Source organism: Papio anubis, chromosome 6 (assembly GCF_008728515.1).
Source record: "Papio anubis isolate 15944 chromosome 6, Panubis1.0, whole genome shotgun sequence".
Lineage (NCBI taxonomy): Eukaryota > Metazoa > Chordata > Mammalia > Primates > Cercopithecidae > Papio > Papio anubis.
Genome location: NC_044981.1, coordinates 23,655,035 through 23,727,123, shown reverse-complemented (window position 1 = coordinate 23,727,123; position 72,089 = coordinate 23,655,035). Strand labels below are relative to the sequence as shown.

Genomic DNA, 72,089 nt, shown 5'->3' with positions numbered 1-72,089 from the left:
ATTAGGCTTCCCTTGTACTTCGAGTAAAACCTAAGCACCTTTTCTTGGCCCAGGAGGTCCTGGCTGGTCTGGCCCCTGCCTAACTCATCTCATGCCACTCTCTCCTTTTGCTCACTCTTCTTGCCATACTGACTAATGGAATGTTTGAAGATGCTGAGCTCTTTTCTGTCACTATTGGAATGTTCCTTTTTGTATCCTTTGCTGGTTCATGTCAATACAGTTCTCTGTGTTAACATTATGTTCTCAAAGGGCCTTTCATGAGTGACTTAGCTGGACTAGCTTCCCTTTCCAGTGTTTCCTGGCACTTTGTTTCTTCACAGGATACGACAACTATTTGTAAATCATATTTGTTCGTTTGTGCATTGCCTATTCTGACACCGTCCTACAAACCCTGGAGTTGGGGGACTGTATCTTTCTTCCTCATTGCCAGTACCTAACACAATTCTTGGCACATAGTAGGTAAACTTCAAATAAATATTGATTTGAAAAAATGAAGAGATTGTTGAGTGAAGAAAGTTGTTTTTTGTACTAACAGAGCAGAGAAGTATTTTAAATGATTTGATGAAATGAGATCGATCCCCAAAACTGTGTATATGTATGTACACACAGACACACACAAATATTGTTATGTTTTATATTGATATGGAGACAATTTTAATAGATTTTAATTTAAAATATGTTACAGGTGCTTTTTTTTTTTTTTTAACAAAATGTGGATTTCTTACTGTTTAGAAGGTGAATGATATGTATCATGGTTTGTAGTTTGGAAGTAAGGTAGCGGGTTAGAGAAATTTCAGATTAAACTTTAATACACGTCATTGCAGTTCTCACAGGTCAGAGCGAAGATGCATTTCTTAACATTCTTGACTATTTCTTTCTGTCCATAGTGTTGCATTTCCTTAAAGAAAAGATCAAGAGTTGAGATTAAACTTGACTTAAAACGCCAGATATTTGCCAGAACCTCTAGGAAATTGATGAAATATTCCTGTCTGAAGGCTGCAACCAAACATGATCTCATCCATATCAGCAGCATTACTAATAAAACACCAAGGTGCTTCCTGACCTCCAGGAGAGGTGAATGGTGCTTGATCAGCTTACTCAGTAAATACTTAGCTGAAATAGGATTTGGGCTAAGAATATATACAGAAGAAATATAAAATATGACAACTCATGGATGTGCTTATCCTACAGATGACAGTAACATTTGAAATATATGTTTATGTAAAATTCTTCTCAACCTAGCAAAAAAATAATTTATTTTCTAATTAATATTTTATTCTGATTACTATATTAGTATATAATATATTTAATAATAAAACAAATATTAAAATATTTATATTTTATTATTATATAATAGTGCTATCACAACCCAAAATTACAATGAAACACTAAGCAAAGCATTCCTTTAGCTAAATAATTTAATTTGTGGTAGAATATATAAGTTGAAAGAACGAGGGTTTAGGAATGAAGCAAGGTGTCTTTGAACTGTGAGACTACCCTCCAGCTATATAAGTCCAGGGAAGTTATATAATACATATGAATTTTGTTCATCTATAAAATAGATAAAAATAATACCTGTTCATTGTTGTATTGTTTGGCAACTAAATTCAAAAACATATTTAAAATACCCTGTACAACCACCTGCATATAATAAGAATGGCAAGATATTGTAGGTACATGGTGAATTCCTTTAGAATTTATCTACTTAAACATAGTCTAGTATAATTGGAAGGTAATTAAGGATGTGAACTTAACTAGAGATTTTGTTTGTTTTTGTTTGTTTTGCATGCCAAAAAGAATCTGGTTTATTTAAACAAAAGGGATTTAATCAGAAGAATAAGAAGTAGCTTTGTGAATGGATAAGAATGCTGGAGAAACAGGCTTGGAAATAAGTCAAGCATGATGGGTGCCAATTTGGCTCAAGGTGTCTGGGTCTGGCCTCACTCAAGAACCACTCAAGAGACGTATTTGGATTCCATCATCGAGATGAATGCATTTGATGACTATTGTTTTTTCCCCCATCCCATGCAACTTTGCTCTAAATTTGGATACTTGAGAAAAAAATCTGATTGGCTTAGCTTGAGTTACCGGGCCATCTTTTTGTTTATGGGAGTCAGGCACCTTAACTTTTGTCCCTGTCAACTTTACTTGCAAGGGGAAAAGGCAATTTCTCAAACTGAAGCTCAAGTTGTTACAAAGGGCAAAATTAAAATGAATGAATGAATTAAAATGACAAATTAACTGTTAAAATTAATCAATTAAAATGTCACTACAGATTTCCAAGTAACCCACACTTGCTTTAGAATGGAATAGGAAAGTATTGAATAAAATTATTTAGGGGAATAAGATAAAACTTCAGTATCAAAACAGAGAATTGGGAGGTGGTATTAACATAGCAAATATGAGGCAAGGGAGTAATTCAACTCTGACCAGCTGTGCCCTAGAATTCCTCAGAGGAACCTCAGGGGTGGCTGGCCAGGGCTGTCAGCTCAAGCTACAAGGCTCCAATTCCATTTCAGCTGGTTCAGGCTGCTTTATTCTTTTTTTAATTTTTAGAAATGTGATGGCATTCCACGTAAGGTTTTACTTCAAAAAAAAAAAAAAAAAAAAAGAAAGAAAGAAAGAAAAAAGACTTCTGCTGCTAAAACAAATAAATAGGAAAAACAACAACCTAACAATCATTCCAAAACTACCAAGCAAAGGAATAACATCCCGGCCATGGAGTCTTCCTGGTCCACATCATCTCTGACATTGTGGAGGAAGCAAGGTAAAAGTTAGCCTTCAGCTCCACAATGAAATAGGTAAATAGGTGACTGTAGTCAGCTTAATGCCATAAATACTGCATTGAAATTGGTATTGTATTTTTCAACTTTGCAAATACCTTAAACTGGCTCACTTGATCTTTACTACAGTTCTATGTGGAAGGCACGTACATATGAATGAGAAACGGAGGTGCAGAAAGATGAAGTCTCAGATATAATACTAGAACCCAGCTGTCCTGACTCTAAATATAGAACTTGCTACCCTATAACAGTATGTTCACTGTTTTTAGTCTGGGGAATCCTTCCTGCACATAGAAATTTAATGGGATCACATATTTACTCAGAAAGAGTGGAGCTGTGATGGTTGGTTGAGGGTGAAGGGCCTGGGGCTCCACTCAGCCCTCCCTCCTACTTCTTCCCCTGGAACATGTGTATGACACAGAGGCACCTCTGAGAAAAGGTGTGCAGGGCTCTGGGTGTGTGGTATAAAACCTATTGCCAATACTGCACCGTCCTTCAGGGATCCAGTTGAGTCTCTCTGCCTGCATTTGCTCCATATCATGTTTGTTTTTCTGTGCAGCTTGGATCCCAGAGGTCAGCTCTAGTTAAGGAAGCAGTTCAGGTGTCTCTGTTAAGAAAATAGGCTGGGGATGAGAAGGCAAGATGCTTCTTTAGTTTTGTTTTCTTAAAGTTGACATTGATTTATGCTGGTACCTAACACAGGCATGCGACATGTATGCCACCATTTCAGTGTTAACACAATGCACCAGGAGGTCTTTTGTAGAGTTTTTCTGTGTTAACCTGAGAAAGTCCCCTGAGGATCTAAGGTATTCTCCTTCCAGCCATACTCCCAACAACATTTGAAAGAATATCTATGGTCCTGACCAAAGTTGTTCTCACTTTTGTACTAATTCTTCTGTGATGGTTCTTTTTGTTGGAATAGCCCCTCACTGAATTGTATAGATGTTTTCAGGTTTGTATCATCTGCACAAGGCATGCTATAATACTTCTTCCTTTCTGACTCATGATACAGAATTCAAGTCCACCATGCATATACCCCATATACATATATGGATAATGTACACATCCATGCTCATACACAAATTCATATCCATATATATACAGTAAGTCCTCAATGTCATCAATAGGTTGTTGGAGACTGAGACTTCAAGGGAAATAACAAAACCCATTTTACCATTAGCTGATTGATATAAACAAGGTTTAAGTTCCTATAGCATATTTTTGGTCACAAAAACATCAAACTTATAAACAGTGACCAAAACACTTCTATTAAATATTTAAATAAATGGGAGCAACACATACATTTAAGAAAGATTAATACCAACATGGAAGATAACTGTTTACCTGCTTATTCTATTTTATTTTATTTATTCATTTATTTATTTATTTTGAGACAGAGTCTTGCTCTGTCACCCAGGCTGGAGTGCAGCGGCATGATCTTGACTCACTGCAACCTGCATCTCCCAGATTCAAGAGATTTTCCTGCCTCACTCTCCCAAGTAGCTGGGACTACAGCCATGAGCCACCATTCCCCGCTAACTTTTATATTTTTGGTAGAGACAGAGTTTCGCCATATTAGCCAGGGTGGTCTCGAACTCCTGACCTCAAGTGATCCACCCACCTTGGCCCTCCAAAGTGTTGGGATTACAGGTATGAGGTGTGGGGCCTGATCTACCTGCTTATTCTAGTTCAGGGCCACCTTGGGTGACTGGAGCCTTACCCATTAGCTCAGGGCAGGAATCAATCTTGGACAGGATGTCATCCATCCCATTGCAGGGTGTACTCAAATGTGCACCCACACTCAGACTGGAATCGTTTAGACGCCCAGTTCAGCTGCTGGGCACATCTTTGGAACGCGGGAGGAAACTGACATAGCCATCGGGAGAACATGCAAACTATAAAGAAACAGGAGCCCTGTCTGGGAAAATCGATTTCTTTTCTTAACATTATTATGAAGCAACATTGAGTAAAGCCATGTTGAATGAAATAAGTTATTCAAGGACCTGCTGTATACATATTCATATACACACACTCCTCAGTTAAAGCAATTCTTGTTGCCCGGGCCTTAAAAGACCTTTTTTTCAAAAGGAATGTCATCTCTAGTGGCTGACTCAGAGCCTGAGATTAAAGGCTGCTGGATTTCCGGTACTATTCTTGGAAAGAAGGAATTGAAGAGTGGAAGAGAATCATGGGACTCGATGAGTTGTTGGCTATAAAGAGTGGGGAGGCAAGTAACTTGGAGTTATGGAATAGTCGGGCATGCTGGAGAGTCCTGCCTGTGGGAAGAACCAGTTGAAGTTTCACAGTTAGGGGCTGGCAGGAGCCTAAAGGTAGGCACACCTGCAGGGAACGGGGACAAGTGGAAGGAGAAAAATGGAAAAAAACTAAAACAAAATCTTCATTTTGAAGTTCCAACTAGAAATTACTTTGCCTCTCATATACAGTATTAGGAATGTCATTGCGAGTTAAGGTGATCAGATATGCAGATATTTTTTGTGTCTGTGGTAATTTTTTTTTTTTTTTTTGAGACGGAGTCTCACTCTGTTACCCATGCTGGAGTGCAGTGGCGCAATCTTGGCTCACTGCTACCTCTGCCTCCCGGGTTGAAGCAATTCTCCTACCTCAGCCTCCCTAGTAGCTGGGACTACAGGCACATGTCATCACGCCCAGCTAATTTTTTTTTATTATTATTTTTAGAAGAGACACGGTTTCACCATGTTGGCCAGGCTGGTCTCAAACTCCTAACCTCAGGTGATCCACTCACCTCGGCCTCCAAAAGTGCTGGGATTACAGGCGTGAGCCACTGCGCCCAACCATGATAACTTTTTTTTTTTTTTTGAGACGGAGTCTTGCTCTGTCGCCCAGGCTGGAGTGCAGTGGCCGGATCTCGGCTCACTGCAAGCTCCCCGTCCTGGGTTTATGCCATTCTCCTGCCTCAGTCTCCCGAGTAGCTGGGACTACAGGCGCCTGCCACCTCGCCCGGCTAGTTTTTTTGTATTTTTTAGTAGAGACGGGGTTTCACCGTGTTAGCCAGGGTGGTCTCGATCTCCTGACCTCATGATCTGCCCGTCTCGGCCTCCCAAAGTGCTGGGATTACAAGCTTGAGCCACCGCGCACGGCCCATGATAACTTTTATCAGGTGTTACTTACTCTTGTTGGGTAGGTGAATCTTGCTAATCATGTGTTAAAGACAAACAAATGGGGTCCTAGGAAAAATTACAAATTTGAGATGAGAAGAGTAAAGATACAAATGAAGATTATTTTAAGTTCTAGGAAGAATGATGACTATTTTGAGAATAGAAACAAAAGTAGCCTCTAGGTAGGCTATGAGTCAAGGCCTCTTTGTTTGATGAGGCACAGTCCTGCTGTTGGACAATTTTAACAAGTGTATCAGCTCCTGGGGAAATTCTTCATGTGGTACAAGCTCTGTTGTCCATCTAGTAAGCGCTATATTTTACTTTGTGTTCTAGTGTCCTATCTATCTATCTATCATCTATCTATCTATATGTATATACATACACACACCCCGTGTATGTGTATATATATGCATATATACATACACCCTGTGTGTGTATATATATGTATATATGCATTTTTTTTTTTTTTTTTTTTTTTTTTTGAGATGGAGTCTCACTCTGTCACCCAGGCTGGAGTGCAGTGGCACGATCTCAGTTCAATGCAACCTCTGCCTCCCACATTCAAGTGATTCTCCTGCCTCAGCCTCCCAAGTAGCTGGGATTACAGGCATCTGCCACCTCACCTGGGTCATTTTTGACTTCTATATTTTTAATACTCGTCCAACTGTCTCATTTATCCCTGTATCCACAGGGCCCAGAAGAGCACTGGCACATGACAAGTGCTCAGTTAACACTTGTTAGTTATATTCTGAGTAAATTATGATTTGCAGTATTTGAAAATTATTGATCATTTCTTTCTCAGAAGGGAGATTCACACACTTGATTCTAAACTCTATAAAGTATATGTAGGAAGAAAGCCATTTTGTACAAAGTGTTGGTCCTGACCCAGGTTTTCTGATTACAGCACCCTACTCACAAACACTTTCCATAACAGGGAACATCAGAAGCAACAAGAGAGAAAAGAAAATAAATTACTCTTACTTTGCTATACCTCACTTTTCTCCATTTACCTCAACTCAAATGGCCTCTGGAATTCTCTCATTATTTGGAATATACATCACAATACCATTGTATCAAATACGCGATGTCTTGTACTATTCAAATTAGTACTAGTGAATAGTTGAACCACAGCTCCTGAAAATGATTGAATGGATTTCCTCACAGTAAAGTGTTTCTTCTTAGGTTTGCCAAAATCAAAAACCTTTGTGCCTATACCCAAACAGTTCCAGTGTTCTGTCATGCTCTACCTTCCTCTCCATCTCCATTGTCATGGCCATCATCCACCTCTGTGGATCACTGCAGCAGTCTCCCCACCTCTACTTTCTCCCCTCCCATCCACAGCCTTGTCTGCTTCTGTTGTAAACTTTCCAACCTTGAATCTGACCTTGTTGTTTACCTGCTTCAAATTCTTCAATGACTTTCCATCATCTGCAGAAGAAAATCCGAGTCCTGGCCCTTGTCTCTGCTGTTACCTCATTTCTTAGCCTTTAGGTTTTACCTTGCTGTGACTACTCATCTACTCATTTCCATACTTTTCCCTTGGCCTACATTTTCCCATTGTTCTGTCTGACAAACTCTTATACCATTTTCAAATCTCAGCTTAAGTACTCAATCAAATTAACTTGATTTGTGTGTGTGTGTGTGTGTGTCTTTTTTCTGAGACGGAGTCTTGCTCTGTCACCCAGGCTGGATTGCAGTGGCACGATCTCGGCTCACCACACCTCTACCTCCCAGGTTCAAGCGATTCTCCTGCCTCAGCCTCTTGAGTCACTGGGATTACAGGAGTGTGCCAGCACGCCCGGCTAATTTTTTTGTATGTTTAGTAGAGACGGGGTTTCACCATGTTAGTCAGGCTGGTCTTGAACTCCTGACCTCATGATCCGCCTGCCTCAGCCTCCCAAAGTGCTAGATTACAGGTGTGAGCCACCGCACCCAGCCCAAATTAACCTTTATAATGTAAGTACCTACTGTCTGTAGCTAGACATTCCTTTCTACTTTACTGTGGTTCTGATGAAATTGGACATAGCACCACTGTAAAAATATGTGATGTTGAAATGATTTATATCCTTATCTGTGACCCCTTCCAAACTGTGAGCTCTTTGGGAGTCTGTATTCTATATTTTCATATTGCCAGCATTTAGCAGAATCCTTGAAACAGAGCAGGGGTTGAATGAATGTTTGTTAAATGAACGAATGAGTGACTATCTTCTACCTCTTCTTACAATAAAAATCCACAATTGAAAACCATCTTATAGTTATGGGCTGTAATTCATCTTAAGTTCGGGAAGTTATTGAGAACAAGTATGTCTCTTTCTGAAAATGAAAATTTACTGTAATTAACAATAGTAAGGAGAAATGATGTGTCCTCTTCCCATTCCTTCCTTTCTCTTGCCCAAAGCAGCCCCCTTTGGTTCAGGAAAAGACATTATCCCTTCAAGGTGACTATGCCTCTGACACTGCTTCACGGCTATCCAAGAGGCTATTAGGAGCAGGAAGAAATCAAAGAAAACTGTATCATTGTACCAGGAGGTTTAAAGAGGAAGGATAAAGAAAGCAGCAGGCCAAGCATGAGACTGCTAATCATTAGACCCTGGTTTGGGCTGTTAAACCAACAGAGTAAGATTCCCCAGTGGTTTGTCCTCATAGCAATTTTCTTCCAGCTCTGGAGTAAATGCAGATTTGTGAAGTGAGAAGGGCTTGAAAAAGACAGCCTGAGAGTGACACCAGATTTTGTGGTTTCTCTTAGACTCTATTTTACTCATATTTCTTAATTTTCTCATTTTCTGTTTTAGATGTGTTAAATTGGATGGCAGAAATAAGTCACTGGAACAAAATGCTTGAGAAAGAACCTGCTCTGCTCCCTACTTTCTTAAAAATACACTCACATGTTCTCCCATATACCAAAACAATTATTCTAGATTGGAGATATTTAAGGATTCACACTTACGTAAAGGTACTACAATTTTATGATTTTCCCTTCGGGACGATTTGGGGGTGGGCAGTCTGATGTATCACTGAACATATTATGTTACCTTTTACTGAGTCACAAATTTGCTCATGGTGGCTTGCACTGGAGCAAGATGGATATATACTCTTTCAGCTGCCCAAATTGCCTGGAATATGTAGAGCAGAAACCTACCAGTTATCTTATAATTAAAGTTGAAACTTGGCTGCTGGCTCACTGCCTTCTGGGTGAGCTAATCTGTGCCTGAATGCTGTACACCCTGCTATAAATGATAGTCCTCAAGGCTGCCTATATATTAGCTCAGCCTAGTCTCCATTTCCAAGTTATTACTTCTTGGTGTCTTCTGGGTTAAATTAAGCCTGTTTGTCTACTGCTCCTGAGGTAAGTTAACTTTATGGGTCATGCATTTCCTTCCAGGCACCCGGCCAGAGGTGTCATGTATAAAGGATGAAAGACTATAAATGAAGACGGGTGTGCGGGTGGGAAGGAGTGAATCTCAGAGTTTTTGGCAGATGCGAGTCCAGGATTTTTAAGGACATGAGTAATTCTGTGTCTTTTAAAGGGCAACCTATAAACACAGAAGTTTCTGGCGAATAGATATAAGTAGAATTCAAGGATAAAACTCACGAAGAGCAAGCCATGATTTGTTGCCTTCATAGAATAAGGTCAGCATGATTTCACTGTAGCCCTGAGTAAATGCATTTCTTAAGAATCATCTACTATGTCTTGGGATTTGAAAGAATATCGTTCCCAGAGGTCATGCACAGGATTTTAGGGAATTAATGCAGTGGGACAATGAAGTCAAATTATGATGAGTTTTTCTTAATTATCACAATGTAATAATATCTTTAATGTTAGTATTGCTGCTTTAATTTCATGCATGAGAAATTAAACGTCAGATAGACAAAGTGACTTGCACACAGCAAATAAGTGGCAGGCCCAGAATTCAAATTCTATTCTGCACATTCCCAAAGCCAAATTATTTATGCCACATTGTTAATCTTTGCTTGGCTAAAAGAAACTTGCCCCTCAAGTTGCTTACTCTGGTTTCAGTGGTAATCTCCATGCCTGGGTGAAATATGTCATTGGCTACAGTCTCCAAATTATTAATTCCATCAGTGTCCCCACTATTGGCTCTACCACTCTGTTCTCCTCTGATGACAGGCTCCAAATCATTCTTTGGGTGAAGTTAAAGAAGTTGGCGATTGTGTACATGAAGCAGAGATTGGCCCTGTTTGGCTACCCATTTTTTGTCCAATCTAACCACAAAGTCATGGAGTTAAGCCAATGGTTCAACTATGGCTTGACATGAAAATAACCCATGAAACAAACAAAAACCTCATGCCAGCTCCTCTCCCCAATAAAGACCAAGGTAGATTCTGATTGATTCTGGAGTATATGCTGAACATCAGTATTTTTTAAGTGTTCTAATAGTTCCAAAATGCATCCAGTGTTGAAAAATGAATTTTCGCATCTCAGTGTAAGTACATCTTATTCCAAAGCAACCATATTGATAGATAAAATGGGGTACAAAATGTAAAAAGATTGTTTTTAGCTCACAGAGAAATTTTTAAAAACCATGATATATAAGTCAATTGTTTCCTAAAAAATGAAGAAAGCAAGATTGTGAACGTTTTATTCAATTCGATAAACATCTGTAGGTGCCACAGAAGATACAATACCCAACAAGGCTCTCTTTCCTTTAAAAAATGTAGAAATCTAGTTGAGGTGATACAATGTGCACATAAACAGCTGCATTTCTGTATAAATATTGTCAAGCTTGTGAATAATTCTTCCATGGATTAAAAATGGACAAGTATATTGTTCAAAGGAGAAGAAATGGAATGTGAAAAGGATTGGGAGTACTAGGAAGTAAGGTGTATGGAGAAAAGGCAGGTAGAGCAGCATGAATGGACTATAGGGAGCAAAGAAGAGAATGATGGGAGATGAGAGCAGAAAAGGGGAAGAAGTAGTGTGCCAAGCATTGCCTTGTATCTTCACTTTCATATTTATCTCCAAAGATGCACAGATTTCTTTCTCTTCCCTTCATTTATTCTCATTTTCCCCCTTTCCATCTTGTCTCTTACTCTTTTTGATTTTCTATAATAATTAGATTACTAAGATTGATAATAATGATAATTTTTATTTTTGTTATTTCTAAATGCCACTAGCTATTTTAAGAACTTCATATAAATTATCACATTGAATCATTACAACAATTCTAAAAAGCATACTAAGTTAACATACTGTATATGTTAATATGTAGTATTTCTAATGTTATATATGAGAAAACAGAGACTCAGGGACATAAAACTAATGAGTAGAATTAAGTAAGTAGAAAGCGGATCTAAGCCTTGAGCAAATATAAGGTATAGAACTTCGGAAGTTAGAGGTGAATTAAGAACCGTGTGTGTGTGTGGTGATGGTGATGGGAGGGGACCTCAGAACACTGCTTTGCCATTGAGATGCAAACCATTCTTCTTTCTTTGCTTCACTTCCCATCTGCCTTAGTTGGCCACAGTGTACATTAAAACATGGAGCTGGGATGAACTCCAGCTTTTATAGATTGCAAGTCAGTTTCATATTTTACACTTGATATTACAGTACATCTCTTTTCATTGTATCTGAAAGGAAGAACAGCAAATTTTACTCTTTATGGGTGACAATTAATAGAGAAGAATATAGTTGGCCCTGGATCCACGAGTTCTGTGTCCACAGATTCAACCAGCTGTGGATCTAAAATATTCATTTAAAAAAAAAAACAGTAAAAAATAATACAATAATAATAATGCAAATAAAAATGCCATATAACAGCTATCTATATAGCATTTCCATTATATTAGGTATTATAAGTAACCTAGAGATGATTAAAAGTATATGGAAGAATGTGCAAAGGTTACATGCAAATATTATGCCATTTTATATTGGAAACTCAAGCATCCATGGATTTTGTTATCTGTAGGGGTCCTAAAACCAATAATGAGAGATGGCTGTAACTAAAAATACATTGAGATAAAGTAGATGCCAATAAATAGTTGAGACATTATTTTACAGGTTTTAAAGAGGAAAGAGTTTGAGGGAAAGCTAACAGTCACTTATCTAGACAGGGAGTTAAGGTGTGGCCTTCTAAGTCAGAAAGCCCTAGAGCTGCATCCCAGCTCCAACATTTACTAGCTGTTCGGCCTTTGAGAAACTAAATACTCAAGCTCACTAAACTGTATTTGTTTTCATCTGCAACATGAAGATTCAATGGACTAAATTGACTTTTCCGACCATTATGCCGTAAGACCTCCAATAACATCCAACCACAAAGGAGCTCGATGAAGCAGGGCACTCTTATTTCATAGCCAAAATATAAGGTAAGAAAAGAACAAATTCTACCTTTTATTTGTGGCAATGAATAGAGAAGAATAATTTGAAAATATGTTCAGATAAGTTACATACTAATAAATAGTTGAGAATTTTTTTTATTTGGTTTTGAAGAGGTCCTGACTGGTAGTGTAAATTCTCTGTGAATTACAGTCCTAAGGGGGTTCTAGGAATAAATAGTGTTTGCTTTTCTAAAAAGAGGGAATTTGACAAAATGCCCTGAAAATACCCATGAAACTGTTATAACCCTAGACTTCTGGTTGATTAACTCCAAAAGCCCTCAAGAATTAATGTGCCATTCAGGCTTCTAGATAACTCAAGTGTGGAACAATTTTACAAAGATAGATGGGTCATACAAAATGATCCTTTATTTTGACTGCCTTATATGTTTATAATTCTCTATAGTTTACAAAAGGCCTACATATACATTATTTAATCTCTCCAAAATTCCCATCAGAGAGGCAAGGAGTTATTGGTATATGTTTTTCAAATGAAAAGAGATTAAGGGAGGTTAAAAGGTCTTTGTAAAGTGGCTCAGTATCTATCTAAATGAATCAAACAAGAACCTTTCTCATGGTATGGAAATTATTTTTAAAAAATATAACTTTACAGATTACAAATAAAAAACCATACATACTTATTTTGCTAGGATTTTTGCTAAACACTGTAAATAAGAAGCAGGTTAAGTCACCTCAGATCAATTATTTGAGAATCAGTTTGCCAAATGACTGATTTGCTGATTTTTAAAAATCAAATAAATTAATAGAACTTTTCACCTAAACCAGGGATGTACAATCTTTTGGCTTCCCTGGGTCACAGTGGAAGAAGAAAAATTGTTTTGGGCCACATATAAAATACACTAACACTAATGATAGCTGATGAGCTAAAAAAAATCACAAAAATCTCATAATGTTTTAAGAAAATTAAAAAATTTGTGTTGGTCCCCATTCAAAACTGTCCTGTGTCGCGGGCCTCAAGTTTGACAAGCTTTACCTAAATCTTTAAGGGGAGGAATAAAGGAAAAATATAAAATACATCTTAAAATATTAACAATAATGATATTTATATACTGCTAGAGACATGGATCAAAGGATTGTAAAAAAAAAAAAAAGTAAACATTGTTCAACAGAATTCCATTAAAAAGTTTCCCACATCAAATCCTATATTTCCCACTTGGATTTCAACATTTTTAGGAGATAGACATATTTCAGTTATTTCTAGTAAATTAAAATTTAATAAAACTATGAAGTACATAATTGACATTTACACATATTTGAAAAAAATTAGAAGTTTTAGTCAAATGCAGTGTAAATTAAAATTTTCAACAGATTAACTTAGTACTCTGGGAATACAGTAAGTGTGCTTAGACTCCTCTTTCATGACCCTAACAGTCTAGTAGGAGAGGTAGGGTTTTATCACATAATTACACTCAGGAATGTATAAGGATAAGGGCCAAAAAGAAAGTAACAAAAGAACATGAAAAGAGAAGAGGATCAAAGAAGATTTCTCTGCACAAAGGACAGAAGTGGAAGTCTGAAGGTTGTGTGAAAGTTAATTGAGGAAATCTGAAAATACATCTATAGCATAATTTTAGCTACTTTTAACATTAAATTAGCAGTATCTGGAAATATCCATGCTACATTTACTCATATTACAACAAATGTGAGTCTTTCCTCTATACCAAAGCCATGTTCTTTTTAATTTACTTTTTATGTAGGAACTTTAAATGTTAAGTTTACTAATCATGTTAGAAATTATTTGCAGTTCAGCCTGTAGATTTTTTAGAGTATTGTGGTTGTCTGTTTAGCTGGACTTCAGTTAAGGTAAAAAGCAGACAGAACATGTCTGGCTGACTGAATTAGATTGTGACATTTGATAATAACCAGCTCAACCCCTGATTTCTTAACACCATACTCATGCTTCATAACTTCTCTATATTCTTGCCTCTCATTGAAAAAACAGAATTAAATGTTTTTCCTTCTAACTGTGTAAATATATCAAAATAATACAACACAAAATATAGAAAATCAAAGCTTTATAAGAATGGTAACAACCATGTAACCAATAAGAAATTCTGTCTTTAATATTCAAATTCTCAGATCTTTAAATGGTGAAAAGGATTCTAACTTTTAAAAAATAGATGTTCTTTTATTTTCCTGAGTTCCAAAAATCCAAAACAAAAAAGAACAATGGTGCCCCAAGTATATTATTAAATTGTTCTATTTGGCAGACATGCTGGTTTTCTTTTTAATCTTTTCTTGAAGCTAAATTGTCTTTAAAATAATCATCTTTTCACTGACAAGATTAGTGTTCACTGAAATTTGCATATTTTAGACTCTCGTAGTATAGGTACAATACATTTTTCTCTGGGAGATGTTAGCATAATAAAATATATTGTGTTAAAATAGTTATGCTATTATTTTATAAAATTGCTTTGGTTTTGCTTTTATTCTGTAGATATTTAATATTTATAAATGTTTCTTTGAAGGAAATGAAATGATAACTTTTTCATCATTATGAGGCTGAAATTTTAAATTCTCAACAAGACTATCAATTTGTGACATATCTCTTGAGTTTTGCCTCATATTGAAGTTTGAAATTTTATAAAGAATATTAATAGCACAACAACCAGAATGCCCAGAGCTTCTTGTTACCACTAGTCAGCAATTGTTAATTATTTAGGAGAGAGCGCATACATTAAAAGAGAAACCTGCTTTATAAATGCAGAAATGTTAGTTATAAGTAAAGGAGATCAATGTGAATTGCTGGAAGACTGATTTTAAAAAGACAGGACTATATATATTGAATAATATTGTAATATTTTTACTACTGTTGGAATCATTTAACAAAAGTGTACCATAAAAATCTCACCACAGAATCAAGATGCTAATGTTATACCTCATTTATTGCCAGCATATTCAGTGACATTTTATAATGTACATCTGTCAGCCAGAGATATAAATGAATGAGGTGAACCATACAATTTACCCTCAGGAAGTTCCATTAGAGCCCCCAAAGCATAATATTTATGAGGTCAGAATCAATTAATCAGATAGCTGTATTTGCTTTTCAGCTCAGCAGGCTCTCTGCTCTACCAAACTGTTGCATTCAAAAATCTTTCATATTTGGCAAAAGAGTGAGTTTGTATGTGCTGTATGAAAGCTATTTTGTAAATCAGTTACTCTAGTAACACAGGATGTATTCAGTAGTAATTCATGGTCTAAGTGGAGAGAATGTAAAATATGTTCTTATCAGAAAGGTTTTATCACAGTAGGAGTCCTAAATATTCTTTATGAGCTACAGTGGTCTTACCTATTCCACAGTTTACTGAATGAAAGGCAATTATGACAGAAATACAGGCTTGTGCTTGTTCCACATGGTAATTCAAACACTGGTTATAGTAGAGTCATAGGAGACGGTGCCAGAAGCAGAGAACATATTGCTGTCAAACACAATTCAAGGGCTCACTGGGAAGAAATGGACAAGGACCAGAAGAATTCTATAGTAGAAATGGCTACTATTCTGTTAAAGAAGGGGCAAGTGTAGTTAACCTCAGAGAATGTAATAAATGACAGTTGCTGTGTTATTCACAGTGAGCTTCGCACTTCTCTGCCCAGAAAGCGGTCTCAGAGCAATTTTAGAAATGGATGATGAGTCAGAGGAATTCCGATGGTAAAAATATAATCTTTCCTTTTTATTTTTTGCATTAAGGAAGAAAGAATGGAGACCATGAGGGTTGGTACTCCATTAATAAAAATTCAGGTGATCATTCTTTTCTATCATGCAGCACACTGGATAGACATAGGAAATTATGGCAAAGGATTGTAGCTAACCCAAAAATTTAGTTCAGGAGATAATATACAAATTTTATCAAGCCCATGAATTTACAGTAAACTCTTATTATTTGCCCAGGCAAGTTGTAGGTATTGTGTGTATGTATGCAGAGGTGTCTATATGTGTAGACTTGGTAGCTGAATACAGTAAATCAGTGGACACATAGATGTCTACAATATTCTATAAATGAACTCTGCTCAAATAACCCAGGTAAGCTGAGCTGCTTTATAATCCACTCAACATGCTATTGCATTAACAAAGCCAACACAAGTGACTTACTAAGACAGCAAAATAATAGTATTTTTACATAATTTTCTTCCGAATCCAGCTAAAAGCAGTAAAAAAAAAAAAAAAAAAAAAAAAAAAGATCCTCCTTTAACAAAACTGGGAAACCATTAATATAGTTACTATTATAGAATGTAAATTTCATGAAGAAAGAGATTTTTTCCATGTTTGGTTCACTTATCATACCGCTAGCATTTAGAGCAGTGATCAGTGAACATCTATCAAAAAAATGAACTATAATTTTGAGTGTATGCCCTTTTAACCTCATTGCCTTCAACCAAGTAGGAGAGAAATCTTTTTTTTTTTTGGTTCTTTGCTTTCCCTTAATTCAAACTAGATCTCTGGGTCTCCACTTCCCAGAGTAAAAGAAGGACAAGTCCAAAATACAGAAAGAAACAAAGGTAAAGCCAATTACAGTCTTTTAGGAGTCTGAGAACTCCTGTCCTGTTGACTTAAGTATACTAAGGGAGATTTCTGAAGGATAATTGAATTATACCAATTTTTTTTTTTTTTTTTAATTTTCTTTAACTTTTATTTTAGGTTTGGGGGTACATACACAGGTTTGTTATACAGGTAAACTTGTGTCATGGGGGTTTGTTGTACAGATTATTACGTCACCCATATATTAAGCTTAGTGTCCTTTGCAAGAACACGGATGCAGCTGGAGGCCATTATCCTTAGCAAACTAACATAGGAACAGAAAACCAAGTACTGTATTTTCTCACTTATAAGTGGGAGCCAAATGATGAGAACACATGGATACATAGAGGGATACAACATACACTTGGGCCTATCTCAGAGTGGAGGGTGGCAGGAGGGTGAGGATCAGGAAAAATAACAGGTACTAAGCTTTTTTTTTTTTTTTAAGATGGAGTCTTGCTCTGTCGCCCAGGCTGGAGTGCAGTGGTGAGATCTCGGCTCACTGCAAGCTTCGCCTCCCAGGTTCACGCCATTGTCCTGCCTCAGCCTCCTGAGTAGCTGGGACTACAGGCACCCGCCACCACGCCTGGCTAATTTTTTGTATTTTTCGTAGAGACAGGATTTCACTGTGTTAGCCAGGATGGTCTTGATCTCCTGACCTTGCGATCTGCCTGCTTCAGCCTCCCAAAGTGCTGGGATTACAGGCATGAGCCACCATGCCCAGCTGGATTATACATAATTTTTATCTGATATGATGACTTCAACACCCTGCCTCACTTAAATGGAGAACTACTCTGAAATACCCAATGTTAGACAAATGCCTATACATGCAACAATCAAGTTTCACCCAAACTAGATGGCATGAGTTCAAAGTTCCTAATAAATCACTTTTTGATAAAAATGGCAATGTTCAGGGATTTAAGGCTAGCTCCTGAAGCACCCTACACTTTCTTACATACAGACAACATTAGGAAAGGAGGCTCTGAATGAGGCAAGCCCAGTGTACAGGGCTGTCAGCATTGCAGAGTTGAAGAGAGATCCTGAGAACCAATCAACTTGGCACTGCTGACATGGAGAAGCTGAAAAGAAATAGTTAAGTGACAAATCAGTGTGCTAGCTCCCTCTCTCTCTCTCTTGCTCTCTCTCTAACTCTGGAAGACGTCCTGATCACCACATCTGTCATAATTTGGAATGCAAGGTGAACTGAGTTAATGTCCATTCCCAGGACCTGAGTCCATTTAACAATTTGCACATGTGAGAAAACATAACATGATCTGAATCACCCTTTTTCCAGCCCCAGCTCATAGCTACAGCTATTTCCACATGGAGGGGAAGCTTGGGTCCAAGTATCTCTGTTTTGAAATGTGCACACCAAATCATTTTTCTTAAAGTAATATATTCTGACCTCAAGGTGCTATGATTTTTTCTGAATATATTCAATTTACTTGGCACAAAAATAATTGTTTTCAGAGATGTCGATATTTTACTAAAAAAGGAACATCGAACTTTTTTTTTTTATTTGATGCTACAATCCAAACTGTGGGGATATCTTGCCTAATAGGTAGTATTGGGATGCTTTTTACTTTTATAAGATGATTGTATGTTTTCTTTCTTCAGAAAGTAGGCATTTATCCCAGATCTGGCATATTTTTACCAAAGAAAAAATTTGTATGTTTACACTACAATATTTCACTGCCACAACATTCTGATTTTTGTTGTTGTTGTTGTTGCTTGGATACAAGCAGAAAGAAAACTGGTGGCGGGTCACACATATCTGCGATTACCTGTAATGACAACAGTAGATGTTTAAATAAAATGTAAGTATAGAATTATAATTGAACTGACCTCAGTATCAAAATACCAATGACAAAGTAATAAAACAAGAAAATAAAACCAAACGGAAAGACAGTGAAGCTTAAAGGAGAAAACTTTTAAAGTCAGTATTTTACTATATTTTATATTTCATTGATGACTTTTATTAAGCAAAGGGAGGAAGTCCATACACAGTATTAGGCACATTTGCTTTCAGATTACCTGGTGTCTGCTGAGTTAGATGGCCATTTTCATTCCTTTGCAAATAGTAATGTTTTCAGATAATACAGATAAAATCATCTTTATCTGTTCCCTTTGGGGTCAATTCTAGGATGCACTGGCTGAAAGTCAATGAGGAAAATAGAAAAACATATACTTTTTGATAGAAAGGTTTGGTATGATGCAGTATATAGGAATGGTACTTGAAGGATACTAGACAAAGGAGATAGAAGTGGTAGTCAATAGAACAGAAAAACTGGATTGCCACATATTCATATTAGCCAAGTTCAATAGGAAAACAAATTGAGAAAAGATAGTGGCAATTTTAAAATGTCAATATAAGCTCATAACCTAAAGGAAATATTCTTCTTATTTTCTGGAGTTACTCTGTTTACTGCAAGTACTCAATGGGAATTATTTTTATGCCCCTCTTGACCTCAGTTTTCAGGATCACTATCATTTACTAAGGCAACTATAACTCCTGGGAGAATAGCTAATACCATGTCTCGAGGCATAACTGATAAAGATGGATCTGAAATATTTTTTGTAAGAAAGCAAACATTTTCAGAGATGTTTGAGGTTTGTTGGAAAGGGCAAAGAGGCCAGCATTTTTTAAAAGGCTGTTAGTGGCCAAGCTGTTAAAATTTGAACATCAGAAAGATAAAAATTATAGTCAATTGGAACAAGCTAAGGTTGTTAAAGGAGCTATATATTCATAATTGTGCTAAAATAGGAAAACACACACCATGTTAAAAAGTGTTTGTAACATACTTCAGTTTCAAATATCACACACAGGAGAGGATATGTATTATGTAACCCAAATGACATGTATCTTACTTTGCAGTTTTAGTAAATCAAAGGACTATAAAATATGGAGATAGATTTTTAAATAGAAAAATGGAAATGCAGAAAGACATGCAAAAGATGAGGGAATTTTGCATCAAGTATTTTGCTCTTCCCATGTTTTCTGTAACGAGATCATCAGAGTTCCATCTTTGTGGACTAGTCTAGTAAGTTAAACTTTTGTGACCCAGCTGGTGAAACTGTAGTAGTCCTTTATGAGACAAAATATAATAGTTCCATAAAATGTCATGTGGTTGTTTGAAAATAAGAGTTTATATAGCAAACTGGGTTCAAGACCATGGCGTAGCTGGAACATAGCCTTCAGGGAAGGTGGATGCCATTGTTGTCCCTTTTGTAGGAAAGAAGTAATTGCCTTTCATACATCTCTATGGGAGTGTTGGAGCAGTGTTCCTAAACAACAATCTCTGGCCACTGTAACCTCAAGAATTTTTCTAGAGGTTTGCTGGTTTGTGCATGTGTTGTAGCTGAGACTCTTTACAGGCAGACCATATAGAAAATTACAGGATATTCTGGGAGGCGGAGTGTGGTGGGACAGGGATGGAATGCTTATTATTCATTCCTATATTTTCTTCCATGTGAAAGGAACAAAACTCTTGCTAGAACATTCCTGACTTTATGCTTCAATTATTCCTTGTCTTGCACAGGTGGAACAGGGATGAGTTTGCTAAGATCATGCTATGGTTTGAATATGTTCTCCAGAGTTTGTGTTGAAACTCGATCCCCAGTGTGTACAATGTTGGGAAGCAGAGCCTAATAGGTGGTGTTTGGATCATGCGGGCACCACCCTAATGAATAGATTTATGCCATCATTGTGGAGGTGGGCTCATTATTGTGAGAGTGGGTTCCTTATATAAGGATGACTTTGACACCCTGTTGCTCTCTTTGCGCTTCCATTATGGGATGATGCAATAAGAAGGCCCTCACCATCAAGATGAAGAAGCTAGCCTCTCCATCTTGACATCTCAGCCCCGAGAACTGTGAGGGAATAAATTCCTGTTTTTTTTTTTTTTTTTTTTTAAATAAATCACCCTGTCTCAATTATTCTGCTGTTGCAGCACAAAACAATCCCAGAAGTAGAGCTGTTGCTATACCAAATACCTGAACATGAAGAAGTGGCTTTGGAGCTCGGTAATGGGTAGAGTCTAGAAGAGTTTGGAACAGTGTGCTAGGAAAAACCAGCATTGCCATAGATGGAGCATTAAGGGTAATTCTGGTGAGAGCTCAGAAGAAAAGAAAAGTTGGAGGGAAAGTATGGAACTTCTTAGAGATTACTTAAGTGATTGTCACCAGAATGTTGGTAGAAATATGGACCTCCATTCTGTGGAGGTATCAGATGGAAATGAGGAATAAATTATTGAAAACTGGAGTAAAGACCATCCATATTACAAAATGCAAGGAGTTTGGCTGAATACCCAAGGGCTTTTTGGAAAGAAGAATTTAAGGGGATAAACTAGGATATCTGGTGAGAGAAGTTCCTTAGCAAAACTGAAGGTACTGCATGACTTCTTTTCACCACATATAGTAAACTGTGAGAAGAGAGAAATGATTGAAAGACAGAATTCATAATTAAAAGGGAAGCAGAATGTAAAAATTTGGAAAATTTGTGTCCTAGCTATATATAGAACAAAAAAGCATGCAAGAGTACAGCTAAGCAACGTTTGATAAAGGGATTACTAGAGCTAGAAGGAAGCCAGGTGCTATTCATCAAGACAATTCAAAGCTCTCAGGCTGCCCCTCTATCACAGGCTCAGCATGTTAGGACCTTGAGGGAAGAAAAGGCTCATTTCCCAGAGCCTCTTCTGCATTCTGTTCCCCACATTCCAATGCAGTGCTCCTTGGCCACCCCAGTTATGGCTCAAGAAGTCTCAGGTTTTGCTTGAGCTACCACTCCAGAATGTGCAAGAGGTAAACCCACGTAGCATCTAATTCTGTGGGTGCAGACAATTGATAAACTTGGAGGCAGAACTACCTAGATTTCAAGGAATGTGTGGAATATCTTGGGGACACAGACAGAAACCTGCTTCAGGGATGGAGTCACTGCAAGAGCGGGAAGTGGGAAGTGGCCAGTGGAACTGTGGGGTAGGAGCCATGGAGAGAGAGAGTCTCCACTAGGACAGTGCCTAGTGAAGCTGTGGAGGTAGGGCTATCACTGAGACACCAAAACTGTAGAGCTACCGGTGTGCAACACCAGCAATGCTGCAAATAGGAGCCTCCAATTCATGAAAGCTGCTTTGGAGGCAAAGCCATGGGGGTGGGGCTAACTGAGGACTAGGGAGCCTAACCCCTGCCTCAGTCTGCTCAGGAGGTGGGGTATGGGGTCAAAATGATTATTCCAGAGTGTTAAGATTTAATGTTATTTGCCCTGTTGGGTTTTGGACTTACTAGGAACCAGTGACCCTTTTAGTCTTGCCTATTTCTCCCTTTTGGAATGGGAATGTCTTTCTATGCCTGTCCCACCATCATATTTTGGAAGTAGATGGTGCATTTAATTTCATAGGCTCAGGGCTGAGAGGAAATTTGCTTCAGGATGAATCATACCTTGAGTCCACCCATATCTGATCTCCATGAGACTTTGGACTTTAGATTTTTCAGTTGATGCTGGAACAAGTTAAGACTTTGGGGCCATTTGAAGGAAGTAAATGCATTTTACATGTGAAAAGGACATGCATTTTGAGGGCAAGAAGCAGAATTCTATGATTTTAATGTGTTCTCCAAAGTTTATACATTGGAATCTTGATCTTCAATGTGTCAGTGTTGGGAGGTGGGGTCTAACAGAAGGTGTTTGGATCATGAGGGCACCGCCCTTATGAATAAATTAATGTTATTATTGTAGGAATGGGTTTGTTATTTTGAGAATAGATTCTTTATAGAAGGATAAGTTTTGACCCCTTTTGCTCTCTCTCTCTCTCTCTCTCTCTCTCTCACTCTTTTTGGTCCTTTTGCCTTCTACCATGGGCTGACATAGCAAAAAGGCCCTGACCAGATGTCAGCCCCTTAATATTGGACTTTCAGGCCTCTAGAACTATGGGGAAATACGTTTCTGTTCTTTATAAATTACCTAGTTTGTGGCATTTTGTGGTAGCAGCACAAAACAGACTAAGACAGTTTAGAAGGAGACCACAGGTATGAGAGGCCCAGCTCCCTTCTCTTGCATGCTACTCTGAAAAGCAGATTGCTAGTAAGGTTCAGGTGTTTTCTTTTTTCTTTTTTCTTTCCTTTTTTTTAGATGGAGTTTTGCTCTGTCACCAGGCTAGGTGCAATGGTGCAATCTTGGCTTACTGCAATCTCCACCCCTGGGTTCAAGTGATTCTCTTGCCTCAGCCTCCCGGGTAGCTGGGATTACAGTCGCCTGTCACACACACCGCTAATTTTTTGTATTTTTGGTAGAGACGAGGTTTCACCATGTTGATCAGGTGAACTCCTGACCTCAGGTGATCTAACCGCCTTGGCCTCCCAAAGTGTTGATCTCCAGGCGTGAGCCACCGCACCCAGCCTGATTCGGCTGTTTTCTATTTCTTCAGGATGCAAGTCTTGTCTGGGCTGCACCAACTCTCCTTCCTCGTGGAGGAGGTCTGCTCCAGGCCAGCCTTGCCTGTCACTGCATGGAAGTCTAATTTTGTGATTCTGATTAGTAAAGATACTCTTTTAAATGCAGAAATTGTGTCCTACAGCCTATCCTTCATCAGTGGTACAGGGGATAGCACATTTCAACAACTATCATGTACTTTTCACATTTTTCATTTCTGAAATTGCAAAACGTCTTACAGCCCATGAAGTATTAGATTTTTTGAAATATAGTATTTTGGTCTGTCATCTGTCAATTCTGTGTCTTACTTATTTCACAATTTCTTCATATCCTGAGTAGGAAAGAAGGCTGCTACTTATTGAGCTCTGAATATTTCAACATGCATGTAAAATCTGAGTAAAATTCTAATGAGAGAATGCAAAGTGTTAACATGTGGAATATTTTCATTCCTACCTAGAGAACACTCCAAAGTAGGAACTACATTTCAGCTTTCACATAGCAAGAAAGCTTGAATTTATTCTGACTTAGCAATGAAAACTACATTGGGAAACACTGGAAGAAATCAGGCACAATTAGAAATAAGAAAAAGGAGTAGGTCTTATCTATGAGGTTTAAAAAGTATTGCTTCTCAATGAAATGCCTGGGGCCTATTAAAAGTATTATTTGACAGAATGAATTGGAGAGTTGATAGTTCATGTAGTTCCATGTATTTAATTATAAAGCAATGATAAAAATAAATCTTCTTTGAATATTAGCTTTAAAGTAATGTAGCAAAGTGATGTGGTTAAAAAGAAAGGCAAGAGGGACTTGCAGAGAAAAACTGCAATATACTCTTTTATGGAGAGAGAATAAGAGTAAGAAGATACTTTCAGAGATTGAGTCACGTTGAATTGGGAAAATTGACTAGAAGTAAAATTCAGGCAAGGATTTGTTTTATAGATGGAATGAATATTAGTGGAGATTACAAAAATTCAAAATCATGAAGAAATTCAGGGAAACTATACAGATCAGCTCCCTCTTGAGTAAAAATAGAAAAAAACCATAACAATACAACAAAAACCAAAAGCTAACATCAACGACAATCGCCATCACCACCACCAAACCACAACAAAATAAGCAAGGAGAGAAACCAGCCAGTAAGGACAATAGGTTTACACTCTTCTGATCAAAATATTTTATTCATCAAAAAAAACAGGGAAAGTTTTGGAAGATGAAGTTTTCGGCGGTGACTGCACTGGGAAGAATCCACAGGACTGTTGCCCTGGCAACAGGCTTCTTCCTCATGGTAATGCCATTACAGTGAAGAAAACCCATGCACACATTAATTAGAGGTGGTGTCAGACATGGTATCCGTAAACTCCTCTGAGCAGAAGTCCGGGTTAATATTCAGGAAGAATTTGTTCCACAGACAATGGGAGCAGTCATGAAGCAAAGAAACTGAATATGTATATAATGGCTAGCTTGAGTCCATACTGTCTTCCATAGGCTCAGTCAAAATCACCACATCCCTGTTCAACTACATTGTTGTACCTCTTCTACTCACTAGCATCTATACCTACAAAGAAACTTGAACTGTGAAAACAAGATTTTGGCTCATTCACTCCATTCAGGACCAGAGGGATGATCACAGTCTGCCTTTTTTTTTTTTTTTTTTTTTTTTTTTTTTTCCCAGCAGAGCTGATTCTGCCAAAGAATTTCCTAAGGATAAGAGATTACACAGAAATATGTCTTGCTTAACTTTGAATTTCCCAGAATGGATATGTCATGTAGGTAATAGATAGTTAATGCATAGATAATGATTTTAATTAGCTGAGAGTAATTAGGCCAGGACTCTGAAGAATGGGCAACAGGGTTTATATATTTGATAGAATAGGAAGGAGGGTGGGGCAATACTTTATATGTTTTCAGACACAAGGACATCAATAACCATGGAGGTAGAAAAAATATCACTGATGAGAGAGGAAGGAAAAATTTCACTTGAGTGGAAGGTATAAAGTACAGTCATATGCTGCAATCAACGATGAACCACATACGCAACAGTGACTCCATAAGATTATAATACCATATTTTGGCTGGACGCAGTAACTCACGCCTGTAATCCCAACACTTTGGGAGGCTGAGGAGGGCAGATCACCTGAGGTCAGGAGTTCGAGACCAGCATGGTCAACATGGTGAAACCCCGTCTCTACTAAAAATACAAGAATTAGCCAAGCATGGTGGTGGGCACCTGTAATCCAAGCTACTCGGGAGGCTGAGGCAGGAGAATTGCTTGAACCCAGGAGGCCAAGGTTGTAGTGAGCCAAGATCACACCACTGCACTCCAAAAAAAAAAAAAAAAGAAAATCAATTTAAAAAACCCCATACTTTACTGTACCTTTCCTACGTTTAGATAAACCGATGCCATTGTGTTAAAATTGCCTACAGTGTTCAGTAGAGTAACATGCTCTACAGGTTTGTTGTCTAGGAGTAATAGGCTCTACCGTATAGCCTAAATGTGTAGTAGGCTACACCATCTAGATTTGTGTAAGTACACTCTATTACATTGGCACAACAATGAAATTGCCTCATGATGCATTTCTCAGAACGTCTTCTTGTCCTAAATGATGTATGACTGTGTGTGCATGTAGCTCTGCCCAGCTTGCTCTTTAATGAGGACCGGCTTACTCTGGTTGGGTCAATTTACTATGTTTAAATTAGCATGTCATCATTTTGGAGAAACAGGTGATCAATAGTCAATGAGCTTTATTTAGGCAAGATTGTAGGCTTTCTAAGTTGAACAAACAGGCAAGGCTATATTGTAGACAATGGAATTTGTAGGCAGATAGTACTAGCATTATATAGCCTATTATATAATAGCATTTTTTGGAAACATGAATTTTCAGCTAAATGGCCAAGTTTGTTTTTGGGCAAAACAAGTTATTGGGAAAACAACTAGAAAGAAGGATGATTCTTATCCTTTGGACACATAATTATATGGGAAAGATGTGGTCTTTTAGATGTTCTTTTCATTCTATAGTGGTCTCTGATAGGTCTCTGGTAGGCCAATTCCTTTCCCCTCACTTTGATGCTTTGCTGGCCACCATGAAGTTTGGTCAGCAGGATTTAGAAAACACAATGTTTGTTGTAACAGGAGTTAATGCCTCCACAGGGTGTTGTGAAGATGTTCAACTTTGAAATTGTTGGCATCCTAGAGAAATTGAACACTAATGTTGGCAAGGGGGCAAAGGGCAAGTCAAATAAGATGAAAAACTGAAACCATGGAACTAGTACATGTGGGCACTTGGAAAGGTAACAATAGGGTGGGTATCAGCTAGTGGTGGCAGGATTAAGTTTATAGAGTCACCTGAGGTATAGAGTCAGTGATGCCTAAACTTTGCAATACAGTCCACATGTTAGCATCTGTGTCATTAAGAGTTTGTGTTCAAACAAAAAAATAAAACACAGAGAGATACTACTTTGACTAGTTTAAGAGGAAAAAGAATTTATTTTTTAAAAAATTTGATTCATAGAATCTCCAATGAAGCCAGAGAACGTAGTTTGGAGAAAACTATGCAATAGAATCTATCATGAAGATTCAAAATTATCTTCATAGAAGCAATTCTGATATTCCCAAAGTAGATATCATAATCGCTCTACAAAGATAGCCTTGCAACCACCACTTTTGTAAAGCAGCTTTTGCCTATTTTTCAATTATTTTATTTTTGTTTCTTTTCAAAATTTATTTGTAGAAATTCTTTAAATAATATTGATGTTAATGCTAAACTGATTTTATATTTGGTAAATATTTTCTCCTGATTATTGTTCTTTTCTTTATTTTGAAAACACTATCTATTTAGGTACCAATTACAATGAATCAAGTTTGGTAATCGTGTTTTCTATATCCTTATTGACTTTTTTTCCTGCCTTTTTTTTTTTAAACCAATTACTATATTTTACCAATTATTGTATTTTACCAATTACAGTAATTTATCAGTTACTGAAAAAAGTTCAATTCTATCATTCACTATGATTGTATATTTGTCTATTTCTCCTTGGACTTTGAGCAATTTTTTCTAAATATATATATTTTTTAGTCTATATTATTGAATGCATACATATAATTTTATTATGCAGAGAATATATGTACCCTAGTAATGCATATTGCTTTTTAAAATATATTTTATCTGATGAGATACCAGTAACTGCACTAGTATTATTTTAGTCGAATTTTCAGTAATTTCCTGGTAACCTCCAGATTCTAAAGTTCCCTGATTTTGTAAAAAAAATACAGAACATTCAGTCACGCAGTTTTGTTGGGAATATTTACTTGAGGGAACCACATAGATCTGAAGTTCTTGTGCGAAGCCTGCATCAAGCTAGTTTCTTGTTGTTTGCCATCTGTGCTGAGAAATCTGCTAAGAATTTGTTTAGTGTTGTCTTTTCTTGCTGTTGAAGGCCTTTGGCCTTTCAAAAAATTATGTTACCCAAGTAGCTTTCATTAGAGCGTCTCTTTCTTGTCTAGAAGAAACAATTCAGTTTGTCATTTACATTTTTCAAGCAAAGATTATATTCTTAAAACACAGAACATTGAGTGAATTTTAATTGTATAGAAAAGTGAACTGATGTGTTAACATTATAAAGCCAGTTAATGCTAGAGTCAAGGGTAGAACTGAGCTCCAGCTTTAAGCCTGCACTCTTCAATATGCTACTCCTAACTTCCCAAGATCCAATATACTATTCGTAACTTCCTAATATCAAATGATGAAAAAAATGGTGAAATTCACTTCCTGCATTTGATATCCTGCAATGAATACAGACTGTTAGCACATGTGAAGGAAGACATTTAGCATAGGGGGTAGCATATGGAACCTTTGAAAACATTATTTTGGGGTGGATTATGAATTAACCCTAGGTTTTCTTATTCTTAATTTACATATTTTAACATTGCCAGCATTTCATTTATATTTGGAACTTTTCATGAGTCTTCAAATATTGCTAGCATAATACATATGTGAGAAAAGGATCATCCTTTTTAAATACTTATCCTTCTTTCCTCTTATTACTTTCAGAAAGTCAGATCTGAAAGTAACCTTTGTAAAGCATGATGTACTGTCTCCTATCTTCTGTGTTTATAAATCTAGTGAATCCGCCAAGTCTGTTCTAAGGCCATTTGAAATTATCTTAGAAGTTATTTTTTTAAAAAAAAATAAAATAGTGCAATGATTGAAAAAGAATAAAGTTATATAATCGAGGGTGATAGGTTAGAAAAGTCATTGTTCTTAAGCATTTATAAGGACTCTCTGATTTCCCACATATTTCAATTCCAAGTCACCTAATAAATCAATAGATTTTAGTAAGCAAAAATGTGTTATAGGAATGGATAGATACACCTTGTTTCTCTCGCCAGAAAACTGTACACTAGAAAGGGTCATGAGTGTGAGAATATCAGATGGACTGGCTTTTTAAAGCACTACAAAATATTAGTCTCAGTTTAAAAAGAAAAAAAGATGTGTGCTTACTTAGAGTTATATTGGCTCATGGTAGACACAGGCTAAAAGCAAATAGAAATCTTTAGCTTAAGGTATAAAACTTGGAAATGTTTGCTTTCTTATTAAGTTAGGGAAGCTGACAGTGGGAATTGAATGAATAAATGCATTTTTATCCTGTTAACTTGATTTCATAGTGGTCTGCATAATTTATAATAATAACAAAAGAAAATGTCTAAAGAACTGAAGATCAAGTCAAATAAATATGTATTAACAAGATGGATATTCTGCATCTATGTGAACTATGTCAAAATATGAAAATATATAACACATTTGTATAGAGAGATTATGGCTATATTGTCACAAATATTAGAAACATACATCAGTGAATGTGAAAGAAGTTTTATTTTGCTATCATATTTTATAAAACATAGTTACTCTTTTCATAAAAAGACTATAACAATTTAAAATTCAGTTGTTAAAATATGAAACAATTTAAGTTTGTAAAAGTATTTGGCATTTTATGTAAGGAACTTATAAAAATAGTACCTCAGGTTTATGCAGCCTGTTTTCTTCTCTAACTACAAGCATTTACCCAGTATATTTTAAAATTTGTCCCTTAATCCAATGTCCCCTTCACTACACAAATGTTTTGTAAAAATAAAAGTTTTAGGTGGACCAAATGAAAGTTCGAATTTTCTCAAGGGACTTAAAGATTGTTTTCTTCACTAAAAGATAAAGACTTACAAGCTGAGGAGACTTAATTTATTATTATTATAGTTTTAGCTATCTATAAGCATGCTTAAGAGAGAAATATCAGATATTTTCTCAAGATATTTATATATATACATTGAATTGCTCTCTTCAAAAATTGACACAGTAAAAAAATTGTGTAAAGCCTAATGTCTATTCTGAAGTTGTCGATATTTAAGGATCAGAATAATTGCATATTATAATTTTGGTCTCAAAAATTATGGTCATGCACCACATAATAATATTTCACTCAATGATAGACCACATACATGATGGTGGTCCCATAAGATTATAATACCACATTTTTACTGTGCTTTTTCTATGTTTAGATATATAAGTACTTACCATTGCCTACAGGATTCAGTACAGTAACACACTGTCCAGGTTTGTAGCCTGGGAGCAATAGCTTACACCATATAGCTTAGGTGTGTAGCAGACTGTACCATTGAGGTTGTGTAAGTATCCTATATGATGTTGGCATAACAATGAAATTGCCCGAAGATGCATTTTTCAGAACATATTTCTGTTGATTAGTGATGCACGGCCATAATATTACTGAAGCCTATTAAGATATATGTTTAAGCATACCAGATAGTGAAAAAGCTGGGAGCAAATCTCAAGTTTTCTTATTTTTAATGCAATGCTTTCCCCAGTATGTATAATTTGTACCTAAATTGATGTATATTTGTGAACTTAGTGCATTGAGATAATTGAGATGATTTGATTGAAAACTGATCCTCATCTGTAGGAAAGATATACAAGAAAGTAGTCTTGCCAGAATAAGAATTGACTAGATTAAAATACTTGAGCAATACTTTTGGCTTAGAGATTATTGGCAGCTAAAGCAGTAAAAAATTACATTGAATTACATAGTTGTTGTTTCTCCTAATGAAGAAAATTCATACAGTCATCCACAGAGACAATTTATTTTCTTGCATGTAAACTCAGAGTAGAAGACAAGAAAAGTGAGAAGTAACATTTTCAGGATACCTACTTTTATCTTCCAGGAATTATATTGGCTACTCTGTCCATTCCATATTATTTAATATTCCCAAACATCCCATGATGTAATTACAATCACAGTCCTATCCATGAAGAAACTGAGCCTCACAGAGATTAAATTGACTGCCAGTTACTCCCCGTTAACCCATAGTTATTCCCACCACTAGTAAGCAACAAAGCTAAGATTTGAACTCTAGCTTGTCTAAGGTGGGAAGGAGGGAAGTTAGGTCCTGCAAAATTTTTGCAAGAAGTCCTTTATATATTCAATTTGTCCAAAAGTGTTATCTAATTAACAAATTTATATATTGTTAATATATATAATATTATTTTTAATGTTGTTTGGATTCCTGAAATGCATATTCTTTAAATGCATTACTAATTTCTAGTAGCTGTTTTATATCATTGTACATCTTCAAAGTCCGGGATATTCAAATTCCACTTACAATTAAATAAGGTCACAAGGTATGATTCGCCAAAGGAGTGCTCATAGATTAGAAACTATTCACAAGCATTAATCAATTATTGATCATTTAGTGGACACCTATTGAGCAGTACTGAGTGTTGTGGGGACAGTAGAATAAAGACTGTGTAAGACATTTTCTTAAGAAAACAAGTTTAATGTCAAGTTGATATAGATAAAAATGTAAAGATTAATATCATAAAACATGTAATCAGTATAAACTGTGTGGTACTTACAAACTTAATTAAAATATGGGAAGGAAAGAGAACAGGACTTTTGGTTTCCAATCTGGCATTGAAGGAGTTTAGATGTCTCTATCCTGTCCTACCAACAAGTAAAAAGCTAAACAAACTGAAAAATCAACAACTCTCCTTAGGTCTTTTCAGAGAAGTGAGCTCAAATGGCAAAATGATGCTCCAGAAAATGAAGAGACAGGATAAACAGATAAAGATAATCACAACTTACTAGAGCAGAAAACCATGAGCAGAAACTTAGGCAAGAATCATTGCAGGAATGGAAGTACCTGAAGTGTAAACGACGAATTGCTGCAGGATTTGTGTGGATAAATCTGAGAATTAAAAATTCCAGGGGGATCCAGCTGGGGGGAGGGGCTTTGGGGGAGGGGAACACTTTTGTGAGTTTTACTTCCTGAAGTCCTACAAAGTTCTCACAGTGAATATGGGAGAAAACCCCTCTGCAGCTTCCAACAGGGCAAGGGGTAAAGTAACTACCTTGAAATTCACAGGACCACTGTTCTCCTTAGCAAGACCTGCCCCCAAGAGAAACTGTTTTATCTGGGTTTTGTTTTTTGTTTGTTTGTTTGTTTGTTTCAGAGTTTAGGGCTTAACCTACCTGGTGTGAAGAAAAATACGCAACTCTCCAGTCCCCTTTAGTAGCATCCTATCCCACCTAAGCAGGAAGAAAAAAAAGCAACTCAGAAGCACTGGTGAAAGTCACAGTCCAGAGGAACAGGGCCACCAAGAGACTGAGACCTTATCATAAGACTATAGAACGCCTCCCCTGCCCCACACATTTCCACCCACATTATTAAAGGCCCATTTACTATAGTTCCTCTCACTCAGTAAATTATGTCCAACTTTCAATTTAAAAAATACAAGGCATAGTAAAAGGAAAAAAAAAACCATACTTTAAAGAGAAGGAAGAGACATCAGAACCAGAGAGATATATGGCAGCAATATTGGAAACATAAGATGAGAAATTTTTAAAAACTATGATTAATACACTATGCGTTTTAATGACAAAAGTAGACAACATGTAAGAACAGATGAATAATGGAATCAGAAAGATGGAAATTCTAAGAAAGAATGAAAAGGAAATGCTAGAGATTTAAAACATTGTAATAGAAAATAAGAATGCCTTTGGCAGGGTTGTCAGTGGACTGGACACAGCTGAGGAAAAAAAACTCCGAGCTTGAAGATGTGACAATGGAAACTAAACTTAAAACTGAAAAGCAATGAGAACAAAGAAAAATAGAACAAAATGTTCAAGAGCTGAAAACACTAAAAAATGATATAAATATGCATAATGGAGATGCCAGAGGAGAAGAAAAAGACAAAGGAAAAGAAGTATTTGAAGCAATAACAACTGAGAGTTCCCGCCAATTGATGTCCAATACCAAACCAGAGATCCAGGAAGCTAGGAGAGCACCAAGCAGGATAAATGACAGAAAAGCATATCATATTTAAACTTCAAAAATCAAAGATAAAAAATATGAAAAAAGAGGAAAATAACACATTACTTACAGAGATGCAAAGATAAGAATTATATCTGACTTGACCTCAGAAATCAAGCAAGCAAGAAGAAAGTGGAAGGAATTAGTTACAGTGTTAAGGGGGAGAATTACTAACGTAGAATTCTGTACTCTGAAATTGTTGTTCAAATATGAAGAGGAAATAGGCTTTCTCACATAAACAAAAATTGAGGCAATTGATTGCCAGTAGATCTGCTTTGTAATACACGTTAAAAAACAGTTCTTTGGAGAGAAGAAAAATTACACAGATCACAAACTCAGACTGACATAAAGAAAGAAAAAGCATTAGAAAAGGAATAAATGAAAGTAAAATGAAAACTTCTGTTTTTCTTAATTGATAAACCTGGTAACCATTCAATATAATAATGGCAATAATGTACCCTTTTATGTATGTGTGTGTGTGTGTGTATGTATACATGCTGATATAGTTTGCAGGACTGTCCCCTCAAAATCTCATGTTGAAATGTGATTCCCAATGTTGAAGGTGGGGCCTGGTGGGAGGTAACTGAATCACTGGGGCAGATCCCCCATGAAGGTGTTTAGCACCATCCCCTTGGTGATATGTGAGTTCTCACTCAGTTCACATGAGATCTGGTTGTTTAAAGTGTGTGGTACCTGCCTTTTCTCTCTCTTTCTCCCACTTTCACCATATGATGTGCCTGCTCCACTTCATCTTCCACCATGATTGTAAGCCTTCTGAGGCCCTCATCAGAAGTTGAGTGGGTGCTGGTGTCGGTGCCCTGCTTGTACAGCCTGCAGAACCACAATCCAATTAAACCTCTTTTCTTTATAATTTACCCAGTCTCAGGTATTTCTTCATAGAAATGCAAAAATAGCCTAACATAGAAAACTGGTACCAAGGAAAGGGGTGTTGCTGTAAAGATACCTGAAGATGTGGAAATGGTTTTGGAAATGAATAACAGGCAAAAGTTGAAAGAGTTTGGAGGTCCCAGAAGAAAACAGAAAGATGAGGCAAATTTTGGAACTTAATGCAACTTGTTAAGTGGTTATAACCAAACTGCTAATAGAAATACGGACAGTGAAGTTGAGGCTTACAATATCTCAGATAGAAATGAGGAAATTATTGGGAACTGGAAAAAAAGTCTCCCTTGTAATGCTTTAGCAAAGAACATGGCTGTGTTGTGTCCATGCCCTAGGTATCTGGAAGTTTAAACATAGCAGTGATGTGTTAGGGTGTCTGGCAGAGGAAATTTTTAAACAGGAAAGTATTCACGATGTGGCATGGCTGCTTCTAACTTCCTATGGTCAGATAGAGGAGCAAAGAAATGACTTAAAGTTTGAGTTTATATTTTAAAGGGAAGCAAAGAGTACAAGATGGGAAAATTTGCAGCCTGACATATGGCTGAGAAAGAAAAAGTGTTTTCAGGAGAGGAATACAAGTGGTCTGCAGAGCAACCACTTGCAAGAGAGACTTGCATGACTAAAAGAAAGCCAACCACTAATATCTAGAACAATGGGGGGAAAAAACCTAGAAGGCATTTCAGAGGTCTTCGAGGCAGCATCCCCCCGCCCCACCCCATCAGAGTCCCAGAGGTCTAGGAGGAAAGAATGGTCTTATGGGCCAGGCCCAAGGCCCTGTAGCCTCAGGACACAGATCCCCACATCCTGGCTGCTCTGGCTACACCAATAGCTTAAAGGTCTCCAGGTACAGCTTGGTCCACCACTCCAGAGGACACAAACTATAAGCCTTGGTGGTTTCCACAGAGTGTTAAGCCTGCAGGTGCTAAGAGTGTAAAAGTGAAGGAAGCATGACAGCTTCCACCTAGTTTTCAGAGGATGTATGGAAAAGCCTGGGTACCCGGGCAAGAAGGCTGCCACAGGGGTCTGGGGGTAGCCCACACAGAGATAATTTACTAGGGCAGTACTGAGAAGAAAAGTGGGATTGGAGCCCCCACACAGAGTCCCCACTGTGGCACTGCCTAGTGCAGCTGTGGGAAGAGGGCCACTGCCCTTCAGACCTGAGAATGGTAGAACCACTAGCAGCTAGCAATCTTAGCATGAAAAAGCCACAGTCACTCAACTTCAACCTATGAGAGCAGTCATGGGGGCTGCGCCCTGCAATGCCACAGGGGCAGTTGCCCAAAACCTTTGGAGTTCATTCGTGCACCAGTGTGACCTGGATGTGGAACATGGAGTCAAGGTGATTATTTTAGAGGTTTAAGACTTAATGAAGGCTCTGATGGGTTTAAGACTTGTATGGAGCCTGTTGCCCTTTATTTGACCTGTTTCTCCCTTTGGAATAGAAATGATTACCCATTGCCTGTACCATCATTGTATCTTGGAAGTAAATAACTTGTTTTTAATTTCACAGGCTCATAGGCAGAAGGACCTCATCTCCAGATGAGACTTTGAACTTTGAATTTAGGAATTTTGATTGAGTTGATGATGGAACAAGTTAAGACTTTGGGGAACTATTGAGAAGGAATGATTACGTTTTGCATTGTGAGAAGGATATGAGATTTGGGGGCAAGGGGAGGAATAATATAGTTTGTATGTTTGCCCCCTCCAAATCTCATGTTGAAGTGTGATTCTCAATGTTTAAGGTGGGGCCTGGTGGGAGGAGATTGGATCAGAAAAGGGGATCCCTCATGGAGGTATTAGCACCATCTTCTTGGTGATAAGTGAGTTCTTGCTCAGTTCATGTGAGATCTGGTTGTTTAAAAGTTTGTGACACCACCCCCTCTCTCTCTTGCATCTACTCTCACCATGTGATGTGCTGCTCCCACTTCACTTTCTCTCATGATTGTAAGCTTTCTAAGGCCCTCACCAGGAGCTGAATGGATATTGATGCTGTGCTTGTAGAGGCTGTATCACCATGGGTCAAATAAATCTCTTTTATTTATAAATTACCAAGTCTCAGGTATTAAAAACAGCCTAACATACATACTCATGCATTCTTACGTACAAGTGAAAAGAATGACAGCAATGACATAAAGCATTAGAGGAATTATGAGTATTTTGTTATTATAAATATGTGCATTGCCTGTGAAGTATTATAATACTATTTGAAAGTGGACTTGGAATAATTTGCAAATGTTGCAAAGTCTAGAGCAACCACCAATAAGAGTTTTAGTCTAAAAACTCTAAAAAATAAAAAGAGGAAGTATAATTGATATGGTAAGAAAGGATAGAAAATGAAATCACGTACAATCTCCAAATAAAACCACAAAAGACAGAAAAAGCATGGAAGGCAAAAATAGAAACAAAGACCAAGGCAAGGAATATAAAACAGTAACAAATAGAAAAGGTATCAATCTAACCATATGAATATCACTTTACATGTGAATAGTTTAAATTCACCAATTAAAAGAGATTACCAGAGTAGATCAAAAAACAACGTTCAACTATATGTTTTCTACAAGGAACCCACTTTTAACATAAAGACACATATAGATTAAAATGGAGGAATGAAGTAAGATATGCTAATACTACTTTTTCAAAATTGGGAGTATTCTATGAAATATATTAGTTTCAGACAGAAGATAACTCCAAGCAAGGAAAGTTCTCAGAAAAACAAGGGACGTTACATAATGATAAGGGGTTCATGTTCCAAGAAGACATAATACATAATAATCCTTAATATTTATGTGACTAACAACAGAGCATCAAAATAGGTGAGGAAAAACATAACTGCAAAGAGAAACAGATAAATCTACCATTTCAGTTGAAGATTTTAACAACCCTTTCTCTGAAATATACAGATCCAGCAGGGAGAAAATCAGTGACATAGTTGAACCCAACATCACCATCAATCAACTGAATATAATTGACATCAATAGACTACTTTAACCAACAAAAGTATATTATGCTTTCTTCTCAAGCTTACCAGACCACATTCTGGACATAAAACACACCTTAACAAATTGAAAATAATAGAAATCATACTACCTCTGCTGTCAGACCACAATGGTAGTAAACTAAACCAATAACAGAAACATAGCTGGAAAATCCCCAAATACTTGGAGATTAAACAATAACATACTTCTTAATGACTAATGGGTCAAAGATGAAATACCAAGAGAAATATAAAAATATTTTGAAGTATGTGAAAATGAAAATACAACTTATCAAAATTTGTGGGATACAGTGAAAGCAGGGCTTTGAGGGGAATATATAGCATTGAATGACATATATTAGAAAAGAAAGATATAAAGTCAATAGTCTAAGGAAACTAGAAAAAGAAGGGCAAATTAAATTCAGAAAACTGATAAAAATTAGCGCAGAAATCAATGAAATTGAAAACAAGAAATTAAGAGAGAAAATTAACAAAATCTATAACTGGTTCTTTGAAAAGATCAATAAAGTTTGTAAGCCTCTAGACATGCTAAGAAAAAAGAGAAGACACAAATTACTAATATCAGAAATGAAAGAGGTACACCACTACAGACTCTGTGGACATGAAAAGGATAATAAAAGAATATTATGAACAACTCAATGCCTACAAATTTGGTAACCTAGATTAAATGAATTATTTTTTAGAGGTACACAACCTGCCAAAATTCACACAAGAATAAATAAGCAATATGTTTAGGCCCATTTTTACTAAATAAATGGAATCAATATTTAAAAACCTTCCAAAACAGAAAGCTGCAGGCTGGATAGTTTAATTCAACATACAAAACGAATACAGCAAAACGACATACAGCAGGTCTTCAGATAACATCATTTTGTTCAATGTTGTTTAGTTATAATATTGATGAGAATAAAATGGTCTTATTATACATCATTTTTTTTAAAGTCACATTTTCCAAGAACCTGTTGATGATGTTTAGTGAGGACTTACTGTATACCAATTCTTTACAATCTCTTTTAGAAGACAGAAGAAATACTTCCTAACTCATTTTATGAGGCCAGCATTGGCCTAATACTGAACCCAGATAAAGACATTACAAGAAAATAAAATTACAGCCCCTCTCTCATGAACATAAATGGGAAAAAATCCTTATCAAAATATGTATAAAATGTATAAAAAGAATTATACATCATGACCAAGTGGGATTTATTCCAGGTGAGCAAAGCTGGCCCCGTTTATGAAAATTAAATCCATAATATCAAGATAAATAAGAAAAATCACATGATCATGAAATGTCTTGGATTTTCTCAAATACAGAAAAAGCATTCATCCAACACATTTTCATAATAAAAACTCTCAGCAAACTAGGAATAGAAGGCAACTTTATCAACTTAATATACATCATCTACAAAAAACCTACAGCCAACATCATACTTAATGGTGAGAAACCGGATTTCCTAATTAGATGAGGAAAATGTAAGGATGTCCTCTTTCAACACTGCTTTCACCATCATACTAGAAATCCTAGCTAATGCAATAAGACAGACAAAAGTAAACTCTGCATTGTTTGATAATAGAATTCCTAACTCATGCAATAAAACAGAAAAGAGTGTGTTATTTGGGAAAGAAAATATAAAACTTTCTTTGTCTACAGATAATTTGATTATGAAGAAATCTGAAAAAAAAAAATTTAAAACAACCTCCTGGAACTAATTAGTGATTTTAGCTGTGTTGCAGAATACAAAGTTAATGTGCAAAAGTCAAGCACCTTTCTATCTACCAGTAGTGAACAAGTGGAATATAAAATTAGTTCCCTGCAAAACAGAACACTTAATTTAAAGCTAACAAAATATATATCAAGTCCAAATAAGAAAAACTATAAAACTCTAATGAAGATACTAAATAAGAAGTAAATATATTACATGAGGAGATATTCCACAATCATGCCTAGGAAGAGATTCGATATTATTAAGATGTCAGTTTTTCACAATTTGATCTACAAATTCAACACAATCCTAATCAAACTCTACAAATTATTTTGTGGATATTGAAATTGATTCAAAAATTTATATGAAGATGTCAAAAATGCAGAAAATAGCTAACTGAATATTGGAGAGGAACAAAGTCAGGGGACTGGCACTACCTAACTTAAAGATTTTGAAGTTACAGTAATCAAGACAGTGTGGTATTGGGGGGGGGAGGGGAAAAAAGACAAATATGTCAATGAAACAGAATAGAGAGCTCAGAAATAGACCCACAATGAAATGTAGACAATTGATCACTGACAAAGGGGCAAAGGCAATTCAGTGGAGAATAGGTAGTCTTTTCAACAATAGATGTGGGAACAACTGGGCATCCACACACAAAATGAATCTAGACGCAGACCTTGCAACCTTCACAAAAGTTATCTAAAAATGGGTTATAGACCTAAATGTAACACACAAAACTGTACAACTCCTAGGAGATAATATAAAAGAAAACCTCAATGACCTTGGATATGGAATAGCTTTTTAGATACAGCACCAAAGACATGATCCATGAAAAAAAAAATTGATAAACTGGATTTTGTTAAAATAGAAAACTTTCACCCTGCTAAAGACAATATAAGTCTGTGGAGAATGCGCCACAGACAGGGAGAAAATATTTGCAAAAGTCATATCTGATAAAGGACTGTTCAAAATGTTCAAAGAACTCTTAAAACTCAACAATAAACTAATGAACAGCCTGATTAAAAAATGAGCAAAAACCCCTTAATACCTCACCAGAGAAGTTATACAGATGGTGTATTTGTCCATTTTCATGCTACTGATAAAGACATAGAAGATAAAGAAAAGACTGAGAAGAAAAAAGGTTTAGTTGGACTTACAGTTCCACATGGCTGCGGAGGCCTCAGAACCATGGCAGAAGGTGAAAGGCACTTCTTACATGGCAGCAGCAAGAGAAAATGAGGAGGAAGCAAAAGCAGAAACCCCTGATAAACCCATCAGATCTTGTGAGACGTAGTCACATCACGAGAATAGCATGGGAAAAACCGGCCCCCATGATTCAGTTACCTCCCCCTGGGTCCCTTCCACAACATGTGGGAATTCTGGGAGATACAATTCAAGTTGAGATTTGGGTGACAACACAGCCAAACTGTATCAGCTGGCAACTAAGCACATGAAAAGGTGTTCAACATCATATGTCATGAGGGAATTGCAAATTAAAATGAGAAACCAGTATATATCTATTACATTAGCCAAATTCCAAAACTCTGACAACACCCCACATTGGTGAGGATGTGGAGCAATAGGAATGCTCATTCATTGCTGGTGAGAATGCAAAATGGTACAGTCACTTTGGAAGACAATTTTATAGTTTACGAAACTAAACACACACTTGACCAGATATCCAGCAGTTGTGCTCCTTGGTATCTACCCAAATGAGCTGAAATCTTATGTCCCCACAAAAACCATCATATGGATGTTTATCACAGCTTTATTTATCACTGATGAAACTTGGAAGCTATCAAGATGCCTCTCGGTGGCTGAATAAACGATGATACATGCAGACAATAGAATATTATTCATCACTAACATGAAATGAGCTACAAAGCCATGAAAAGACATGGAACAAATTTAATTTTACTATGTGAAAGAAGGCAACCTAGAAAGACTGTATGATTCCTAGTACATGACTTTCTGGAACAGGTAGAGCACAGAGAACTTTTAGGGCAGTGAAACTAGTCTGTATGACACTGTACTGTGTGAACACGCATCAATGTACACTTCTTAAAACCCATAGAATACACAACAGCATGGGTGAAACTTAGTGTAAACTATGGACTTTAGATGATAACAATGTGTCAGTATAGGTTCTTTGATTGTAACAGATTATGTCATGGTGCTGTGGGATGTCAGTAGTGAGGGAGGTTGTATTACGTGTGGGAACAGAAAGTACATGAGAAACTCTGATCAATTTTGCCTTGAATCTAAAACTGCTCTAAAAATAAAGCTTAATAGTAACAATAATAATAAGTGAGGGCAAGGGGAAAAGAGCAATGTGGGCCAGAACATTTGGGTAAAAGAGCTCGTGGAGAAAAGAGGTGGTGGTGAGAAAGAAAACAAGATATTTTCAGTGTAGGGAGTTACTTTAACATAGGTATGGAGGTAAGAGTGGGCTTGATATACAAAGAAGTATACAGAAAAGAATATATTTGCAGTATTAGATGAACAGTATGGAAATAATAAAGATCAAGAGAATAAAGATATGAATCCTTATACTTCTCTTAGAGAAAACACAAGGCCGTTCCATTGTGGCCAGTCACAAAGCAGGGCCATGTTGCCATGACTGGACTTCTGCCAACTGGTGACTCTGAAGCATTTGGGTTTCTGAGGCATACCTAATGGTGGGCATGATTTGATTCTGGGTTATCTGATTGCCAGCTGCTGGGTGGATGTTTGTAAAATACGACGATAATGACCTCAGGCAGGTTTTTTTTTTTTTCTTTTTAGCAAAACTGCAGTTGCTGCTGATTATGAACAATAAAGTTGGTCCTTTACACGGGGTGTCATCCGCAGTACAGTAGCTACTACATGTCAAAAACAGTAGGTTTGTGTTTCGTCTTTTAAAGGTTTCTTTTTGATAGCATCAGAATAGCACAGAGAGGGGAAATTTCATGGAGGTTTTCCCTAAAGAATTATGGTTTTGCAGTAGCACTAATTTATCATCCAAGAGACCAGTTCATAAAATAAAAATGTAATAAAACATAATGGGGAATGGTTTTTCCTCATCCCTCCACATAGCTCTTATTAACATTAATGGGAATTGTACGTGATTTGGGGAAGGGGAGGCTGCCTGGTATTTCCAAAGGGTTTATATGTAGACAGATTGAATGAGAGGGTCCCATGTGATTTCTTCCAGCACAATATAGAATAAAGGGAGGGACACAGGGCCTCTCTTTGGAGAATACTATGCTTTTTGTTGGCATAATTTGATTTATTTTCCTGTTCAGAAGTGTGAGGACAGAGCAGGAAAACCATGAGGCACGGAGAAAGGAAGGTGCTGTTTTATTATTAAAGTCTAATGTGCTGTGAATAAGTTCACTTATAATAAGAAGTTCAAAATACCCCCTCTTAAAATGGATCTATTTTTTCTTGATTTAGTATTCCACATGGCATATTTTACCTCCAGTTCTGACGACATATAGAAAACATCTCAGAGGGAATAAAAGTAATGATTTTTCTCTCCCTAATTGAATCAGACCTTAAAGTCTCTCTGGAATTAAAGGCAATAGTCTTTAGCATTTGCTTTTTCTTACTTGGTGAGTATTGTCCATGAGGTTGTGAGTATTACTAAGCTAGTAATATTATTGGTTTTTAATTAAAAATATACAACACATTTTAATGGTGCAATATGTGGAAAACCATGAGAAGTTATAAAAAACAAAAATTGCCAATATTATTACCATCCAGAAATAGTTATATTGCTATATTGTTATATATAGATATAGATATGCTATTCATATAGACAAATGTTTATATTTTATAAAGCTGCTGAATATTATATATCGATTTTCATACTTTGCCTTAAAAAATTATGTGACAACCGTTTCTTCATTTTAATGCCTGAGGAATTGTCCATTTATTTAATCATCTTCCTATTGTGAGACATTTAGATTGTTTCTAGATTTTACTATTAACAACAAAAAGTAACTTGTATAAATTTTTGTGCATGTAACTGACACTAGGTATTGTAAGTTAAATAATATTTGCCATTTGGGTAGAAAAAAAATATTCTATTGCTGCTTTAACTTTCATCAGTTTGATTAATAGAGCAACTGAGCAGTTATTCAAATGTTTATTTGGCCATGCAGTCATTATATGGTGACTAGACAGCATAATATTTCATAATACCACATAAATCCTTACATCTGAGGCTGGAGTTCATTTTAAGCTGTATTTAAGTATCAGCTATGAGCAAATGTTTTAGGGCTAGCAGTTACAGATTTTTTATAGAACTCTTAGGAACAGCTTGTTTAAAAGACATAATTATTCATGGATTAAGAAAGAAATTACAGTGTCTATGTCCCAAAATGTCTGTAAAATCTGTAGACTAGGGGAAACGCTGTTTTCTTAGCAATTTTCAAGTAACTGTGTTGCCTTGATAGTTTGGGTCTGCTGATATCAGATATGGCTCTAGCTAAGTTAGACTATGGAACCAGCTATGAGCCCTACATGAAAGACAGCAGTTTTGAGCTCGAGCAAAACCCAAATGCTGAATAACTGCCTTCTGGCAAATTCCGACGACAGTCAATATCACTTCTCAACACACGGATAGAATGGAAGTTTTTCTTTTAGGGACTCTCAATTCTCTTTTTTATCCTATTTCCTATTCTCACTCCACCTTCAGAAGTGAATTCTAAACCTGTAGTGATTTCCAACCCTGACAGCAGCATTAAAATATTCTGATGAGCTTCACACAAGTGTAGATTTCACAGCTATAGCTCAGAACTGCTGAATCAGGATCTCTTGAGGGTGAGTGAATTTATTACATCATACTTTCATTATTTTCCAGTTACTCTGAGTTCTGACAAAAGTACATATGTATTGTGGCTGGGCGCGGTGGCTCACGCCTGTCATCCCAGCACTTTAGGAGGCCAAGGCAGGCGGATCACTCGAGGTCAGGAGTTTGAGACCAGCCTAGCCAATGTGGTGAAACCCCATCTCTACTAAAAATACAAAAAATTAGTGGGCGTGGTGGCGGGTGTCTGTAATTCCAGCTACTTGGGAGACTGAGGCAGGAGAATCGCTTGAACCTGAGAAATGGAGGCTGCATTGAGCTGAGATTGTGCCATTGCACTCCAGCCTGAGGGAAAGAGCAAGACGCTGTCTCAAAAATAAATAAATAAATAAATGTATATGTATTGCATCACCCAATGCACCTAGTCAACTCATTCATACTAACTGGTAAATGACAGCTGCTGGTTTACAAACTTAATCATTTCATACTACACCACCTACTGTTTCTCAAAGTGTCTTGTGTAATATAAATCTTTGTTGTATAGGAATACCCTGTATATCACAGGATGTCTAGAATAGTGGTCCTAATAACAGCTACCCTCTCAATATGATAACTCTCAAAATATGTGCTCACATGGCTGATAGCCCTTGGTGGGGGTGGGCCAGGCAAGGAATATAATACTAAAAGGCATGATACTTTCCCTCAAGGAGTTGACAGTCATTTTTTGAGGCAGAGTGCACACCTGTAATACAAAATACCATAGAACCTGGTAATAGAAGTACAAATAAAGGTCTAATAAAGTCTGATAGGATAGAAGGTAGTGATGAGTTTATTTTCTATTTGCCTTTAAAAAGTAACCTTTTTTTTTACTTAAAAATTGTAGGCAGTTAGTTTTAAAAAGTCTCCCTAAAGACATGTAACAAAAGCAACAACATCAATATTTGGCTGGGACTACAGACTCCTGCCACCACGCCTGGCTAATTTTTGTATTTGTAGTAGAGACGGGGTTTCACCAGGTTGGCCAGGCTGGTCTCGAACTCCTGAGCTCAAGTGATTCACCCGCCTTGGCCTCCCAAAGTGCTGGGATTACAGGCGTGAGCCACCACGCCCGGCCATATTAGGGTTTTTGTTCTGTTTTGTTTTGTTTTAATTCTAACATTCTATCACTACTTAATATATGATCCGATTACATTTTAATTATTCATATATATTTTCTTCTGTAGAGAATAACCCTTTTAAAAATGTACTTTTTACCACAATTTTTTTTTTTTCACTAAACTGACAGCTCTCTCTTCTTTTTATTGGAGATAAAATTTCTCCTATGATGCTATCATCTGTCCTGTTCTTTTTTTTCTTTTGTGTTTTGACTTTTTATTCTTTTAGTCTCATTTTTGTGTGGTTTGGGGATGGTGCTGGAAGGTGAATATTTATATTCAATCATCTGTATTAAATGGTTTAATTGAATATCTCCAAAGATGGATTTTGACAGGAGAGGTGAGAGGAAGTTTCATAGAGAAATGATTTTGGACGTGGGCCTTTGTAAATGACTTAGGTTTGTGTGGAGAAGTGGGCTGGAAAGGAAATCCACTTAGGGGGTGGTAGGAGTAAAGGCAGGATACAGGAAAGAGCTCAGCCTCCCCTCAAGCAAGGAGGAGAAGGGGAACCTCAGGGAGAGAAAGACGCCTCTATAGGCATCCTTCCACCTGGAGGACCTTTAAGAACCCCAAAAAATGTGCGGAGTCACTGGTGGCTTTATAAAAAACTGGAAGCACTTATTAGAAGAGTCATCAGATAGGCAAGTGTGACAGCTTTTTTGGAGGTGAGAAATCAGTTTTTCTAATGTCCCTAAATAGAGTCCCTTTTATGTTTGAGGCATAGCAATGGCTTCGTCAATGTTGGTTTCAGTCATTATCAAGATACTTTGATTAGCTTTAAGTTAGTACATGTGACTCTCAGAGGTGTATTGTTATCTGAGAAATAGTCAACCCACACTGAAACCTGTTTTTCTAGAAAATGCATGCTCTGTAAATCTCAGTTGCAGAAAAAGGCTCTTTCTCCCTCCCCACTGTTGTGCCTTGCCGCCCCACTGCCATCCTTTTCTCTGAGGAGGGCAGTAGAGACCCACAAATCAGGCTTCATCCCAAACTCCTTGTCTCCCTTTTCTTAGCCACAGTAGATGTTCCTTCTTTCCTTGAATTCTCGTGTTTGCATAATTCTATCATCCATTCTCAGGGGGAATCATAGTATATATTGAAAAGTCCTTCATGTCTAGAACTTTGCACTCTTGCATTTAAAAGTCTTAGTCATAAATATAGAATGTAAAGGCTGAAAGCTATCTTATAGATCAGTGTAGAGCCCTCGCCTTTTCACAGCACCTAAAGCCGTAAAGGTGCTTTGACTCGCTCAAGCTCTCAAGTTAGGTATTAGTAGCACTGATACCAGAACCTGTGTCTCCAAACTCGGTGACTTTTGCTGTAGCATTTTACTGTCTTTTTGGCAGCTACCAGTCACCATGTGTTTACCAACAAAGAAAGTACAACTCATTATCATGAAATTAAAATGTGTGCTCAAGATTGTTAAACATCACTGTTTCTATCCCAATTCAATCCATTTGCACCCAAATTGAGGGAAAATTTATTTTCTTTCCTTATCAGAGGATTTATTATTTTAATTTTTTAGAAATATTTCCCTCATATTACATATCATGTTAGGCCCTATGAGGGCTATAAAATAGATTAAAAATATCTATTTGGAGAGACAAGATATAAACAAAAATAGCTAAATAAGTTAATATAAGATCATAAAGGAAGGGCTATTATAAGATCAGTTATAACTAGTTGCCAGGTGAATGATCTATACTGTAAGAGACCTGAGTTCTGATGGGAAGGAGTGATGGACAGGAGTTTGATGAGAGGAGAAGTGAGAAATTTAGACCTTGAAGGATGAATTGATTTGTATATTCAGAGGAAAGGTAAGGAACTTTCTGGTGGAAGAATGGTTCATTCACGATGCTGATGCTCTTCTGTGCCAGATACTGGCCCAGTGCTAGGCAGACAGATACACTAAGGAGTTCTGAATCTAATAAAGCACACTTATATATTGTACTGCAATAGAGCTTCCAGAGAGGGCTGGATAATGTGGAAAGGAAAATGGGTTGTAATAACAAAATCACAGTAATTAATTATATACCAATATATGTTTCTGACATTTTACCCACGTTGTAGAATTAAAAATTCACAATAATCATTGGAAGTAGGTCATTATGATCACTGATTTACAGGTGAGCAAAACTGAAGTCTCAAACTCTGGTCTGGACCTAAAGTGCACATTGCAAGAGAATCATAGTAAGAACTGTTAAAAACACACCTATGCCAGGACCCCATTCCCAGAGCTTCTGATTTCAGGAGTCTGCAGCAGGGTCTCAGCGTGTTTCTTTTACTTATTTTTATCCAAATTTAGATATTTTGCAGTTGTGGGTTTTTTTGTTTTGTTTTGTTTTGTTTTTTGAGACGGAGTCACACTGTCGGCCAGGCTGGAGTGCAGTGGCGCAATCTTGGCTCACTGCAAGCTCTGCCTCCCGGGTTCACACCATTCTCCTGCCTCAGCCTCCCAAGTAGCAGTTGTGTTTTTATTGTAGGGGCTTCATTTATTTACAGAAGGAGTTGAATCCTATTTTGTAAATATGAGGGGCTATCTGGTGTGAAAAAAGTAGTAGTTGTTGTTGTTATGGTTATTGTTGCTGAAAACCTCTCAGGTGATATGAATGTGTGACCAGGGCTGAGAACTCCAGGCTTGGAGGGACCACGGAGCAGTTCCAAGTCAACTCATCTCGTGTATAGCAAGGTCAAGTATCTGGCTTCAACCTCTTATCATTCTATCAGGCTGCTTCTGGAAGGATGGAGCAGGTCGACAGCGGAGAGCATTGTTAAGGTGTGCGTGTGTGTGTGCGTGTGTGTGTGGTTGTGTGGAGGCACATAGAGAAAATATATGTTCAGGGGATGGTAATGATTACAGTCAGGCTAACTGGAGAACTAAAGGTGTAAAGTGGGTGACGGAGTTGGAAAAGATGCTTAGGTTTACATTTCAGATGCCTTACGTTAGGCACCAGGATAGCACCTCCGAAACTGAAGAAACACTGCCCGTCATTGTTCAGGTCACTGGTAATGCCCGGTCCATGTTTCTGAGAACACTCTTATTAAGCACCCCATGAATGATTAGAACAGGGTCTAGATGGTTGATACAAAAAGGCTGAGCTCAGGGTTTTGTTGTACATAAATCTGTTTGAAATGGAATAGAAGAGACATAACTGAAGCCAAGGGAATAAGCCAGATAAGCTTTCAAGGCCCATTCCAGACCTCTGACTGTGTGAATTAGAATGATCACATCAAGGCTACTCAGCACATCACAGAATGTACTGTGTCTGTGTATTGGATGACAAGTCTTAATTGTCACTATCGCAAACTCCCTAACAGCACATACATATGCCTGTCAGGGCTGCAGAATCCACATTTTTAGGAAGGGAGATAGGGCTTAATGAGTATGAGCCTTCATGCTAGGTTCTCTGCTGTTACATCCCCATTGAAGGAGTGATGTGAAATCCACCGACATCATTTTAAGGCTGAGAGAGCTCACCCATGAGTGAAGAAAGAATTAATGAGGTTCTCCTGCAGCATCTCAATTCACAGTTGAAGCAGAGGTAAGGCATGGTAGGAGGCATTCTACGTTAATTAGGATGCGGTCCCAGCATCCTCCTGTGCTGAATATTCTCTGTGCCTCCAACCCATAGCTCCCAACCTTGGTAAATGTTTTACTGACCTTTGATTTTGCAGCACCTTCTCTCCCCACCCCCTTTCTCCTTGCCTCCCCTCACTGATCCCCTGTCAGGAACTGGCACTCTAGCTATCTGGGGAGCAGCTGGAATGTTGCTCTTGCTCTTAGCTTCTCTGAAATGATGGTGGAGTGGGTGGTGCGCTTATAATAGGTCTTTAGAAAAGAATGCATTGATTTCTCTGAGGATTTTTTAAAAGGCTTTGGGACATGACTGAGGGAATGGCTAATTACTATTTATGACTGTTTCATTCAGAGCTAATTGCCGGAGCTGCTGCAGACACTGAGGCCTTCACTGCTGCTCTGCACCAGATGTGCAAACAGTAATAAAATGGGCGATGGGGCCGATTCTTTGCACGCCAGTCCTGAAACAGAGTCTGTGTACATGTGCATATAGGTATGAATACATGTGTATACACACACACACATACACAATATTGCAGATTTTAAGAAGAGTCCAGAGGTAATTCTTGAAACTCTTCATTTCTAATAGGTTTTGGGTATATATTAGGGTCAACTTGTCAAGGTAGAATTAACAATGCTGGACCCATTGAGAAATGAAAGAACTAAGGAATTTTAATCCCGCCCCCCCCCCCCACACACACACACATTGAGTGAATAAGCAGGGGCAGTGAGTGGTATGGAAAAGTTAGCTGGATTCATCGAAGTTTGATTAAAGGAAAAGGAAAAGTAGAGAAATATTAAACGGAGACTGGAGGGGTTTCCCTCAGTTTCTGTTTCAGCTTTCCTCTAATTGATTTTCCTACTTAATGTGAACTCAGGCAGCTGCAATTTATATGGAGTATGTTCCTGGATGTGGTGCTGTCAGAGCTGCACACATCTGGTGAGCAGCTTTTGGTTTGGGCTGTGAAAGATGTTGCCAATGTAAGTCCCTAACCCTTATGCACTGACCTTCCTCCCCAACCCTGCGATATGAAAATCGAATACCACAGTGGCTGAGGAGGGTGCAGTAACTCTCTGCTGCTTCTTAGTGTAAATCCATCTCCCAGTCTAGTGAAATAGTCCAATCACTGTCGTTCTTTGTAGCCATCGTGGTATACTCCAGGAAACTTGACTTTGTATTTTTCTCCTTTTGGAAGGGGAAAGAAAGTGTATTAAATAAGGGTACATGTGAGAGTCTCCCTAACTGATAGCCAGTTTAATATCTGTGAAAATGTTGCTTTGTTTGGAAGTGAGAGCTGCAAACAGATAGAAAGTATATGACAGGGAGAATTACTAAAGAAACAATTGGTGAGAACCAGTCTTTCCTTCTGGCTCTTCTTTCAGTGAAAAAGACTGACTTCAGTTAAGTTTCTATCATAGGGCCCTGAGAGAGGCATTCTGCAGGCTTGTCCCTCTAGGGTAAGGATAGGAGAGTGCTTGGGGAGTGAGAACAGAAGCAGCTCTTAGAGACAGAGAGGCCTGAAGACTGAAAATGATTTTCTAACTAGGGCATAGAAAGAGACTTAGCTCCCTTCTGCTGAGGTGCTCGGGCTCGTGAATGCTTATAAGGTGCACCTAAAGAGAATGGATCTCCAGGCCTAGGCTTCCAGTGTTGGAAAAATCAACAGTCACATAGATGCAGAGTTATCCTCTGCTAAGGAAATCTTAGCCATTGGGTAATGAGCAACCATGACAGACAGATGCCAGCGGCCTCTTGCTCATTGTAGGACAAGGTCCACTCCCATTTTTGCTGAGATGCCAGGACAAGAGGAAGCATTCTTAGCCCTTGGATGCAATTGAATTTCTCCCCATTGTTGAGACAGGACTTTAGAGTCAAAAATAAGCTTATTTATTATAGAAGATAAGGTAATGTGATTTTGTTTGTACCTGTATGTGGTAGATTAAAATTCATACCTGTTTCCCATGTTTTGAATTTAAACAACAACACGGAAATGCATACGCAAGCATGGCTCAGGGTCACAGATTAGGTGAAATAATGCTTCCTTGTTGGTGGTTAGGTTCCTGATAATGATTACTTACTCTTGGAAGACTAATGATTATTACCCTTTCATGAATCTCTCATGAAACTATTTGGCGTTCCATACAACGTGCAAGGATTATGAAGGTAAATCAGGCAGAGTCCCTATTAAGGCACTTTCAGACAAGTGAGGCAGACGGATATGTAAATAGAACATTTAAATGTGATGTCATAAAGATATAAATAAAGACTTCAGAGCTCAAAAGTTCTCCTTTTTATTTTAGTTTCTATTGATACTTGAGTTTGAAGTACTTATACATGTTAAATATGTCTGCCTTTTTCTTGGGGCTTAGATTCTATCATTGTGTTATTTTAAAGTATTATTTTTCTGCTTTTATAAATTTTATGTTGAAATGCTTTCATTATTTTTTGTAAGCTGGTTCTTAGAAAGGGTAGGTAGTATTAGTTTGCTAGGCCTGCCCTGACAAAGTGCCACCCAGTGGCTTGAAGAACAGGCATTTTTTGTCTCACTGATCTAGGGGGGAGAAGTCTGAGATCAAGGCGTCCATAGGGCCATGGTGCCTCTGAAGGCTCTAGGGAAGGATCTGTTCTAGGCTTCTTTTCTAGCTTTTGGTAGTTTCTTGGCTTGTGGCAGCATCCCTCCAACCCTCACATGGCATTCTCCTTATTTTCATGTCTCTGTGTCCAGATTTCCAACTTTTCTCTTGATGTTTTTTAGAATTCTCTCTTTGTCTTTGGCTTTAGCCAGTTTGATGATAATGTGCTATGGAGAAAACCCTTTCTGCCTTGTATCTGTTTGGGGCTCTCTGAGCTTCCAGGATCTGGAAGTGTAAATCTCTCACCAGACTTGGGAAATTTTCATCTAAAACTACTACTCGTTTTTTAATAAAAACACCAGTCCTACTTGATTAAGGACTCACCTACTTTACTACGATGTTATTTTAATTAATTATATCTTCAATGGCCTTATTTGAACTCTTATTCCCAAATAAGTTCATATTCTGAGATGTGGAGGTTAGGATGTCAACATATGAATTTTGTGGAGGGACATGATTCAACCTATAAACAAAATGACCTTTTATTCTCTAGAGAGTTTCTCTATGAATTGATTCTCCATTGTCCTAAGTGGGCCAACATTCCTGCCATCTTTCTGTATGAGATGCCTACCTAGCATTCTTCACAAAGAGACCTGGTGATGCCCATTCTAGAAAAGGTCTGTAGGTCTGCATTTTTAATTTCCATTCTCCCACTTGTCTGCCTTCTGTGACTCTCAGAGCAACTAAGGGAGACTGCATGAGATAATTCCTGAGTTTTGGGCATCACGAGTTTCAGGGTATGCACTTCAGTGGGCTTGAAATAAAAGGGTTAAATAAAAAGTAAGCGGGACACTGCTCCAGAATGCCTAGTCTCTGATCTAGAGAGGGTAGAGAAGTCAAACACAGGCATAAACACTGGCATTCCAAGGAACACCAAGATCCTTTCACTGATTGTTCTTACACAGATGTACTGCACTCTGTTATTTTGGGGAAGCTAGTAGGTCACTGTGCAATTATTTACAACTTGCAATATCATTGCATGTTTTAACACTGCAGTTGTATTGCAAACTAAGCCAAGAGCAGAGGATTTGTCTTCTCTTTTCTTGTCTCCCGATAATATTTAATAGAATTATTTAAAAAATATAAGTGCTCAGTGGTTGCTTATTTAAAAATTTCAGAGCTTGATATCTCACCCAGGTTGTTTCTTGAGGTTCACAGTTTATTTTTAAAATGCTATCAGCAGTGAATGTTCTAGAAGTTAGCATTGTAGCCAGTATGTATAACAAATACATTGAATAAGGATAATTAGAAACATAATTTTATTTTCTGTTTCTTATCCCCTTAAAAATTATTTAAGGTGAAATGGGCAGGTGCATAATTATCTTCTATCACAGGATGGAAATGTGGGTAAACCACGAGACTACTCTTACCTAGAAAGATCCATAATCACTTTCAGTCACTAAATACAGTGTTGCTTCAGTAAGTAGAATGTGTCCGGGCCAAAATATTAATAAATGCTTTAGTTTTTATTGAAAAGGATTTCTTCCTCTCTGCCAACTTTAGGTTGGTGTTTGCCTGGCCTGGGAAAAGGCCCTGGGGTAGGTTTCTGCCTGCTTCTCACTCTCCTTCTCGCCTCCTCCTGCTTTAGCAAGCAGACATTACAGATGCACCAATGTCAAGTGTGAGAAGAGAGGACTGGGAAAGGAATAGGGCAATCTTACTTGGCTATCTGGTTTTCTTTTCTCTAAGTCTTGTAGATGGCCAAAACTCATCTCTTACCTCTTGGGATGCTGTCATTTGTTGTTGGTTACAGTCATTGCTGGGGACCTTGCATGTCAAGAAGAGTCTTGCCTTGGGAGGCTGCATTTCTATTCCAGTGGTTCCTTTAGTTCTTTCAGCAGCTGTTAGCAACTTAGCACATACGTCTAGACCTCCCGCACACCATCCCTCTCAGTGATCCTAGTACACAGGAAGCAAGAGCAGCCCACTTTGTCTTCCTCTTCTTCAAGGTCTACATCTGTCAATTGGGAAACACTTTATCATCTTTTGCTAAATCCAGTGCAATGATCTCTATCCTCTTCCACAACCTGCTTAATTTTCTTGGGCTTAAGCCACTCCCTAAACTTTTTGTGACTCTCTCAAAAGCAATGAACACATTTACAGTTTTTCAAGTTGTCCTTTTGAGATGCCCAGAGGCAAAGGAGACTGTGAGTAAGCTCTACTGTTCCTTCTTGGGATAGGATGTGGACTTTGTTAGCTTATACTTCAATAACAAAGTTGAAGGCCTTACATCGTAACTCCTATTACTTGTTTTCTGTTCACAAAGTGTCTTAAAATTTGCTATCATTCTTGAATCTCAGCAACCCTATTAGATAAAAAGACAGGTTATAGCATCCATGGTTGATAGATGGGAAAATTGAGATCTAGAGAGAATAAGTAACTTATGTAAGCACAGGAGGCAGCTAAGTTAAAACAGGGCTTGAGCTAGAGATCGGGTTTTCTGGTTATGTGAAAACAATTACTGGTTGTCAATAGGGATCACACAGTCCTGGGAGGAGGTGTTGGATGTGGGGGAAATGGCAGAATGGGGAAAGGAGATTGTGTAGTTTGCAGGGGGGGGAAGCAAACATTCTCAGTATTTGATTTGCTTTTCATTGCGTTAGTGGTATTTCAAATAACTGTGTCTGTGTGACTTTTATATTTTTCGAAAGGAGACATAGATAAATATGAAGGAAAACTACACTCAAAATACACTGCTTCATGGGTTGCCATTGTCTTAACTCAGCTCATCTGGTGTGTCAGGGTTAAGACACTTTGATTTTATGTAATGCACTTTACCAAGATGACATTTATATTGAGATAACGAGTGAATTTCTTATTCCAGTGGAGATTTAAGAATTATCAGCATAAATGACACTTTAAAATTAGAGATAATGAAGACTTTCAGCCTTAAAATCCCTGGGAAGTTGTTTATTCGAAAAGCCAAAGAGCTAACCAAACAAAAATAGACCATAAACCTGAACTCTTACTCCTCCTGCTCCCTCCCACCCTAAGGCCCTCTGATTTTTCTGGTTTATTTTAAGCCCATACAGAACAAAACCCTGGCTGTTCCTTAACAAGTGAGAATGACTTGCCCAGACACACAATAAAACATTTGTGACAAGCGAGCATGCACGCCCTTAATCCAGATCTTGCTCAGCACAAGGTACTCTCTGGCTGCCTGATTCAACAAAGAGCCCTCTGTCCCTGCTCCTCGCGGAGGCTGAATGCCAATTGTCTTAAATCTGATTGCTCCTTGAACCCCAGTCCCCTCGTGGATGCATGAGAGTGCCACCCAGAATGCCAGGACCCATTAGGCTGAGCTGACTGAGGAGATAGCTTTAAATCAGATTTCCCTTATCTTCCTTCTCTAAAAATTGTGGGTGTATCTTTATGCTTGTTTATCTTCTCTCCAAGCCCTTAAGTGTTCCCTCCTCACGGCTCTCCTTACCCAAAGCAGCTGCTTTTTCCACACGGTCAAGCTGCCTTACCTTCGACAAAGATGTCACTAGTCTGAGCCCGCCTTGATTCTGTTAGATATCCATCCTGGGGGCTCACCATTGCATGGTGTACTAAGAAGCAAGTACTCAATAGGAAACAAAATACCTGGCCATAAACAAGTTGAAGAACGCTTTGGAGAGGAGAAAAGGGAAAATAAATTGAGAAGGCATTACTGAGAGGCCTTCGTTAAAAGAGAGGAGAGTAAAGATGGCCTTTCGATAAGCCCTTGGTATAACATCCCTCTCAAATCTGAAGTTGTTCACAGCTCATCCTGTACTCCCTTGTTTATTTTAATAAAAACTAGAACAACTTACTTCCAACTGTGGAAGCAATATGCTTATTGTAAAAAATGTAAAACCCCAAAATACAGAAAAACTGAAAACCCCCACAATTTGGGAATATATATATATATATTTTTGTTTTGTTTTGTTTTGTTTTTTTCGGGGGTGGGGGAACGGAGTCTTGCTCTGTTGCCCAGGCCGGAGTGTGGTGGCGCGATCTGGGCTCACTGCAAGCTCCGCCTCCCGGGTTCACGCCATTCTCCTGCCTCAGCCACCCGAGCAGCTGAGACTACATTCGCCCGCCACCGCGCCCGGCTAATTTTTTTGTATTTTTAGTAGAGACGGGGTTTCACCGTGTTAGCCAGGATGGTCTCAATCTCCTGACCTCGTGATCCGCCTGCCTCGGCCTCCCAAAGTGCTGGGATTACAGGCGTGAGTCACTGCGCCCGGCCGGGAATATAATAAGATTTCTCTTTCTCTCTCTCTCTCTCTCTCTCTCTCTGTCACACACACACAGAGAGTACAGTTTATTTTGTAAGCAATTTATTTTTCTTTAACAGTATGTTATGAATATGTTTTATTAGTAACAAATATTTTAATATCTGGTTGGAATTCTATGTGGATATATATTTATTTGTTTTGCTGCAAAAGGCTTTATTGTTTCCAACTGGTTCACAGCTTGAGACAGGGCCTGGAGCTTTTTAAACACCCTGCAGGTACTTAAAAAGCTGCCTAGTGGATGGAGGTCCCAGAAGCCCTGGTACCAGGCGAGGCAGAGAGGCTTCTCAAACGACGCGGGCTCCAGAGCCTTACAGTGCTGCTTCATGGGGAGGTTTTGGAAGGGAGATTGGCCCAGTCCAGCCTGTGAAGGGTGGTCAGGTGGTCACCAGTCTTCTTGATGAGTTTTTTCCTCCTCATCTAGGAAATGGCTCTCTCGGAAGTCACCAAAATAGCGTCTGTGCGGGCAGAACCCAGGGCAAGCAGATACAGAAGGACCAGGTTCTGGTTCTTCTCAACAGTCAGGGTTGCTTCCACAGCATCCAGGCTTTTACACCCCTCATCTTGGGGCACCATCTACGTGTCTTAGAAGAGGGTGCAGCCACTGTGCCGATTTTGCAACTTCAAGAGATACTGGGGCAGTCCCCTATAGTTGATCTCTTTGGATGTCAAAATTATTTAGCTATTCTAATTAGCATTGCAATGGAAATCTTTATTGCTGCATCCCCAATTATTGTGGCAAATAACTAGTAACAGAATTTTTAAGCAATAAACAATGCACCCTTCAAAATGTTTTAATATTTGTTGTGATCTAGAAAATTATTCCTCCTTCATACATACCTGTTTTGTAAAACACTCAGCCTCGTGTTCTTCATGAAGACTACTTTGAATGAACAAAGCTGTTCTTACAACCTCTTGGTCCTGACACAACTTCATCAATTTTTAATCTAAACTATTATGCACTTAGGATATAAATAAAAGAATGCTATTATGTGCTTATGCTGGAATGCGTTCTTGTATTCAACTTACGTGTTTATCTCTGTTTCCACTGTTTCATGATTAGTTCAATGCTATACTCATACTGGGGAGTTAGTAACTCATCCTTCATGCATCTCATTCATTTGGAAAATAACATCCAGATTGCTAATGAAGAAAGTCTTGAGCACGTCATTTAATTTTTAAATTTCCTATATTATGCTTGGAAATGTTTATCTTAAAGGAAGCTAGACAGTGTTTTCTCCACAGAAGAGCCGTTATTCTGGGAATGAGAGAAATTGTCTGGTTATTTGTAAGAGAAGCCTTAAAATTTTGTTTTGTTAAGTTATTTAGCTTTAGGGGAGTTATGATCATTTCTAAATTAAGTTCTTTTCTCAGACTTTTTTTTTCTGCCAGACAGTGATTTTTGCTCTACAATAATCATCATTGATTTCTTAATTGTACTCTTGATTCTTACTTAACAAAATAGGGCAACACATTTGATTGAAATCATTACAACTGGGTTTTCTGTATGTTTATTGTCAATACAAGCTATTTCTCCCTTTTCAATTTGCAGGCTAGGAACAAATAACCCAACACCCTGAGATTGTCATCCACTACCCCCATCACACACACACACACACCCCCACACACCCACCCACCCACCACCATCATCATCATCATCATCATCACCATAGGCCTTATCAAGAATGGTTGGCCAATCTTCTACTTTTTCCTTATCCAAATAACTATTTATTCTTCAGGATATACAGAAACAACTCTGAGTAAATATACTTCTAGATCTGAAACACATCTTAAAGTCTTTTTTTTCATATTTACTCTTTGGCTAAATAAACCAAAGAAGTAGAATTGTAGAGCTTCAAGTTAACTACTAGCAAAGCTTACCTGCCAGAAAGGCAGAGGTTTTGAGCCAATTCTCAATATGTGACTGCTGGATTAAATAAACATATTTATCAAATGTATTAAACATTTGCACAACGATTTGCTAGTTACTCTTGGATTGAGGTAACAAACATGACAGACTATTGTTGGACCTCACAATAAATGGGACCAAGAAAACTTCTACCAGCATTGGTCATAGCATTATTTTTTATTTTACGCATGTGAAGAGTTATACTCATGAAAACATCATCAGTTCTCACCTGAAAAACCCAAGCTCATACTACCCGGGATGAAGATTGCATTTCCAATCTTTATCTGTGTGAACAAATTTGAATCCAAGCTGATCCACCCATTGATTGCTCTCTTTGCTAAGAAGAGTGGATTTTTCATGGACATGTTCTTGTAGGTATAGCTGACCGTTTTAATTCCCTAACTAGAATGAGCTTTGATCTTTCTTTGCTGCTTCCCCTACAGAACAATAAATATACAGAACAAAACCACTCTGATTTATGTCAGTTCTACAGAGGGAAAGGTAGTATTCATTGTACCTTATTTGTAAATTTTAAATAGTAGAAAGCATGTGTATCATTTAAAATTCAACCAGGGAAGAAAAATCACTATACGTTATGTGGAATGAGGGATATATTGTAGCGAATGGATCTTACACAACATTGGGAGCTGGTGAAGAAGTTTTTGGAAAGCTGTTGCCTCTACATCTGGTGGCGGGGCTGAAGTCGCTATAGCTCAGTAGAGGCAGCAGTGGACACTAAAAGCTGGGGTGCAGAAAGGACAAACTGCTGTCCATGAGGACAAAGTGCTACCTGTATCTGTTTCCCACTGTATCCAATCCTGATAGCTAAGGTGACCTCCAGGAGTTAGATGACTTTAGCACATGTGCTTGATATTTAGGCTAGCCTGAAGGGGGAACTGCAGAAGCTGCAGACTTGAGTGCTGCTCCATAGCAATTAGATGATCAAAAAAATCAGCAACCTTGTACAAGAGCTGCAGTGCAGCTGGTACCCAATCCAGCTTCAGAGCCTACTAACCTCCTTCTCAGTCACTTTTACATTCCAAGTCTCATGTACCTTTCTCTTGTGGTCAACCACAGCCCACATCCATCAGAGACAAGAATTCTAGCAAATGCTATTCCAGCCTAGTTCAGTTGACACAGTACAAAGCCAACAGGCAGCAATAATATTTATAGACTTATTTTCCACTTGGCCTTACACTTCAAATCTGAGAAATTAACATCCTGTTCACTCTAATTCATTCTCTTTCATATGACCATGTCTTTTCGGTATTTTTCATGACTTCAGATCCAAATGTTCTTCACCATGGTTTTTTTTTTTTTTTTTTTTTTTCCTCACCTAATAAATTTCTAATAGTTATATAAGAACATCTCAAATATCCCCTACTCTAGGAAATGTTCTCCACCCCCAGAGGCAAGGCTGTTATTGTTGTATTTAATGAAATACCAAGCACCTCACATTGTGACTAAATATTTATATTAGTGTTTCTTCCACTAGACAAGAAGTTCTCTTATAGTAGGATTGTTAGCCTTCTCATCATTCTGTCCACATTGTGCAACGTATTACATAAAATATATATATATTTGACATAAAAGATAACCTGAGTGTATTATGTATGGTAGCGTGAACATAGATGTTCTGTTAATCCCATAGATTTTTTTCAAGATTTACTGCAAGATCATTTAGAAGAAGACAATCTATTACCGTATCTTGAAAAAATACCTTCTGCGACATCAAATGACCAACATAAATTCATCAGAATACTCAATTAGATATGTTGAGGCATGGAAGCAAATGGAAATGGAACCAGCAATATGAGCTGTCCTGGAAGAGGGTGCTCTACCTTCAGCCTACATTCTATTAACTTTTCTAACCCAGATAGCTACGCTAATATTTATGTCCTAGACCCAGATAATATTGTGGTTCATTCTATAATAATACTTTCAAAAATGCAGTTTAAAGTGTAATTTTTAAGTGCAACATTGGTCTATAAACATAAATTATGCATTTCCATAATAAAGATGAAAAAGTGTTTTGATAAAAGTTTTTCCATGAATCATTACTCCACTAAGAGAAATAGTGTTTACCTGGAGCCATCAGTAATTTGTAAAAGATTTATGTTGTCAAGTATTTATGTTAGGTCAAAGAACCAAAATGGTTTAGACATATTTTCAACAACAATAACTAATACTAGTTTTCTTTCTTTCACCCCTCTGTTAACTGGAGTTAAACAGGATAAGTAATTGCACTGAACATTCTGATTAATGAATATTTTCTCTGCTGATGAGTGGAGTAAGCATATCTGAAGCTGTTTAGTTCAGAGATCTGATGATGAGGTGTTAGGTTTTGGGGAATTTTTTTTTTTTTTTTTTGATGTGACAGTTCATTAATATTTTTTTCTCACTCTCTATTTTTTTCTATTTGCTTTGGCTTCATGAAAGTTCAGAACCAAACTAGGTACTGTATTTCAATAATTAACTTACCTCTGGTTCCTCAAACAAATCTCCCTTGTTTTCCAAATAACTTCATATTTTCCTTTTGTATATTTTATAAACCCATCTGTCTGTCTGTCTATGTATTAATTTGAACTCTATAAGGTTTTCATGTAAAAATGGCCTAATATAAAAGTAATATGACTATTTATTGGCAAATTTACACAGTAAGCATATTTTAGGCCACTTTGATTCTTTCCGAACATAGGTAGGCACAAATCATAATATTTATATATATATATTTAGAGAGAGACCTTATGGATTTCACTTGTCACAAACTAATGTGTGGTACACTGGAATAAAGAAGGACATGGTAATTTTGTTGAAACAAGTAGTAACAACAAAAACCTTGTGTTTATAGTAACACTGGGGAAGGCCACAGAGTCAAAGCATCAAATGCAAAGAGTTCTTTGGAATTATTTGCTAGAAAACGGAAAAGAGTGATGAATGTTGATTCTGTCTTAGCTTTTAATATACGTAACAACAACAAATGTAGTTTTCCTTTTCAGTTTTGTTTCCCATTTAATGGAACTTGCCATTCCATCAAAATGCATTTTCTTGTTACAAAATGCATTTTTTGTCAAACATAAGGTAGCTGCACAATTTATAAGAGATGAAATGTCTAGACTGCCAAAAAAATAAGGAATAATGGCTCAATAATGCAATACAAGTATAAACAATATCTACACTTTGTTCCAATCTTTTTAAAATATGGAAAGACTAAATTTCTAGTAATGTTAATAAAATACATATTTGGAAATATTAAGATGGGTTTAATGAGATTAAATTTCCAACAGCCTTAGTAAGACTTGATTATTTCTTGGGGTTGAGTAACACCTACAAGTAAAAATGTAATTTTTAAAAAATTTTCAAATTTATGGTCAAAATAGAATAATACAGATACCACATGACTCTTGCCATATTAATGACAATATAGGATAAAATACAGGAATAATGAAATATATTCCACGGGAATATATGGAATGCAGGAAGATGCCACATTATAAAGATGACTGTCTGTCTAAATAAGTTAATATAATCCCAATAACATACCACCCTTATCTCTGGGAGACAGACAAGTTTAAGTTTACCTGGGAAGTAGGGAAGTGAGAATATCTGGGGAAGCTCTTAAAAAGCAGAAGCTGGCCAGAGGTGGTGGCTCACGCCTGTAATCCCAGCACTTTAGAAGGCTGAGGTGGGTAGATCACTTGAGATCAGGAGTTCGAGACCAGGCTGACCAACATGGTGAAACCGCATCTTTACTAAATACAAAAAATTAGCTGGGCATGGTGGCGGGCACCTGTAATCCCAGTTACTTGGGAGGCTGAGACAGGAGAATCGCTTGAACCTGGGAGGCAGAGGTTGCAGTGATCCAAGATTGCACCATTGCACTCCAGCCTAGGCAAAAAAATAAAAATTAAAAAGCAGGAGCTGTTGGTAGGTGAAGAAGAGGAGTTAGACCTACCAGAAATTAAAACATACAATAAAGCCTCTATAATTAAAATAGTTGGGTAATGGTGCAGGATTGGAGGAGCCATTGTAATGGGATACAAAACCCAAAATTTGTATATAAAATATAGTATCATGGTTTTTAAACGATATTTTACAATAAAAAGAACCAGTGCTCCTTGGAGAAAAAGCTTATTCCAGGGCTGGTGCAAGAATGTTACATGAGTATAAAATATTTTGTATGCTAGAAAGTTCTTTATGTTATTCTATTTACTTTGATATGTTTTGGGAATTTCCAATAATAAGCCCTTTTTAGAAAGTAGGATCTTGGAGAAATGGTTAACCATCTAGATGGTTCATCTGGCTTAGCTGTAAAATTATAATTTTATTTTTAAATACAGCCTTTCAAATTAAGGGTTTGCCTTTTGGGGGCAAAGATTTTGAGACAAAGATAGAGAACAAAAGATAATCTATACTTCAAAAATCATATGCTTTTGGTATCATGTATACAATAATTGGTTAAGTTGAAGATTCTAGGGGATTTTCTTAAGGCATAGAAAAATACATGCATCTATAAGTAATTATGCAGTTCTTGATAGAATAAAATGCCAGTAACACAATATTAGAGGAACATGTATCATGAGTTGATTTTTCAGTAACAGAGATGAGCATGTGCTGCATTGTCTATAATGTTTAGCTAGGAAACAGTGGGATATACTAATGAAACTTTTTACCAGAGTTTTTGGTGAAGATCTATAAGTGACAGAAAGAGATCCATTGATCTGTAAGAGAATCAAAACCCATTCACACACTCTGAAGTTTCACAGAAACTACGTTTCATTATCACGGGTGTGGAAAGGTCTAATATGTCAAGAAAAACACAAGTGATCTCTGAATGTTACATTTATAGATAATCAAATATAACTGCAGTTATATAAGTGATTAGGCAAGATAAGTTAGATGTTAAATATTTGCCTGTTCACATAAGTGAACCATAGTAGGTAAAGCAAATTGATCAAAAAGTACCAAAAAAGCATCTACAATGACTTGAGAAAAAAAAAAAAAAAAACAAGAAAAAGATACTATTTTTTAAAGAGAAACTTTACTAACTGAGCTTAATTAAGTCTTTGACGATGAATTTCATTAAAAAGATATCTTTCAGACATTGATGACCACATATCATAGGGTTGTTAAAAATTCTCTCTGCAAGAGAAAGTTTCGGTAATAGAGAAGATAAAATGATACATTTTTCTACATTTTGCCTTTTAGACCTGCCACTGCCATGTCACTACTAGCTTGCAATTTGAAGATCAGTCAGCCCATGCTAACTAGTGGTATGACAGCTGAAAGTGATTTATTTGCAGAGACTCTGTGAACTGAAATTTACCTTTGCACACCCCCTTCAATGATTGCTTGACTCCCCATAACGGAACAATTCTGGAATTTTCTGTGTTCCAATTCTGATCTGAATCCAAGTCCTCTGGTAATGAAACAGCAAGGCAATTCCTAAGCAAACAGTTCACATTACAGAACTCGGCAATCCCTCCAAGTGTGCTGTGTCAGTTAAAGGCTGCTCCTTTAAACCGGGGCTCCTTTTTCAATGGCTTTTCTAAGATCCCAGAAAGTGAGTGAAGATATTTTAGCACATAAGCTGCACAAGGTGATTACTAAGGTTGGTTTTAGCTCCAAACGTATTTTTTCCTTAGGAAATCCAGCTTTCTCAAGATATCAGGAAGTCTGGTCGTGTTAATATTTCTTTTTCTTTCTTTATTTTTTTTTTTTGTATAATTGGAGAATTTATACTAGGTCTCCATAGTTTTATACTTGGGAAGTAAGAGATCCTGAATTTCTATCTGCTTTTTGAAATGCAAATTTATATGTCAGGTGATAAATTCTACCCCAAGGGTCTTGGTTCTAGCTCTAAAGAATACCTGGATGGAAAGGTCGAATATTATTAATAAGTTGAACTTGTTTAAGTATAAGAGAGAAACAAAATGAAAAACTAGAACATAAAGGGAATTTAATAGGACATAAATTAAGGGAGATGCATATGAAAGTAATGAAAAAAAGTAAGAGAAAAGGGGGTGATGTTTCCAAATACAATACTGGTAGTTATGTGTTAAGAGATATGGGTCACATGGAATAAGTTATTTCCTGACTCTGACCCCTCAGGGCCCATCTTGCAAATATTAACTAATAAGCTAGGTGTATCACAGGTGATTGTCACTCCATGGCCATCTGTCTAGGTTGCCTGGGGGAAGCCTGTGTTTATGCATGCTGTCCCAACATAATTATTAATCACATACCCTGTCATTCTTAAAAGCATCTTTTTAATCCATTATATGGTTAGTCTGGGCATGCTGTGTCGCTTTTATTTAGAGTGTGTATCTGTGTGAAAGAATAGATCTTATAATATTCTCAAAATTTCATTTTATCTTACTGTTTGATTTTATTAGATTTCACATGTTTTTGCTATCCTATCAGTCTTCATGAACGAATGGCCCTGGTAGGACGGGGCCTGAGTCTGTAACCCCGGAAATCTCTGTTTCTTAGCACTTTCAACATTGACCCTGGTTCTGAGCAACTGTCAGTGTGGATTGACCTACTCCTCAATTTGCCTTGGGAACATACAATAAAGCCTCTATAATTAATATAGTAAAGGCACACTTAATCCTTCCTTTTCACAAATCTTTAAGTTAACAAATAATTTATTGAACATCTGTTATGTTGCAGGTATAATGCTGAAGAGACTTGAGAGTATAGAAGTAACAATTTTCTTTTCAAAGAAACAAATGAAACTAAAACAAAGTTGAGAGATTTTTTTCACACTCAGTAGATGGTGGTAAACCAGGAAGGTAATACAGATCCTCTGTTCTCTATTAAAAGACACAGGAGACTCAGCACAAGAGGTAGGCGGGGGCCATGCTCTGCAGTTGGGCAAGTGCTAGTGAAATCAGGGGTGTAGTTAGAATGGAAGAGCTGTGTTAGAACGGGCATACACAGGAGAGGCAGAAAAGGAACATGTGAAGGCAGCTACAAATTTAGTTTACCAATAAGGACTTTTGAGGTGTTTTTCCCACAGATGCCACCACTGAAGACTCAATGAAAGCAGAGGTTTTGATTCCTACCGTATCCCCATCCAACCTCGCCTATTTGTCTTGAGCAAAATACAGGCAGACCTTGAATAATTACAGTGGACTGTTTGAACTTAATCTGTAACTCCAGTCACAGCTGTTGTTCCAGATGTGGTTTGTTTACTGGGACAAGTAAACACACCCCCTGATATCTGGTTATTGATGTGTTTGATTTTTTTTTCCTTTATATATGTCAGTAAAAGGCTATAAGAAGCACATTGCTTTCAGTTTGTGGGGCCAGAAATAGCCCTTTGCTCTTCTCTTGTAGGGCTACATCAGTACTCCAGCCCTCCATCATAATCTTATCCACAGAAGCATTGATCACCTCTCCACTGAGACTTCATATCAGACCACTACGCTGCTATTAGGGTGATAGGAGTCAAGAGCAGGAAACAGCAACTGTCCTAGATATTTTGGAAAGAAGCATGTGTACCAGAGGCTGAGAAATAAATCTAACATTCGAGAGCTTGCCAACTTGGTGATATATCTTGGACTGTGCTATAATATCCTTTCCAAGGCGAAGGAGAAGTTACTACTTCTGACTACAGTAACTACAAAAAAAGGATGAACGTAACATCTAGTGAACCTTTTTGAAATTTGAAAGCCATGTATCCCCATTTTTGGAGTACTAGGAAAGAATGCAAGTTTCAAGTGGGACTTCAAGCAAGAGGTGGCCTTCTCACAGGTCCAAGTTGCTATGTAAGATGCTCTTACACTTGGGCTGTATGACCCAGCTGGCTCAATGATTCTTGAAATGTCTGTGGCAGATAGGTATGTGTATAGAACTTTTGTAAAGCCCCTATAGCTGAAGCACTATATGGGCTTAATATTGTAGAACGTAAGCCATGCCATCTTCTGTAGATAATTATTCTACTTTGGAGGAGCAACATCTAGACTAGTAGACTGAACATTTGCCCTTGGATTCCTAAGTTTCCCTGGAGCCTTAGATGCCCACAATGAACTGAGCATTGTGTGACCCACCAAGTCATAAAGCTGTGTATGCATAGCAAAGTTCTATCATGAAGCTCAAGTGGTATATTTAAGACTGGGCCTGAACAGTCAAGGCGTAAGTAAGTTGCATGAGGAAGTAACAGATTCCCATGGCTCTTAATCTTGCTACATTGCCATGATGGTTAATATTGAGTATCAACTTGATCGAGATGAAGGATGCAAAGTGTTGTTCCTGGGTGTGTCTGTGAGATTGTTGCCAAAGGAGATTAACATTTGACTCAGTGGATTGGGAAAGGCAGACCCACCCTCAATCTTGAGTGGGCACCATCTAATTGGCTGCTAGTGTGGCCAGAATAAAAATAGGCAGAAGAATGTGAAAAGACTAGACTGGGTTAGTCTTCTGGCCTACATCTTTCTCCTGTGCTGGATGCTTCTTGCCTTCAAACATTGGACTCTTAAGTTCTTCAGCTTTGGGAATTGAACTGGCTTCCTTGCTCCTCAGCTTGCAGACAGCCTACTGCGGGACCTCACCTTGTGATCATGTGAGTTAATACTCCTTAATAAACTCCCCTTTATATATACATCTGTCTTATTAGTTCTGTCCCTCTAGAGAACCCTGACTAATACAATTGCGTTCTTTCTCTGTCTCTCAAAAATCAGCTATTGCCTCATGAATAATTCCCTGTGATGAATTGACTGGGGAATAAAAAATTGGGTCGTGATTTACAGATGATTTTGTATGGTCTGCTCAATTTATCCAAAAGTAGGTGTCTGAAGCACTCCAGTTATACCCCAGGGGGCTCCTGAAGGACAGCAAAGAAGGTAAATCCTTCCAATGGGCTAAATTTTGAGCATTGCACATGATTTCTTGCTTTATTTGGAAGGGGAGATGCTGAGATATACAGATCTACATTAATTCATGGGGGCAGTAGTTAACAATTGGACTGAAAGGTCAAATATTAGAAGCGGACATGATTGAAAATTCAGTAACAACAGAGTCTAGGCAAGATGACTAGATATCTTCAATTGGGCATAGAGTGTGAAGATATTCGTTCCCTTTGCAAATTTTCGTAAATAGAAACACCAGCAAAAGGTGTTGGATTTCCTGGACAAGACAACTTATTCTGTGAATGTCATCAGTTTCCTTTTCTAGTCACCCCTGTCCTTGTACAATGAACTCATGAAAAAAGTGGCCATAAAAGCAGACATAGGAGATTAGGCATGAATTCAGCAACATAAACATCTATCCAACACTGCTGTTCTGGCTGCAGGCACTGGTGAATTGCAAAACTGCCAGCAGCAAAGACCAACCCTGAGCCCCCAGTGTGGCTCAAGGAGCATGAACCAGTCATCTGTGTGCAGGTTAGTGATGTAGGGTGATGCCCATCATGGCTGGGGCAGCATTTTCTCTCACTCTGGAAAGGATTTGCCTTTTCTGTTCAGAATATCACTTCCAAATCAACTATTCATGGACTTACAGAATATTTTTTCTCTGACATGACATTCCACGTGGGTTGAATCTGAGCAGGTTTATGCTGACAGAATGCATGAATCTTATCATGTTCCCATCACCTGTATTCCCTGAACTGTTAGAATTATGAAGTGGCCTTTTGAAGACACAGTCATGGTGTTGGGGTATAGTCACGGTGCTGGTGTATAGTCATGGTGCTGGGGTAATAGTCACAGTCCTGGGGTAATAGTCATGGAGCTGGGGTAATAGTCATGGTGCTGGGGTAATAGTCATGGTGCTGGGGTAATAGTCATGGAGTTGCAGTAATAGTCATGGTGCTGGGGTAATAGTCATGGTGCCGGCGTAATAGTCATGGTGCCTGGGTATAGTCACAGTGCTGGGGTAATGGTAATGGAGTTGCAGTAATAGTCATGGTGCTGGGGTAATAGTCATGGTGCTGAGATAATAGTCATGGTGCCTGGGTATAGTCACAGTGCTGGAGTAATAGTCACGGTGCTGCGGTAATAGTCACAGTGCTGGGGTAATAGTCACGGAGCTGGGGTAATAGTCACGGAGCTGGGGTAATAGTCATGGAGCTGGGGTAATAGTCACGGTGCTGGGGTCATAGTCACGGTGCTGGGGTAATAGTAACAGAGCTGGGGTCATAGTCATGGTGCTAAGGTATAGTCACGCAGCTGGGGTCATAGTCACGGTGCTGGGGTAGTAGTCACGGTGCTGGGGTAATAGTCATGGTGCTGGGGTATAGTCATGGTGCTGGGGTAATACTCATGGTGCTGGGGTAATAGTCATGGTGCTGGGGTAATACTCGTGATGCTGGGGTAATAGCCTGAAGGCTACAGTGTATTCTTTGAATTAGCGACCTGTTTATGGTGCTGTTACTCCCATAGCTAGTAGTCACAGCTCTGGTAATCAAGGAATGAAATATAAGTGGCTTCTCCTACTATTACCCTTAATTCCCACTAGCAGAATTTTTGCCTTCTGTTTCCACAATTTGGGGCTCTGCTGGTTTAGAGGTCTTAGTTTCAAAAAGGAAATTCTTCCACCAGGGGCTGCATACTGTTTCCATTAAACTGGAAGCTGAGTCTGCCACCTGGGTGTTTTGGGCTCCTTATGACACTAAACTATGAGACATGAGGCTGGGATGATCAATTTTATTAAGGGGGAATTTGGTTTTTACTACACAATAGATACAGGGAGAATTTTCAAAGAGAGGCATACTCCTGGGACACCTCTTATTGCTACCATGTTTTCTAATAGAAGTTAATTATAAACTACAACCTGGTGGGACTGCAAATGGCTACATACTTCAGCAATGAAGGTTTAGATGATCCCATCTAGAAAAGAACCATGACAAACTAAGATTCTTTGTAGGGGCGAAGGGAATAAGGAATGGGTATTGGAAGAAGAACATCAGAAATACCAAATATGACCACATGCTCAATCGCAGAAATGATGGCTAATGTAAGGTATGTTAGCAATTAACTATGTATTTCAATATTTGACTTACAATATATTAAAAATGGTATGTGTGACTTAGCTAGAAGAGAAATGAACCTCACTGACAGGTGAATACACTGACTGTCTCTGCTGTTTTGGGTAGATGGTAAATGTGATTTTGGTTGTGTTAGAAATGACATGCTAAATGTTTTACTATTCTTTTTACGTGTAAGTTAAATATTATTAAAAGAGGAGTGTATGGATGTCAGGTTGAAAGTGGATAGATACTGCCAGATTGTGGTATGCCAACTTGGTTAGGCTGGGAGCTCTATTTTTTCAGAATCTTTTTTTCCCCTGCATGCTTCAAGGTGAGAAGTGAAAAGGGAATGTCATGCAAGATTTGGAATCAGCCATTACTCAAGCAAGGTGATTTCAGTGAGATATGGTGATGAGCCAATAGGAAGAGGTACTTGGCAGATCCCAGCTGGTCTTCGTTCTCTGCTTCACATGTGGATTATCTTCCTGTCTCTAGTTTCTGCTGTATGATAGCAGCCCTCAGCCCACTGCCAGGTAGCTGGCTGTAGATCTATATAGATGAAGCTACTCCGTGGCAAAAAGTTTACATAGACCACCCCACGAATCTCCTTGTATGATCCCATTTGGTGACTAGATATGCTTGACTTCCCTGATTTCCCTGCACACTCCATCTTAGCTGAGAGATGCACACATTTCTAAACAGATCCCCCACTTCTGAGGTGCTATGGATGGACAGAGGGGTTTTAGGATGTGCCTAGAGCTGAGCCCTACAGTCTTCAGCTGTGGGAATTCTCTACTTCTTCTCCTTGTTTGTTCCTTCCATACCCAGGCTTGAAAGCCACATAACTAAGAAGCCTGAAATTGTTGCTCAACCCAAGTTTCTGATTTAGTTGGTGTTGCATTTGTAAAGTAAGAGGTGGCTAAATACTTCTAAAAATTCTCATCCCTTCCTGTTTCAAAGCCCAAACCTCTCTTCAGATGCTTGCTAGCTGTTTCCAAGCTAAGACTCACTCCCAGATCTGAGTTCAGCTTAGTGATCAGGTTGAATGAATTTAACCAATGCTGTCTACTTCTCCAGAATGCTTTCTGAATATTTTTCACTATTTCCAAGGTTTGAATAAATGCTTTACACAGACTCTAAATAGTATAGTCATATTTAGTCATATTGTCAATAATATAGTTCATGATATTTGAATATTAAACCTATCAAAATATTTATACTAAAATAAGACAGGTTTCATTCTGTCAATGCTTTTCTTTAGAAAATATTCATGAATGGGCTGGACGTGGTGGCTCATGCCTGTAATCCCAGCATTTTGGGAGGCCCAGGCAGGTGGATTGCTTGAGCCCAGGAGTTCGAGACTAGCCTGGGCAATGTGGAAAAACTCTGTCTCTACCAAAAATACAAAAATTAGCCAGGCATGGTGGTGCACACCTCTAATCCTGGCTACTTAGGAGGCTGAGGTGGGAGGATTGCTTAAGTCTGGGAGGTTGAGGCTGTGGTAAGCCAAGATCATGCCACTGTACTCCAGACTGGGTGACAAAGAGAGACCCTGTCTCAAGAAAAAAAAAAAAAGAAAAAAAGAAAATATTTATTCATAAATGTTTCATAGGTATACATATATTGCAATTATAGGAAACCAGGGGTTCTCAGATATAACCAAGGTGTAGGTACAATTACCATAAAATTCATAATAAAAACGATAACAAAACTTTCTATCTTCAAGTCCCTCCAGATTCATTGCTAGAATCCCCAGGCAACCCTTCTGAAAGGATCTCAGTGATGGCTGGCCTGCTTTCACAAGGTTTCTGATATTTTCCTTTCTGCTACTCCTCTAATTTTCCATGGGGCTTCTTCAGGCTTTGTATAAATTGACCCTTCACAGTTGAAGCTGTTGTTCCTATCACACTGCCTATGACTTCATGCTTCTCTTATGATTTTACTATTATCCTGATGAGACATGGCCTGGTCCAGTCTCTAATGATGTCCTCGCTGGAGTAACAAAAGAGCCCCCTTTCTCATCATGATTACAATTGCTTTATCAGGCCTCATGCAGGACTACCTTTAACTCTGTTTCTTCTATAACTCCAAGCAGTTGATTGCACTATCATTGCACTAATTTTATTCCTACTGCATAGGGTCCTTCTTAGAATCTTGATATAAAATTCCCCAGAGGCTAACAAAAGATATAATTTCCTTGGTGATAATCTCATCTCTGTCTCCAATTCTTCCCACTTATAACCAACCAGTATCCCTGCATGGAACCAGTGCATCCTAACATTTTCTTCAGTGTGATTTTTTTCTCCATTCATTATGTTACTTTAGAAGTCCAAAGATACCCTTAATTTACTCCACAGTCTTAGAACTAGTTGTCCACCTTTATTCAGTACCCTTAAAAATGCTCTTTAATCTTTTAAATGTTTATTTTTTTTTTCTTATTTTCCCTGGCATGCTCTGATATATTCTGAAATGTTAAAGGGCTAATAACGGGCCTAGGTTAAGATTTCTTCCTGTATCTTAAATACATACATTCGTCAAACTATAAATCTTAACATTCCTGGCATATTGCCCTTGGGATTAGAGTAGCTAGGTGCTATATCTCCCGGTATTTTACAATGTACGTGCTGATATATAAAAGGACTGTACCTGAGTGCTTATATGAAATGTGCAATTAAACAATAAAGTCATTTTATAATTTTCTACATCAAAACTCAATCATTTTTTCATTTTTTTCTAGTTGACAGAAAATATCAAAACAGACATTTTACTTATAGAAATAGAATATTCCTATTACACAGTGATATGTATTGCAATGAAATAAATGGTACCCCATGCCACAATTGGAAAAAATAACTTTATTCTCTCAGTTTTATTAGTATAATCTGGAATGCTGACACTTAAGTGTTCCTTTAAGGTCTGAAAAATAAAACAAAAATTAGTCCAAGCAGAAAAATAGGGCTCTCTTCTTTCTGGGGCCTAAAAGAAAGCCTTCTTTCAAGTTTCATCAAAATAACTTATAAGTTATTGTTACAATTCTTCTCCATTCGTGGAGTTTAGAAAGTGCAGGACCATCAGGACGAAAATCTCACAGTTCCCTCTCATTCTTTAAATGCGAGTGAGCCATGGGTACAACGAGATAAAAAGTGGCATTATCTTAAAAGTTTGATTAAAGAATGGATCTTCAATGAGAGCCCAGACGGAGTCATCGTGGCTCAGTCTGTGTTGGGAAGCGGCTGTGGAGCCGTGGGTGGTTGACAGCATTCGGGTTTGTGTCTCCTTTGTGTAGTCCAGGTGTTCTCTGAGTTGAAGAAGGACCTTTTTGTGCATAGTTCTTTCAGTACTTTCTAACCCCCTCCAGTCAAACCATGGGTCAGACCCTCCAAATCGAGAAAGAAAACCACTTTTCTATGGGATCATAGAATTTTCTTCACAATGGGAATACACTAGCTGAAGAGGTCAATCCAAAACTTGAAACACCAAATGAAGGGCTTCAGTACTATAAACTAGAAGTTGTGGTGCTTTGTCACCTGCGGCTGCTCTTCTATCGAAGAATAGAGTAATTGCTAATTCATGATGATGAGTCAAAAGAAGGATATTATGCATGTGCCTGTACAATGGTAAGAAGTGGCACTTTGTTTCCCGTGGCTGCCACCCAACAAAGGCAGCAGTGAGAAGCAGGGTCTGGTTACCCTGGTAGCCATGGTGCCGGGGCTGGCCATCCTGGCATCCTGTCTTTGTACTCACAGGCTGCCAGTGCCCTCCCCGTTGAAAGGATGAATATGTGGGCCTTTACACAACATTGTGGCTCAAATTAGTTGGATACATGGGGCCTCTTGCAGCACCTGCTCCCGTTCTCAAATTCCAGCTCTGTTGGGAATTATTATCTAGCTCCCTTCTTCCCTCTCTCTCTCCCTTTGTAATTATGTTTAATCCCACAGACACCTGCCTTGGCTTTGGGGGACTACTGATAAAAAGAGATGAAAAGACCTTTTTTCCATTTGTATCCAAATCTACCGAATAAATACAATAGGCCCCAGCTAATTAAACAAGTCTAAGGGGAAGGTGTAAGAAACCCCTCAGGAATAAGACTCTGAATGCATACTGTTCTCCCATTCTATTCGGTCATCTTTGTCTGGCTCCCAATTTAGGAAAATATTTTCTAAGCCATGTTTAAAATCTTCCATCCCTGAAGCTCCTGATGGCAGTTCTGCTTAGAAACACCTTTGTGGTGTTTTGATTTTCAGTACAGTATTTATTTGAAAAGCAGGGTATTCCTCACTTTCTTGACTGAGGGTAAGACAAATAAAAGACAGACTGACAGACTAGGTCATTTGTTGTTGAAATATTGAATTGAACGTTTCATATCGCTAAATGGAAAGGTTTCCCTTAAACATGCAATCTACTTCCTCCTCATCACCCTAATGTAAAATTAATTATATTAAAATTATTTAAAAATAACTTTTACATTAAAAATTAGTTTGCATTGGAAATATAGCATAGGTCTTAGTCTATTATCCTCTGACATCACTATTTGAAATTAAACATTTTAGAAAACTGAATAGTTCTGAATTTTCATCAGCGTGCTGTACAGAAACAATGTTTTTGCC

At 37.8% G+C, this 72,089-nt stretch overlaps 1 long non-coding RNA gene across 3 annotated transcripts; it reads left to right on the top strand.

Annotated features, from left to right (window-relative positions):
- Positions 1–17,442: 17,442 nt before the first annotated feature.
- Positions 17,443–60,235, top strand: LOC108585380. 3 transcript variants are annotated; one of them, XR_002521475.2, is made up of 4 exons: positions 17,443–18,610; positions 40,973–41,065; positions 41,624–41,781; positions 58,165–60,235. It is a non-coding gene; the product is annotated as an uncharacterized LOC108585380 (long non-coding RNA). The 3 variants fall into 3 exon arrangements; XR_002521473.2 differs by having other exon boundaries at positions 40,973–41,069; XR_002521472.2 differs by having other exon boundaries at positions 40,973–41,781.
- The last annotated feature ends 11,854 nt before the right edge of the window (positions 60,236–72,089 follow it).